The 72,089-nt window shown below is 40.1% G+C and overlaps 1 protein-coding gene across 1 annotated transcript; it reads right to left on the reverse strand.

Annotated features, from left to right (window-relative positions):
• Window positions 1-2,344: 2,344 nt before the first annotated feature.
• Window positions 2,345-58,272, reverse strand: LOC139474955 (sestrin-1-like). Its single transcript, XM_071258157.1, has 10 exons — window positions 57,615-58,272; window positions 34,912-34,983; window positions 11,105-11,134; window positions 9,666-9,836; window positions 8,952-9,134; window positions 8,373-8,585; window positions 7,844-7,979; window positions 7,125-7,362; window positions 6,625-6,850; window positions 2,345-6,178 (listed from the first exon to the last, which is right to left on the reverse strand). Exons 1-10 carry the CDS (start codon window positions 57,906-57,908, stop codon window positions 6,092-6,094), a joined length of 1,650 nt encoding a protein of 549 aa, XP_071114258.1. The 5' UTR covers window positions 57,909-58,272; the 3' UTR covers window positions 2,345-6,091.
• Between the last annotated feature and the right edge of the window lie 13,817 nt (window positions 58,273-72,089).

Genomic DNA, 72,089 nt, shown 5'->3' on the forward strand with positions numbered 1-72,089 from the left:
CTTATATTCGGCGAAAATGTAGATCTTGGTAAAAAGTTCAAATTTCAATTTCGATGTGACCCAGTATTATTAGTTCAACAAATGCATGCATTGGCCAGAAAATCGGACTGAAATATTTTGAAAAAAAATATGCTTTTTAACAAACCACAGCTTCAAAACTGTAGCCATGTACAACTCCGAAAGGCGGCTACGCTTGTCTTAAGAGGCGACTAACGGGATCAGGTGGTCAGGCTCGCTGACTTGGTCGATGCATGTCATCGTATCCCAATTGCGTGGATCGATGCTCATGATGTCAATCACTGGAGTGTGTGGTCCAGACTCGATTATTTACAGACCGCCGTCACACAGCTGGAATATTGCTGGGTGTGGCGTTAAACAACAAACAAACAAACAAACTTTCCGACATCGACAGCTCGCTTATACATACGTAGCTACATCAGGCCGTCATAAAGTTCTACTAAAGTCCGATGTTGATTTCGCACCTGACTTAACAAAATCCGTGAAAGTGCTGTTCCCAAACCATAGATCTCGCAGCTATTAGTATTTTGACATATATGGCTTTCGTTTTCGGGATAAAACGAGAGCTTACGTTATACAAGACAATCTAAAAGTAATATTCCATGAATAGAAATGATTACAGTCGTCCTGGTATGTAAAATCGGTGATGTATCACATATGGATGTTAAATATGGCCTGACTATTGTCTCGCGCCGCTTGCAGACATTACTGAATCCTCCCGTTTGATCGGCTCATGACCTAATCATGACCTCAGAGATCACATCTGTTGCCGGTACATCTGCGCCTGTATGCCAGTGACAAAGGCTCCAAAAATAACGCTGACTGAGCTGACGGCGACATGGCCGACAATACGCGTCTACATGTGCCCCTCTCGGCTACGTCACCCCAACTGTCAACACCACTGTGTTTGATTCGCCGCACTTTTGTACATAGACAGGTCCAGCGACAAACACCACGTGACATGGTGCAACTGCACACTGAGAAGCCAACCCCCTCCCCACTTGCGAAAACCCCCCTCCCCTCTCATGAGAACCCCCTTGCCCTTAACACCTGGATAGAACCTCATTGATTTTCACACCAAGTGCCATAGTCCTTCGGAGTCACAGCGTATGGTGCCACATTTTACACCCCGGTAAGACTACATGATGTTTGGGACTCAAGTCAGATGTTCTAAAAATGCCTTTTCAAAGATTCCAATCGGTGGTTGTGTGCCAGGTGGCGATGCACGTGACTCTGTTAGTGGGCGTGAAGAAGGACCATGTCCATCCATAAACTTCAGGGCCTCAAGGCCTCAGGGCATGGCCTGCCTTCAGGTCATCATGACTTGTTTCAAGCTGACATGCCCTGTATTCATAGATCATACCTATATGGTTCACAGGCTCACCCAATTTTCAAGGAGGGGTGCACACAACCCAAGTCATGAGGGGTGGGTACGCAGCCCGGTGGTGAAAGTGTTTTCTTGTCAGCCTAAGGCCTGGGTTCGATTCCCCATATGGGTACTATGTGTAAAGCCCATTTCAGATGTACCCATACTCAAAAGAAGTTATAGAATGCCGACTTTTTTCAAATGACTATTACAAATAAACTATATTCATATGAGGTGAGGTGAAATGGGGTTAAACTTCACATCCAAGATTACTGCACTTATATAGCGATGTGCATGTACCTGTGTGTGTTTGTGTGGCTGCTTGTACCAGTCCGGACTGATGCCGATTTAAAGTGCTAGCCCACTGAGATACCATGCCGCAGTTTAACATGAATACCCCACTCAGACACAGTATACTGACTCCGAGCCGACCATTCCTTGTTTTAGCCCCTTAATGCCGAGCGCCAGATAAGGTAACAACAAGTACCACCTTTTAATGTCTTTTGGTATGACGCGGCCGGGGATCGAACCCCGGACCTTCAGCTCTCCGGGCGGACGCCCTATATATATATATTCATATGAAAAAGAGTGGGCTTTCTTTAACTTTTCTTTTGAGAGGAATATTCCCACACCTGTCAATAAGATCCATGACAGAACAGGTCTTCAGCAACCCATCTTGCTGTAACAGGTGACTACGCTTGTTGTAAAAGGCGACTAAGAGGATCGGATGGTCAGACTCGCTGACTTTGTTGATGCATGTCATCATATTCCAATTGAGTCGATCGATGTTCATGACGTCAGTCACTGATTTGTCTAGTCGAGACTCAATTATTTACAGACCACTGTCATATAGCTGGAATATTCCTGAATGTGCTATTAAACAACAAACAAACAAACCTTTCAATGAATTGAACCAACAGTCATACTGGTAACTTATGTATACGAATAAAAAAACAAAGATTTGTCTTGATTTGATTGATGTTTATTTTGAAGCAACATGTTATCACAACGTAGGAAAGGGCTAAAAACAATGCCTGTACAGAGTACGCCTTAGCTTGTACTAACGAGTAGTACGAACACGTGTTACATAATACTGTATGTCAGTAAACAACCCAGTAATAAATAAAGTCAAAGTCAGTGGGAAAGAGTACTCAAATCACCTATCCAAGGTCTAGGGCCATTCCACAAAGTGATGTTAACGCCATGGTGACCGAAACTCCAATTCTCTCACACGTTTCTGCTAAAGAATAGGCGGTGCAACAGTTGTCGGGCCTAGACTGATTCGTGAATGGCCCTGGCCAACCAGGAGTCCTGTTCATTTACACAGCTCACAACCTTTTGAAACCAGCAACCTGTGTATAATGGACATATTGTTTCAACACTACAGGAGGTTCATTGAGAGATTCAGGTTTCACATGGTTATCAGACCTTGATTGAATCCTGGTGCACACTCACACCACAGCTTCGTGTGGCCGACATCTCTGGGTATCTCATCCTTATAGATGTAAGCCATCACACTAGTAACAATGGATCCAACCTAGTACAGGACTATTGAATCTACAGGACTTCAGTCTAGTATTGTTTGCATTTTCAAATAAATAACTAATGCGGTCTAATCCTTTTTATATCACAAAGTTTGATATTGTTCTACTTCAAAAATAATCTACGACATAAACACTGAGGATGCTGAGATAACCATTTCTGGGGAATGACCACCTTGAACTGGGCATCTGGTAAGCGAAACTGAAACCCTACCAGATATTTTCAAGTCTTGTGGCACCACTTAACTACGGAACCCTCCCAAACATCTTACAGATGAGATAACTATGCACAGTGGTTGGTCTCAGCACACAAAGTCAAGCCTTGCTACTGTTTCCTGATCAGATTTCCTCATCAACCCTTGATTGTCTTGACCAATCAGGAAACGGTATCAAGCAGATAAATATTGAACAAACATACCATAATAATTGCACCAATAGAAAACCTGACCTATTCTGACAATGAATACCTCCAATATATTACAACAGTAACGTAGGAATGGTTAATCTCGTTGTCAGATGGATTGTAGGGTACTTTGCATGCTTAAATGACATGGCTATAGCACTAATGATAGAGAAGTAATCTCAGTGTAGCTTGCTAATGTTCGATGGCAAAAAAAACATGGTGGGAACTATTTGAGTTCATCATCTCGTGATAAAGCCTGGAGGGGCATGGTGGTTGTTGTTGTTGTTGTTGTTGTTGTTGTTGTTGTTGTTGTTGACTCTACTGATCAGTGGCACGAGACCAACATCAACATGTCTACACACATGGAATGATTGCAATGTGAGTAACATGCCCATCTGGACACAAAATAAAACGGTGACTATCAACAAGCATCTGATTACAACGGGCAGATTACATTTGTTGTATTAGTGAAGGTTACTTGGAGAGCAGATTAGTAATAGAGGGTTTGTGTCACATAGAATTCACCTGCCAAAATCCAATTGGAAATTAAATTAAAATAAAATAAAAACAAAGTAACTTCTGCATGTAAATAAACCAGGAATCTGCTTTGTGATAAGGTGCACGGCACATGGATAGAACCCTTGCAAAGTGGTGTTTGTATCATATGTATCATGATACAATAGTGTACCTTGCATCCTAACACAAGTTACAGGCAAATGGTATATTGCATCCATGACATGACTATGGAACAGACTGGTAGATCCAGGTACATCAAATCAAACATACATATAATCAAGTTTAACAATCTGTACAACTTGTAGATGTTTTAACATTTTCATAGTAACAGTTTATAGAGAGTTCAAAAAATAGTTCTCTGCCCTCACAATACTATAGACAATTCACATTCTTGTACATTGGAGTTATCAGCATACAAGTCTTCACATCACCGTTGAAGTTAGAACAGGCATTGTAATAAAACTGTGTTGATATTACCGTTAAGAATGCCATTAAATAACACATGATTACCATAATTGTCAAAATCACTGGGATAATATGCAAATGCATTGGAAAAACATGTCAAGTGTACCAAACAATTTGGAGTTAGTGATGATTTGTTTAGAAATCGAATAAAGAATCTAAAGGTTTGGAGATAAGGAATATGTTTGTACTTGAACTGAGAAATCAGTGTTCATCATTGAAACCATTCTGAGGAATCTTGGAACAACCATTATCAGCAGGAATAAAAATTTCCAGTGATTTTGAACTTGATGGCAGTGTGGAACTATCTAGACTAATAACATCAGTGGTGTTAACTGTTGGTGCAGCAGTTGATGAAAAGAGTCCTAGATGGATAGAATCAACCTTTGTCCTGTAACCATGGTTACCAAAGTTTATGTTAAAGGTATCCTTTGTTTTTCAGGATGATTTCTGGGCAAGAAACCTTACGGGTTACATTCCATCCATGCTAGTAAAGTCACATAAGATCAGTTCACAAATCAGAAATTTGTACATGTATTGGTGTAGAAAAAGGAGGCAAATCTACATATCTAAATGAAACACTACCCCTAATACAACCACCTCACACACACAGTCTGTGTTGGTCAAAGCCCCCTCCAAAGTAACCATGGAAACCTCATGGGCAACAGGAAGATGAACAGCCCTTACTATGAATCTACGATCTATGATTCTACAAACATTGCAATCATATCTGATTGAAATGAATTCATTTCTGAAAGGCATTAAAGTAAATTTTCTCTTTGTTATAAGTCTGTCCAAAACATCTGTAAATTCTGTGATCCTAAGTGTTGTAATTTTGAACCTTATCAGGCAAAACCAATTCAATATAACGTTTTACAGATGACTTGATGTCATTAGACAGCAGTAAAAAATAAACTAAAAACCTGGTCAGGGATGATTTTAAAAAAAACTCTTGAAAAAGATTTAATTCAATTTTGATCAAACAGCATATTGTAATTTTTTTTAAGTTTATCTGCACAATATTTAAATAAATTGGTTTGGCTTTATTATTTTGCGCCATGAATGACACTGACCTCTACAGGCTGTGTATGCCGATGAAGGTGAAGTAATAATAGGAACCCAGTTTTGTAGTAGTCTCACTGACTAGAACCCAATAATGCCAACATTAGAATATAGTATGCACAGTCACTGTGGCAGCAGTCGGAATGCATGTGCATGCACTCAAGTGCATGTCTGCAACTGAGCTGCTGCAGATCTTTGGATTTGCAAACATGTTCGTCACAAGTGTCACTCATGAGTCGGAAGTACATAGTGTCACATACAACAGTCTAGGAGCACCACTCCATGAAAGACAAGATCGACCTTGACCACGGAATGGAGAAGGTGACAGGTATAAAATAACGTGTGGAGATCCCCGCTCTGGGGGCAAGCATTCAGTCACCCACTGACCCACACTCGCTCACTCACCAACTCACTCACCAACTCGCTCACTCTGCTCCACACGGACCTCCTGAAATGCAGGTTCATCATGGCAGCACATACTCAGATATACATACTACAGTAAAAAATATCACAGATAGCCAGGGCAGGCCTTCCTTCACAAGGCTGCTCGCTCTAGCCAGGTGAATCCCACAGTAGGGTCCACAGGTAGGCCAACAGGCGTGGGCGGCAAGGAGGCAGACAGCACCTATGGCCATTAATGAACCACCATTTTTTTCGCCAAGTTCAAATCACCCAGCTTGGCTATCACAACACTTGCATCCTGCAACACTGGTATCCATGGTGTCACGTCATGTGACGCATCACTGCACGAAGACTGTACAACAATTCTGCCTGCAACCGGGCCTCAAACAACATCAGATTTACATGCACCTGAAAGAAATGAAAAATGTTATAAGTACAGAAAACTAGATTTATAACGAACACACTTATAACAAACTGACTGATATCACAAACATATTTTTTAGTCCCGGCCACTGCTGTATATATGCCGTACAGATGCATATTACGTACTACAGTTATTACAAACTAGAACTTGTGGTCCCTTTGAGTTCGTAATAACCATATAACCGTATATTATATGTATTTATAACCTTAATAATAAAGCATAAGTATTTAGAAAAGTATTCTACAGGAGAGGAGAAATCGCTCATTTTGATACATTCATATTTCGATGATGTTATTTTTAAATGCAGAGAAAAGTGAAAAAATGGCATTATCAATAATAATTATTAATTGATTGTTTACATGATACCAGAGATCAACAGTAGGTGTACAAGTGATGGTCCCTCAACATCGGACTAATTTAAATATCTCACCTTTTCTGAATGTTTGAACTCTCTCATCACGCCATCATAGTCCTTCTTCTTGAGTCGTTCTGGGTAGCAAGTAACTGTTTTAATATAGGCCTTCAGGTTCCTCTCCAACAACTGGTTCACTTCCCCGTAGTTGTAGTCGTCATGACGGATGCCGTACATGCAGTGGATGTAGTTCCAGATTGTCCGCCGGAATGCCGTGGTGTCTACAGATGTGTTGTCACCCATTCTGTTACAAAACAGAATTATAAATACACGAGTTGTAAAAATGTATTACTTTCTAAGCATCGACCCCCAAAGCAAATAAAAATAACCTAAACATACAACTCAAACGTCCACATTCCCAAAATATCAAATATCTGAGGAGGTCTACTTAAATCCCTGAGAAGGGGAGCCCTTGTTAGCTTATTTCCCGGATTTTCTGACATCAACAAATTTAAATATTGTTGCTGAATTATAAACTCTATTATTTACAACTGAATGAGTAGAATAACATTACTCACGTGTAGTATGTGAGATTGTATGCCACATTGAACTTCTCATCAAGGAGGTTGCCCACATCGGTGTATAACCGGTTGGCCAATGAGAAGCCTTGATCTTCCCAGGAATAGTCCTGAGCTCGAAACGTTGGAATCTCGGATGCTGAGCCCCTCTTAGCGAAGTCCTCATACTGGAACGTTGTATCATCAACATAGCACAGGATGTCAGACTTCGGGGAAGGTGGCTGTGCGTTTGTTGTGACTGAAAGATACAACACAAATATGAGTGAAAACGGAATAAATATTAGACAAACAATTCAAAGTGTTTCAGAACTATACATCACCCATTTGTGTAGGATTCCCAACAAAGTGCCATGGGCTGGCAAATGAGGCAAAAATCATGACACTGCTTTTTTTCATGTTCCTATTATCATGGATTCTGAGAAATCAGAATTTTTAAAATTCAAATTAGGAAGTTTTAGTGTGATTTGCTGCAGGCTTGGGTCTGACAATCGGCCTCTGAGCAGAGTTAGATAAATCTGTGAATAATTTTTATTTTTCAAAAGCTGTTACTCCAAAATTTAATGGAAAGTATAATTAATTAGAATCTGTTTGTTTGTTGGTTAATGTTGCCTTCAGCAACATTACAGCTATGAATTGGCATCTAAAATTTAGAGAACTCAAAATCTCCACCCATATTTTATTCCCAATATCAGGTGTCTGTAGAGTCAGTCAATACTCACTCAATGCATTCTGAGACTCGACATGTTGGAAACGTTTCAATAGTTCGTCTTGCGTCATCTCCTCCTCTCTCGCCTCTGTCAGTGCCCGCATCTTCTCCATCAGCACCGACAGACCACCGCCCTCGAACTCAGAACACTGAAAGAAACACGTGAATTGTCACCTTCAACTCAACATGATAGTGTTCAATAACACTGGACACCAACAGGGTGCTATCAGTCTATTCGGTAATGGGAGTACTGACATATCATTGTCTGTTTGTTTGTTTGTTTGTGCTCAATCCCGCAAGTCAGCAATATTTCAGCCACATGATGGCAGCCTGTAAATAGTCAAATCTGGATGAGACAATCCAGTGATTGATATTATAACAACATTCCATGGGGGTGCAATGACAAGCAATCAACTAAGCCACTGAGCCAGATAACCCAATCAATTAGCTTGCTCGGGATCAATTCTAACCCAGAAACCCCACAAGGATGACCTATAGATGTGTCATCAGAACGTAAACAAAGTTAAGGATGTGTCACTTACATTTTCACCACTTGACGAGCCGTCACTGGAGTAGTCCACCTCGCTAGCATCACTGACAGATGGGGGTCTGAATGTGTATCCTCCATCTTGATCCACTTCCTGGTTAATCCCACAACCAAAGACGAAGCTTGACAGTGCATGAAACTGTGCCATGATTACCAGTGCATGTACGACCTCACTAACTGACCAGCTGTCCTTTCCACGGGTCAGTTTCTGAAAACAGGCATCAAAACTGAAGCATGTCCACCTTGGAAAACTGGTTTGTTTTTTGTTGTTTATCACTGCACTCATCAATATTCCAGCTGTAAATAATCGAGTCTGAACCACAAAATCTAGTGATTGACATCATAAGCATCGATCCATGCAATTCTGACAGATGACATGCATCAATCAAGTCAGCGAGCCTGACCACCTGATCCTGTTAGTCGCCTCTTAAGACAAGAATAGTTGCATTATATGACAAGCATGGGTTGCTGAAGACCTATTCTACCTCGGATGTTCACAGGTCGAAAACTGGTAAACAGATTAGGTTCAAGGTCAACCCTATTTTTTAAATGGGGAACATATCAGTAAACTAACCTCAATGTGATCTTTGGTAATCAGCCATGGCCTGTGAGCTAGTATCTTATTAATTTCGTTGAGATCTTTGAGCTTGCGAGGTATCCTCTCAAGGCCCTTGAGCCAGTCAGGGTCTCCTCCTTGGAGCAGGAACTCATGGGATTGAAGTTTGATCAGGTACGAGCATTGATGCCTTCCAGCCGCCTGTACAAAACATACCACACATCATTCACTAAATATTCTACCATGTCAAATCTTAGTCCTGGCATCATTTTCAGATTTTAGTGTTAAAATATGGACCATTATTAGCTGACTAGACCAAACAGAATTTTACGAGACTCAAGCTTCGTACTAGAGGCTAATTTTACAGACTGCCATGTGATCATACAACAATAGTTAACATACTTAGTAACATGTAATAATTGTTCAAACTGAAGAGGGTCCTTGATTTTTGCTCCTGTATTATTTGAATCTATAGGAACCCTTAAATCTCCAACTGTTAACATTAGGGTTATGATTAGGACCACTGACGTTCTAGAAGTTTCCAGCATGACATAAAAAAAGAAATGGTTTCATTCCTAGCGTATCCTTGTGCTGATTAACTTGTATAAATTTTCAAAAAGCCCATACAAAGATAATATACTTATCCAATATTTTGAAATTCAAAACACATAGTTTCTTGCCCGTAACACAACATTGCTAAGACTATGCACAATAAGCAAGACAGCTACTAACCATGATTGCTATATAATGTCTGTATTCAAAAGGAAGGGGCCCATCTTCCTTCAGCAGGTAATGCTGTGTGCGGAGAAAACATTCCAGGTAGTCGGGATGATAGCCCATCAGCTGGGTGATGTGCTCGAGGCGATTGTTCTGGAGGAATGCATCAACAAACAGTGTTCTAGTCTGAAACAAAATCGGAAATATATAACTACACTTCCTGTCCTGACAAACCTGCTTCTACTGGTTTCAGACTGGTCTGCCTTCTGGGACACTAACATATTATTACCTCAAAATCAGTACATGTAGACGAAAGTGTTATTAAATATTCATAAATTATGAAAATGTTCAAATATGTCCTGATGTCGTTTGTCTTCACCAAATTACTGTAATGAAATAACCTGCACTGCAGTTAATTGCTCAGCTCATTTTATACATGTCATGTTATGATTTATGATATATATTTCTGTGACAATTTTATCCCAATGTCAAATGAGAGCTTGCATAATGGGATAACATCATAACATGGGATCCATATCTAACAGTAGCTGACTCAGTCCAGGCAAGTATTCGGCAGGTATCACACGGCTGCCCAGCTCAGAAAATGAGGCCAAATACACAATCGAAAGCTATCACCGACAGCCATCATCTGGCCCCGGGGAAAGATAGGGAATCCACCAGGCTATTTATAGACACCAGTGGCATGAGTTGCCAAGCCAATCAGGAAGCGTCTATAAATAGATCCGACAACAGTGGTTTCCATGAGCAGGGTCATTTCGCTCAGCTGTCATTTTGTTTGCCTGTTTAAACTGAAATTGCTGACTGAGGCCCCTTGTTTTTCAGCCCAAACGGAAGCGGGGTATTTCAGGCAAATCACCGTTTCAAGGGAGCGAAAGCAGTTTGACAAGCCCTTTAGTAGTTTAATAAATAACCGGTCATAATAGAACGATTGTGAACGATCATAGGAGCCGTTGAAGATTTCGTCATGTTTGATATGACCGTCATTGTTATCGGACATGCGTATACAATGAAACCAACTTCATGTTTTATTTAACAACAGGTGGTACTGGATGGGTTTCTAATATAAGAAACGACAATATCAAGCATAGGCTACTATTCACAAGTTCCCATTTCCAATAGTTGCATCAGCCACATTAATATCCGTTTCGTTCATTCGCAGATCATGCTCCCTGTTTGTGATAGGGTGGGTTGCATCAGCACATAGCCAGAAAGGAAACAAACACGTTTGTATGTGTCCAACATTGCATCAGCAAGCATAACATATCCTTCCTTTGATGGATGTTCTATTGCCAAGTGTAACGCTTGAATTGCGCCGGACAATGAACACCGTACGTCACTGACCAAAGGAGTGTCATCAAACAATGATAGGATCGCTTGAATAGGGCCTAATTCTTCACCTGCTCATATAATTAAACAAAAAGGTAGATAATTACCTTGTCATCGGGTGTGTCGACAGGCACGATCTGCAAAAAAAAATATTTTAGTTAAAACGGGGTAAAAAAATACTCGGTTTCATTGTTGTACATTTCTTTACAAGACTATGAATGGAAACTTCAGGTTGAAAGGATGTTTGGAACCCACATATTCCTTGTGGTCGACCTATTATATTTAACGCGGTTGTTTTAAAAAACAAAAAAAATAACAAAACGTCATCAGGTGGTCGTAGATGCATATATTCAATGCACAGCAGATACATCCTATGATCTTTGTCAAAGGATCGAGTTCAAATCGTGTATGCGTTAGGACCCATTGAAAGAGCTAGTGCAAAAACAGCGGTTTATTTGCAAAGTACAATTCTCAATCTTTTCGTTGGTTAAATGTAAAACATACATAGTAAGTCCTACACAAACATAGGTGAAGTGTTAGAAAAAGTACCAGTAGCAAAATAGCGAGAGAGCGGGGTTTTGAAAATTTATTCTTGTCCACATTAGAATAATCTAGCATAAGTAGCATAACAGTGATGTCATCTTCTATTTTGATATTCATTCAGCCCAAATACCGTCAAATATTTCTCAAATGTAATGAAGGAATTAAGCATTAACGGTAGAGGTTCATGTTGAAAGCGAAAGGTGCAGTTCGATCCAAACCCTTTGTTACATTCCGCTAGCTGCAGCGGTTTGACAGCTGACCCAGAAAGAGCCATGACTGCCGAACAAAGCTCGCACCGGCTATCCGCAGAAAAAAAGTTTTAGGAATATATCTATGACATTATTCAAAAAGATAATATCATCAGTGGAAACCTACATAAACAGCAGATCAAAACGCATCTAAATAACCAAGTGTCATTAATTTCTAAACACCGCACTGACGGCTTCCGAGTGGAAAACTACCGGCCTGGCCGGCTCGCCAGCTGAGCTGAGAAATGGATAGCCAGGCCTCTACCGCACAAGAAAAATCAAGAAAACACAAAGCCAACTTACTTGAATGTCACCCTCAAGTGGTTCGTAAGTCTCCATAGGAATCATATTGTAATGTGTAAACCGTTCGTTTGATTCATATACTCATAATATCACAGTAAATCCTTGTTAGCACTTCCTAACCTGCCCAACTGACGGCAGACGATAGACTGAATAGAACAGCTGATTGCGGCGATATGACCCACTGCCGACCTCATCACCATGAATACATTAACCTGAACCAATCAAATCGTTCGTTCGTTTATGCCGAGCCGAGCCGAGTCGGCACAAAGCAGTTAAAACGTCAATACACAAGCTAAAAAGCTTAGGAAATTTCCAAGCCAGGAATCAAAAGTGATAACTTTCCGTCAATACGAAAGATAATGAAGCACAATTTTTTTTTAAATCGCACCTGCACAATATTTCTTTCTTGACGTATCCTATTTGATCTACATAAACATACAAAATTGATAAATCTATTTCTATATTGCAACGATAGAACCCCGAGCCATGTATTCAGGTTGTGTATTATGACTTGAATAGTTAGCCCATTTGTATAACTATTTTTATGAAAACATTTGAAAGTTCTTCAGAAGCTCAAAGAAGCGTTGCCTGCCAGTATATTGTCGAAACAGTGTCAACAGATAATTAATTCATAATGAAATTCAAACAACTGGTTCACTTACATCCTAAGTGAATATTCACTGATAGGGATAGGCTTTTATTCCATACCCAACAGCTGCGATTCCTTGTAGTGACTTATTTATGAGACAATGTAAGCTGCCGCAGCGAGGTGTAATTCCGTGTATAACGTGACCCCCTCATCCGCATCCATACGATGCACAGCAAACACATTTATCTGACAGTGGTATGTCTTAATTAGCAATGCATGAAATATTCATTATTTTGTAAATCTAAAACGGCAACAGGTAACAGCTTCCAGTCAAAAGCTTCTCGTGTTAGTGGAGCGGCGAACGCAAGAATGCATGTCCTTGGCTTGCGCGTGTGACACGGCCTTCGAGCATGCATGTACCAACATGTCGGAAACAGATCGGAAATAAAATGCATTGGCGCGACGTAAGATGCAAATGAGATTAGTGTGTGCTATTCACACATCAACCCTGTGCCGAGGTGAGGTGAAATGGGGTTTAACGTCGCGTCCAAGATTATTGCACTTATATAGCGACGTGCATGCAAATATAGTTTTACGCCGCTTTTAGCAGTATTCCAGAAATAACAGATCTTATAAAGCACATATATGTAATTAGAGTGAGTGAATACGGTTTTACGTCGCTTATAGGAATATCCCAGCAATATCACGTCGGGGGACATGAAGCATAACCATTACACGTTGAGGTTGTACGGATTTATTTGCTAGAGGCCGTCATTTATTGTCAACATACAAAGGAAACATATTGCAAAGTAAGAAAATACACATAAGCGACCATGACGCGTCACATCGTCGTTCCACATTCACACTTGTCGGTTGATTGATTATAGGAACACATACCATTTGCACTTGGTGAGTGAGTGGGGCTTAACGCCGCTTTGAACATTAATCCAGTTTATATCACGGTGGGGCAGCTTAGAGTGGGAGGAAAGCCCGAAGAGATGCAGGTCTGAGACGTTTGGGGCGAACCGGGATTCGCACAGGTTTCTGGCATGCTCAGGGGACGCAACTCTGCACAGCTAACTGCGGCGCCTAAGACCACTGTAGTGAGTGAGTGAGTTGGGTTTAACGCCGCTTTTAACAGTATTCCAGTCATATCACGGCGTGTCAGCTTAATGTGGGAGGAAAGCCCGAAGTGATGCAGGTCTCAGACGTTTACCACTTCGCCGAAAACCACGAGCACGGGTATGGTGCTGCCAAACCTAGAAACATAATCGGGGCGAACCGGGATTCGAACCCACAATCATAGGTTTCTGGGGTGCCTAAGGGACGCAACTTCCGCACAGCGAATCGCGGCGCCTTAGACGACTGGGCCACCCGTGCCCCCAAGACAACTGTATCACCCGTTCCCCTATTTTCACTAAGTGACTGAGTGAGTTTGGTTTTACGCCGCTTTAGCAATATTCCAGCAATATCACGGCGGGGAACACCAGTAATGGGCTTCACACACTGTACCCATGTCGGGAATCGAATCGACGATCGACGGCCTTAACCACAAAGCTACCCGACCGCCCCTATTTAACAGACTTTATCAATGATTTATACCATTAACCATCATGTATCTGAACACAAAATTCAAATTAATTATACATCCAAACATGACTATTTATATGGATCCTAAAGATCTCACTCTGTATATATATGTACAGCTGTATCATCAGCCCCGCTTTGTCAAGCGAATAGCTGTTTCGTAAATATAACTATATGAATGAAATTGATCAATTGTGACGGAGTGTGGATCCATCCATGAATTATATAGTCTTTTATACGTTTCTTTACATTGACATCATGCAACCGTATAGCTAGACAAGACAAGCATCACGTCCCCAGAATAAAGTTATGTGTATGGTTAATAAACAATGTTCCATCAAGGAATCTTCGAGTATAAATAAGGGAGCCCCGCGTATGTAATTCCTGGTCTCGTGCCCCCAAGTACTAATTCCTGGTCTCTCATTCATAACCGCAGCAAATCGCACAAAGTTGAGTGTAACAATAAAACAAGAATCAGTCATAGTTTGGACTGGAGTAAACAACGGAAACTGCCTAGTCACAGATCTCAGCGAACATATTGCACCTGTACCCAAATACGTCCAGAAGCGTTATTGACATATCTATGTGATCACTGATAAACAAGAACCTAAGCTGGAGCAAACACGGCCAATGTATTGTCAACACCAACATGGATTCCTCAACTTTGACCGAATTTCAAACACTAACGTCAGTTTGGTAGTACTCAGTTAAATATATAATATTGTGTCCGTATATATACAACGAAGTGTCAGCAGTTGTTTTGCGAACAGCCTCAGTGTGAAGGTCGTGTATACCAGCATTTTCATTGGTCAGAAAGTGGGTATGTTAGTTCATACGTTGCTGATTGGTTCAAATGTGGAGGTGTGTCATCAGTGACCTTGGTATCTGAAGATCACAAGTGTGGTTTCATCTCTGCCGACGAGCACTGAACAAACGTATTCAGAACTGGCTTCGTGTCAGTGTGACCGCGTTCAGCTTTCCAGAACGATCCATTCATGCTCAGTGAGGTCTAGGCAAATAATGCGCTCGATCTATAGCTAATGTCCGTAGAACACTGTCATCGTCAGCATGTGTGTGGCGTTTGCAGTTTATCAAAAGCATTATGAACGTATACGCCTGGAAAAATATATTGAAGATTTCGCTGATGAAAACGGTTGTAAAAAATGTCCATTCACAGTTTTGTTGATATTCGTTCAATGATATCCTGATGAAGCTAAGGCGTTTGTTGGACGGTGGACAGATATTATATTATTTGGGTTTTTTTAAAAATAGCGTAAATGAAAATAAATAAAAACAATTGCGAAAGTATGTTTTTTTTATATACTGACATATTTCAAGATTCAATAATATTTGCCCATATATATATATGCCTACCTATCTATGAAATACGCAATGATGTTTGTGAAACTAACAGACAATACGCGGAACAGCTCGTGTATATATATACTGTTCCTCTTCCGTTTGCATTTAACCAGGACACACGTCACAACAAATCACCGTCAGTCAGTGCATTGAGAGTGATCAAATGTTTAATTGTTCATTACCTATTTTGAAACGCGACCATAACAATGATACCGGTCTCGGAAGTAAAAGGGCTTTTCCGCGTTTGTTTTTTGCACCAAAGCTTTTCACACGGCGATCCGTGCGACGGTGAACTTCTGAAGGGTGTACATGATTACATAGCCTCAGTGTCGGGCACAAATAAACGTCAACAGCCCCTTATTACAACAAATACTTGAATGAAAACATTATATCATATTTAACTGCTAAAGTACACAAGGACGGATCCAGCATCCAGCATTTTTCAATTTGATTTTCAGGTGTGGGGGGTGTGGGGGTGGGGGTCGGGGGGTGGACCCACCCACCCTCTTCAGGATCCGCCTATGGTATATGTGACGCAGGGCACACGAAGCCGTGATAAAGCCAAGCACCTTAATACACCTCTCAGCAGTACGCATCATATCCTAACTCATAGGTCTGTAATGTGTTATAATGGTGTGATATATTTTAATCGAATAAAAAATACAAATAGTGGTACATTATCAAGTTCCACATAATTCTATTTGAGCGTTTAATCAAATTAAATACGCAAGCAAACTTGTGAATACTCGTTTTTTAGGACCTTACCAAACCTGTCTCATCCATATTGAGCCGTCCAACTGTCATGCAACAACGCCTTGGCTCTGTCTCGGGCGTGCCTCCAGTGCTGTAAATCTTGCGATCTCGACACGTGTGGTTAAAAATAACCATGATGTAACGCATGTCAAAGTACCGTTTTGATGTGTGCTTATTTGTATGGACAAGTATAATCGGGTTTCGTCAAACGAATGAAAATCATGCCACCTTGTAAACTCGACACATGCACGTGCTGTCGTTTAGATATACTGAATTAATTCTTAATGTCATAAAGTGCGTGAGTGAATGTTGTTCAACGTCACAGTCGGCAATATGTCGACGGGCTATAAATAATCGAATTAGAACCAGGGAAACCTGTGGCTGACAGCATGAGCACAGATCAAACCTGACTACCTGATCCACTTCTAGTCGACTCTTACAAGCATAGGTTAACAAGGACCACTTTTAGCCCCGGATCCGTAATTGATGTAAAGTATTAAATCGTTTATCAATTAAACACTTTACGTTAATTAACTGTATATTTAATTATTAATTACAAAGTTAGCGATCTTAGCACTACGACAATCGTAAGCCTACTTTAAAGTATGGGAGTTACGATCACCTTAGCGCTAAGATTGGTTTGTGGAAGTGGATCTTTTGAGGCAGAAAGCATTGTCATCGTGGAAATGGCCTAAGGGGAGCAAACTCTTGCACAGACTTTTCGCAGGCCGTCATGCGTAAGTTCTATTTTTAGCATCCTAGCTTGCCGACAACACTTCTTGATTATTGGAAATACGGACAGGTAAATCGCGCTTACAAATTACAATGTGCGGATCAACCAGATTGTTTTCAGACTTAATAAAGCAAGCTTAAATAGGCATATAATCTTGGTATATACCTACATTATAATACTTTCAAAATGTGTTTGTTTGGACATAAATTTGAGCGAACAATAACGACACGACGTACTTCATATTCTAGCATGCATGTGATCATCACTATTTATGTTTTAAGTCACGTCACCACAAAAATACACTATTCGTACGGAAGACAAATATCATTCAAATTAAGTCATCTTTCCCCAATTTCACTAAAGTAAAAATATTATTCATCTAATTTCAGTTTCATTTGAACCTCTAAACAAACACTAAGGAATAGCAAAATAATACGTAATAAATGCCATGAAAGTTGTCAGTTTTGTTTTTCTATCTTTCATGTCTTATCTTTTTATGGGACCTAAATTTCTTGAGCAAGATGACAGTATCGATTGAATGTATGATCCAAAGTGATCCAGGACAATCACCTCAATCTCCTTCAGCAAACATGGAATGACAACATCTGACATTGGGTTATACTGGTGATTTTACTCGTGCTTCGTTCAATGTGTAATGCCCAAGGCACATGAAGTATGAACAGAGTTATTCCCCTTCCTTGGTGAAACTCGCCCGTCGCTCATCATGTGCATAACTTCAACTAATTTGATGTGTTTTGTTTGTTGTTTAACGCCACACTCATCAATATTCTGGCAATATGACTGCGGTCTGTAAATAATCAAGTCTGGACCACACAATCCAGTGATTGACACGGGTCCAACCAATTTAAACATAAGTACATACCATAGTACTTGGTTCAATAGAGCATGGCTATAAAATACTGTGTGTGACTGAAAATAGTTTATTTTGAACATCTTTTTGTTTTTTTAGGAGTATTAACATGCCAATGATAAATTGATCAAGAACCCCTAAAAGAAAAATAACAAACGTGTCTCACTTCATATTCATGCATTCTTACATCATTTGCATATATTTCCATGTGATGGAGGAATCTCTCGGCAACAGATGGAGATGTGAAAAACAGTTACATGAGAATGAATAATAGCTTCAGGTGTGTCAGCACAATTTTCCACCTGTTCAATGCCTTTGAGTGAGTGAGTAAATGAGTATTGTTTTGCTGGTTTTAGCAATATCAATCTGGAACGAGTCCAAATTTACTACCCGGGTACCCTCCACCCTATTACCCGACCCTACCTGAGTAAATATTTAGAGATAGGTACAAACTGTCCGATTTGGAAAAGTGTGACCGTAGCCCTGACAAAATGTATTTAGATACATGTGCAAAACAATCTGGTCATGCATACACTGACGTTTACTGCATGGAATTTTATCTTTATTCGAACATATGAAAGGAATGGGTGCATAGTCAGAAAGAAATGGGAACATTTGTGACTTGTAGTGTAACAATAGAGCTTTAGATAGTTTTTGTCATAAAACAATATATCGCGTGACTAACCATGGGTCCGGGTAGTCATGTGGGTACCCGAGTCCTACTTAGAACCCACCCTCCCTGAGGATGCGAGTTACCTGTCCCAGCCCTAATATAAAGGCAGGTACATTATGCCCAATTCGGGAATCGAATTAGGGCCTTTATATAACCACTTGGCTACCCCCACTGCCCCTTAATGTATCAGAAATACCAGTAAATGAGATCACTCAAGCGTAATTGCCCAACCGCAATCTTATGATGCATTAACCGCACCACTCGGATCAGTTTTATTATTTCTACATTAAATTGACAAAGGGGACAACCATTTGATATTTAGTAGGAGGCCTGTGATTCATAATCATCATCATCATCATCATCATTACACCAACAATAAAAATGTATGTTGCTATTTGTTCTATTTTTGAACATTGTCTTAATGGTTTCATCCCATTTGCATCTTCCCAAGGTAAGAGAATTAACTGACTATAAAAGTCCAGTTTCCACCCTTGCCGAACTAGGCTGGTATTATGGAGTTACATTTTGGCTGGACTAACGAGTCTATACATAGTCCAATAAAACCGTGCAACGAAATCAAAATCTGGTTAAGCTGTCATGCAGATTTCGGTCAATTGCAGGATTTGCAAAGTATGTACACCGCAAACTCGTCAGCAGAAATTTTCCAAACCTTTTCATGTTTTTCATCAAGGTGCTCATGTGATTTGATGCATTTCGCGATTTAAGACCCGTTTTATCACAATATAGATCTTGATTATCAATCAGATCGTCCTGACTGGGCGCCACCATTTTGTGTAAAGCAAACGGAAGCGATAAGAGAGGTTGAATCCGATTGGTCCATAGGAGAGGCATAGAAGGGACGTAACTCGTAATATTTACTGGTTGCGCTACGATCGAGCCCAGGAATTCCAGCCTAGTTCGGCAAGGGTGGAAACTCGACTTTTAAAGTCAGTTGACACTTTTGCCTTGGGAAGATGCCCATTTGTGACATAACAGCTCCATTTAACATTGTTCACAGCCTAATTGCTGGATTTGATGTTGCCATGAAAACTCACTCATGCAGATTGTCTCAGTTGGCAAATTTGAGAGCTTTCTTAGCTAGATTAACCAACAAAGAAATTATGATATCTCCAGATGTATTTAAAATAAATCTGTCAAACGAAGACATGTATTTAAGTCTGGGTAGGTAAAAGCAATATCAGCCTTATGGTAGATTATATAGAGTAAAGTTTCTTATCTTTCAATATGTTGTCTTCTGTGAGCACCAAAATTGCAAACCTAAGATAAAATGTCAGATACCAATCTGACAATTGAGAATAACTATGATGATATAGACTTCATCTAACTGTATGCACAGCAAACCAATTGTGAAGGCAGCCAAAGTAGCTTAATGACATTTTCAATGGTATCACATTCTTCGTCCCTTTCAGACAGCCTCCCTGGTCTAGTGGATAGAGCATTTGCCTCAAGAGCGTGCCGTGTCATACCAAAAGACATTAAAAGATGGTACTTGTTGTAACCCAGCCTGGCGCTTGGTATTATGGGGCTACAACAAGGACTGGTTGGCTCGGAGTCAGTATACTGTGTCTGAGTAGGGTGTCCATGTTAAACTGCGGCATGGTATCTGAGCGGGCTAGCACTATAAATCGGCATTAGTCTGGACTTGTACAACTACAAGCATACAGACAGACAGACAGACAGACAGACAGACAGACACACACACACACACACACACACACACACACACAGCTACATAAGCACAGTTATCTTGAGTGTTATGTTTAAGCACATTTCACCTCACATTTCCTATTGAAAATGCTCTTAACATGAGAAATGTCAGAAATATGTTTACACTGTCAGGGTCACAAGACTAGACAAAGCATACAACCCTATATAATAACTTGGCTTCTGTACATTTCAAGACAGTGTTATTCCACTGAATGTTTCATGGTACAAACAGTGAATGTTTTATGTACAAACAGTGAATGTTTCATGGTACAAACACAACATTTCATGGTACAAGCAGTGAATGTTTCATGTACAGTGAATGTTTCCTGGTACAAACAATGAATGTTTCATGGTACAAACACTGAATGTTTCATCATGTTCATGTACAAACACTAAATGTTTCATGGTACAAATGCTGAATGTTTCATGGTACAAACACTGAATGTTTCATGGTACAAACACTGAATGTTTATTGGTACAAACACTGAATGTTTCATGATACAAACTGAATGCTTCATGTACAAACACTGAATGTTTCATGTACAAACACTGAATGTTTCATGATACAAACACTGAATGTTTCATGTACAAACACTGAATGTTTCATGTACAAACACTGAATGTTTCATGATACAAACACTGAATGTTTCATGTACAAACACTGAATGTTTCATGGTACAAACACTGAATGTTTCATGATACAAACACTGAATGTTTCCTGTACAGTGAATGTTTCAGGTTACAAACACTGAATGTTTCCTGGTACAAACACTGAATGTTTCATGTAAGTGAATAATTCCTGGTACAAACACTGAATGATTCATGATACAAACACTGAATGTTTCATGTACAGTGAATGTTTCAGGTTACAAACACTGACTGTTTCCTGGTACAAACACTGTATGTTTCATGATACAAACACTGAATGTTTCATGTACAGTGAATGTTTCATGCTACAAACACTGAATGTTTCATGTACATTGAATGTTTCCTGGTACAAACACTGAATGTTTCATGTACGGTGAATGTTTCCTGGTACAAACAGTGAATGTTTCCTGGTACAAACACTGAATGTTTCATGTACACACAGAATGTTTCATGGTACAAACACTGAATGTTTCATGTACATTGAATGTTTCCTGGTACAAACACAGAATGTTTCCTGGTACAAACACTGAATGTTTCATGGTACAAACAGTGAATGTTTCATGTACAGTGAATGTTTCATGTACAGTGAATGTTTCATGATACACACAGAATGTTTCATGGTACATACACTGAATGTTTCATGTACAAACACTGAATGTTTCATGTACAAACACTGAATGTTTCATGTACAAACACTGAATGTTTCATGTACAAACACTGAATGCTTCATGTACAAACACTGAATGCTTCATGTACAAACACTGAATTCTTCATGTACAAACACTGAACGTTTCATGTACAAACACTGAATGTTTCATGTACAAACACTGAATGCTTCATGTACAAACACTGAATGTTTCATGTACAAACACTGAACGTTTCATGTACAAACACTGAACGTTTCATGTACAAACACTGAATGTTTCATGTACAAACACTGAATGTTTCATGGAACAAACAGTGACTTTCTTTCCCCAACGTCAGTGAATCATCATGACCTTTGTCTTGTACAGAGAGAAGCAAACAACAAAGGTCTGAAAGATCAAAATCCAAAAGAAAAGATAATTAATTGCAACATAACAGTTCCCTCCCAGACTCCTGAAGTCATCCACAAGTACACGTTCCACCCCGTCGCGATCGCCTGTGATGGTATTTTCACATGTATTGATTCTGTGTTGCAGCGAGTGCTGTTAAAAGCAAGTAATGGCTGCGGTAGACGCACAGTGGTTATTTCAAGACCCTGAGTCAGCTGCTAAAAGTCCTGTTAAACTATATAGGCAGACACTAACGCAGGAACAGAACCAAGCCGTTAACTCCAGATAAACACTGTACTATGACCTCTAACCTCACATCCCAGGATACAACTGCCGTGGAACATGCTTTGCACACAGAAATTTCCATTTTTAAAAAAAAGACTTTTTTGGGTTGAAACCGAAGTGTGCAGATCTCATGGGCAGTCATGTGAAGGTCTTTGATTCTTATCACTCAATAAACCGATTCAGCTTCTTGTAAGCTGCCATCTGAACCTTAAAAACTCCTGATAGGATTTTAAACTAGGGGTGACTATTGGTCTGGAAATCACTATAGCGATAACTATTGATATTGCAAGCAACTATTGCGATAAATGTCGATAGTTCTCAGTGTATCATTTTAGAGTTGAATTAAACCTTGGAACTGAAATTTCCTTTGAATGTGATAACCATAACAACAAATAAAAATTTAAGTTTGGGATATGACTGATTTGTTTTTACCCTAATAACTTAAGAAAAAGAAACTTCTATATTACCATGTGTAAATGACTACCACTCATCATGCTCATGACCAAAAGAAAAACAATTTTGAACAGCATTGTATGTATTTTATTGAAACTGTAAAACTATGGTAAATAGTAAAAAATACAATCGAAACTATCAATATTCCTAACTGAAATCGATACTATTGATGGGAGACTTATTTAACAATCAATTTATTGACTTTAATAGCTTACCAATAGCAATATATCGATATTTCGATTTATCGTGACACCCCGATGTGAAACGTCCATTGAGCTTTAGCATCAGCAACTGGTTCACCTTCCAGAAGTTGATAAAAGGTCCAGAATTATTCAAGTCCACTGACCTGTGGCTATTCGTTCATAATTCCAGTCCCCAGATTCCTATGCTTGTCGCGAGAGGCAACAAAATGAATTTAGGTGGATAGGCTCTATGGCTCCAATTGTGTGGATCGACGTTCATGATGTCGGTGACAGGATTGTTTGGTTCAGACTTAATTATTTACAGACCACTGGAATATTAATGAGAGTGGCGTAATAAAACAAACAAACAAATTTATGTGCACCAGAGTACGTAGTTTTATTGAACACCTCCGGGGTTCGCATTTCGGTCAACCTACATTAACCCATGGCTTCATTCCCGTGTTTCTTGCAAATTAGATTTCATTAGCCAATTTGATTTGCTGCGCTACTCAGGCTAACAGACCAATCAGAATGCGAGTTACAAACCAGCCTCAATGTTGGGTTGAACACATCAACATGGTGGCCAGACCCGTTGATTAACAGTACAATAGTTTGCAAAATTTGCGAAATTCAACATGGAAAAGCTGATTGACACACAAATGAAAGCCCTCAGAATTCTTGTTGATGGAAAGTATATCTTCATGTTGACCTCCCTGGTCCATTTCCTTTAGTCTTTATCTCGACATTTGATGGGTTGGCAAGATGATAATGAAAATCAAGCGTGGGTAATTTAAGATCACGAGAACTATAGGGATAGATTCAAGGATAAGCATGATAAGTGCAGGTTGACTGAAATGAAAGCCGTGGACATATAGAGGATGTATGGAGACCAAACTGAATTATTCATTTTTCAAAAGACACAAAGGTCTTTTGTTCAATGTTTCATACGATGATGGCAATATTCTGGTGGAGTGTGGTCCGTAGGATCGTTAGGAAGGTGTCCGTTATCATGAATAAACTGTTCTTTTTTCAAGAGATGTTTCTTATCCATTTTCTAATGAATCATGTTGTTTTAGTATATATGTTTAAGAAATGGTTTTGTTTGTTTTGCTTGTTTGTTGTTTAACGCTGCACTTAGCAATATTCCAGCTATATGACGTCAGTCTGTAAAAAAATCGAGTCTGAACCAGACAATCCAGTGATTGACATCATGAGCATCGATCCACGCAATTGGGATCGATAACATGTATCAACTAAGTCAGCGAGCCTGGTCACCCGAACCCAGTTAGTCGCCTTTTACGACAAGCATAGTCGCCTTTTACAGCAAGTATGGGTTGCTGACGACCTATTCTACCCCGGAATCTTCACAGGTCTTAAGGAAATGGTAAAGTCGTGTAATATCAACAGATATAATAGAATCTTATTTAAAACCAATATGGCTACAATAAATTAATTACTTCATTTTCAAATTTGAGATGATGGGTTTGCTGTCTTTTAGTTGATCATGTCAATCAAAGAAAAGAATAAGTCATTAGCTTGCAATTAGACAGTCAGTGCAATGTAACTGATGTTTAACAAACTACATAAATTGGTGCTAATAACTAGACTCTTTAGGTTTTGTTTTCATCACACTGTCATCTCAACTTTAGGACAATGACGAGCTATGTCCACCATGTTTACTGGTCAGAAGGACATTTTCTGCTATGTATCTAACCATTGTTAAAGGCTTCAGCCACCTGTTTAACCTGCATCAACCCTGTAGAATTAAATTGTTTGTTTGTTGTTAAACAACGAGATCAGCGAAATTCCAGATATGTCAGTGGTTTGTTGATAATCGAATCTAGCCCAGACAATCCAGTGAGCGATATTATGAGCAATGATTCACGCAGTCGGAGTATGTGGACACCCTATCAGCAACATCACCCAATCTATTGAGTCTCTTTTCATGACCAGCACCTGTTGCTGGGGATTCAACACAGGATCGCCTAGCAGGGTGGAACTAAGGATCTACAGAGCAAAGTAATACATCTCATCCTGTTCTAAATTAAGATGCATTTGGTTATTTGACCACCCATCAAAACATTTTGATTCAGACTGAAATCTTGTCATGCTTGTATGAAAAAATCCCTCGGTGAAATATTTGCCACCGTGTGCATTGTCTAGCAGGAAACACCCTCCAACAACTGTCTAGACACATGGCTGTAAATGTGTTTTACTGCAACACCGTCTGATGATGTGGCGGAAAGGGGTGATGGTGCAGAACATGGTTGCTGCCTCAAAGATCACTGCAGCAAGCTATACTTAGGCTGTAGAAAGAAGGTTGTAGATAGGAGGTGGTGCCACAGTATGTCATACTATGATGGTACAAGGGAAGTTGCACTACAGAAGGTCGTATAAAGGCTAAATATAGAATAACTTCCTGACAACTGATCACTGTCCAAACACAAGGCAATGAGCGTCTACTGTGTCTCAACAGAAACAATGCAGCCTGCATCATAGAAGGATGTACAACGGAGGTTGCACCACAGGATGTACACGAGGAGGTTGCACCACAGAAGGATGTACACAAGGAGGTTGCACCACAGAAGGATGTACAAAAGGAGGTTGCACCACAGAAGGGTGTACAAAAGGAGGTTGCACCACAGAAGGATGTACACAAGGAGGTTGCAGCACAGAAGGATGTACAAAGGGACGTTGCACCACAGAAGGATGTACAAAAGGACGTTGCACCACAGAAGGATGTACAAAAGGAGGTTGTACAAAGATGTACAAAAGGAGGTTGCATCACAAAAGGATGTACAAAGGAGGTTGCATCACAGAAGGATGTACAAAAGGAGGTTGCACCACAGAAGGATGTACAAAAGGAGGTTGCACCACAGAAGGATGTACAAAAGGAGGTTGCATCACAGAAGGATGTACAAAAGCATGTTGCACCACAGAAGGATGTACAAAGAACGTTGCACTACAGAAGTTGAGAAAATTAATTAAACTCCTGAACATCCCCAAAATATGCCGATCTCAAACCAAAACCCTGGCTGCCAAAATCAAATGGTTGCTCCCTAAGTCCAATTACCTGGGGCTTGGGGGTCTCCCCGAATGTCCCGACATCATCCCTGTCGCCTTGCATAATGGCATATCCAACTATTCTTACAGTGTAAGAAATTAAGGAGGTCCGTCTGTCCTTTACATCTTTGTTATAGCCTTCTACTTTCATGGTAGTGATTTATGTTGACCTGCTCAGAGGCCGATATTTGTCCCAAAGTCAGCAGCAAACAGCAGTAAAAATTCCTAAATTAGCAATAAAATTTGCCCAATTGGTGTTGTTATAACAATGTTATGGCTCTGTAGAGGTGACTTTACTTTCAATGATAACAGGACCAATACAGAGGAAGAAGCAGTCACGCTTAGTTTTACATTTTTGCATGGAATACAATGTTTAATACAATACCCCGGAATTTGAGAAAATAATAATCTAAAAAATAATGACAAATTTGAACAACATAGCAATTTCTCCTCAAGGTTCCAGCTTAGGGCACTTAGTTTAGAAGTCTTGATAAATCCCTGCTAGTGACCCCTAGATCCCTCCAAATGAGCCCTAGAACCTTGCTAGCGACCCCTAGATCCCTGCTAGTGACCCCTAGAACCTTGCTAGAAACCCCTAGATCCCTGCTACTGTCCCTAGATCCCTGCTAGTGGCCCCTAGATCCCTGCTAGTGACCCACAGATCCCTGCTAGTGACCCCTAGAACCTTGCTAGAAACCCCTAGATCCCTGCTTCTGTCCCTAAATCCCTGCTAGTGACCCCTAGAACCTTGCTAGAAACCCCTAGATCCCTGCTACTGTCCCTAGATCCCTGCTAGTGACCCCTAGAACCTTGCTAGAAACCCCTAGATCCCTGCTTCTGTCCCTAGATCCCTGCTAGTGACCCCTAGATCCCTGCTAGTGGCCCTTAGATCCCTGCTAGTGACCCCTAGATCCCTGCTAGTGACCCCTAGATCCCTGCTAGTGGCCCTTAGATCCCTCCAAATGATCCCTAGATCCCTGCTGGTGGCCCCTAGATCCCTCCAAATGATCCCTTGTTCCTGCTGGTGGCCCCCTAGATCCCTCCAAATGACCCCTAGATCCCTCCAACATGTCAAAATGACCCCCAGATCCCTGCTAGTGACCCCTAGATCCCTGCTGGTGCCCCCCTAAATCCTTATTTCCAACAAAAGGAGTATGACAAGGACTCCTGGAATCTAGTTCCCTAGGTTCAAATACTGCTGGAAGGTACGTGTCTGCGTAAGATGTTATTCTAAACAACACTTTCTGACTTTGAATTTTGTTTGGGGCTTATTAAGCACTGCCTAATGCAATCTCATAGGCAGAGACAGTTGGATTACTGCAGAAAAGTGTTTTTTCTTACCAGCTTGTTTAACATGTTTAACGCATGAGTGGACCATGTATAGTTTCAAGTTCTTCCACGAGTTGTGTGATTTAACCCAACCTGCCTACAAAGTGAGGTGAGGTGAAACTTATGAGTTAAACTTATATGTAGCATATATTGCTGTTTGTACTAGTCAGGACTAATGCCGGCTTTATAGTCCAAGCCTACTGAGACACCTTGCCTCAGTTTAACATAGATACCCCACTCAGACACAGGATACTGACTCCAAGCAGACCAGTCCTTTTCAATCCCTATAATACTGAGTGCCAGGCAGGGTAACAACAAGTACTACCTTTTAGCGCCTTTTGGTTTGACATGGCCAAGGGACTGAAACACCAGCCTTTTACTTCCTGGGCATATGAGCTATCCACTAGACCACGAGTGAGTGAGTGAGTGAGTGAGTGAGTGAGTTAAAAACGCCGCTTTTAACAGTATTCCAGTTATATCACGGCGTGTCAGCTTAATGCAGGAGGAAAGTCTCAGACATTTACCACTTCGATGAAACCCACGAGCACGGGTACGGTGCGGACAAACCTAGAAACATAATCGGGGCAAACCGGGATTCAAACCCACAATCATAGGTTTCTGGCGTGCCTAAGGGACGCAACTCTGCACAGCAAATCGCGGCGCCTTAGACGACTGGGCCACCCGTGCCCCCTACTAGACCACGAGACCTCTGAGGCGGTCTGTAATGTCATTCTGGCTGTCTCAGACATGCGGTGTGTCGCTGTGCACCTCAATACACCCCAATAAGACCCGTGAAGTTCCGGGGTAGAATAGGTCTTCAGCAACCCATGCTTGCCGAAAAAGGCAACTATGCTTGTTGTAAGAGGCGACTAACGGGATCGGGTGGTCAGGCTCGCTGAATGGTTTATGCACGTCATCGTATCCCAATTGCATGGATTATTTACAGACCGCCATCATATAGCTGGAATATTGGTGAATGCGGCTTTAAACAACAAACACCTCAATAAACAATATGTACTTGTGTTTTCAAATAGACAGAACTCAACACATGCAACAAACATGACAAAAATGTGAAAAATAAAAACCCAAAGTTGGTCAATGTTGCTTACGCCTGTCATAATCCTACGGCTGATGATGAGACTGTGTTGAGTTTGATGAACAACTTTGATCTAATGGCTGATACCGTAACTTGAATGGACTGTTCTTCTTAATGAGGTCAAGTGGAATTTCCAGCTTTTTTTCTAAACCATTAACTATACAGAAAGAAACCTTTGGACAATAAAGTTGTCAGTTTCTGACAATTGAATAATTTTGATATTTCTTGTTTATTGTTAATGCCACACTCAGCATTATTCCAGCTATATGACAGCAGTCCATAAATCATCAAGTCTGGACCAGACAATCCAGTGATTGATATAGTGAATAAAGATCCACATCGTCAGGTTATGCAATTGGGATCGATGACATGCATCAACCAATCCTGTCAGTTGCCTGTTACAAGTTTTGCTATATAAATGCTAGAGTTGTGTTCAACATGTTCAAATTAATTGACTTAATCACTGGGCGATTGGTTTCAATTTTCACCTGAGGAATCTATGATCATTTATTTTTCAATCATACATATTAATTGGAATGAATTTCAGAGGAATAAACACTTTAGCAAAACATGTAGAAACAGGCAAGGTTTCAACATGTTCAAAGACTTGATGTTAAAATGTTGCCAAGTAGTTGTGTTTGTACTGCAAAGTACAGATACATTACAATTTATGAGATTTTCTATTTAATTTATAATTTGTCTATTCACATTCCATCTTCCTGAGGCAAGGGAGTTAACTGACTATAAAAGTCCAGTTTCCACCCTTGCCAAACTAGGCTGGTATTATGGAGTTACATGCATGCACTATGCATAGTCCAATCAAAATCCTGCAATGAAATCTAAATCGATTTGCAAAGCATGTGCACCGCTAACTCATTGTCAACAGATATTTTCCAAATCTTTTCATGTTTTTAATCAAGGTGCTCATGTGATTTAATGTACTTCACAATGTAAGACCCGTCACAATACAGATCTTGATTATCGATCAGATCGTCTTGACTGGGTGCCGCCATTTTGTTTGAAGCAAATACAAGTGATAAGAGAGGTGGAATCTGATTGGTCCATAGGAGAGGCATAGAAGGGACATAATTCGTAATAGCCACTGGTTAGCACTAAGATTGAGCCCAGGAATTCCAACCTTGTTTGGCAAGGGTAGAAACTGGACTTTTAAAGTCAGTTAACTCTCTTGCCTCAGGAAGATGTTCACATTCATGATCTATCCTCATTGGTAATCATTCAATTGATTCTTTAAACCACTGGACATTTTACCCAAATCCCAATACTTAAATGTTTCTTTTTTTCAGAAAAATCCCCACCCACCTCCTCCCACAATTTGTACAAAAAATAAAAAACACCAATGCCCGAGAACAACCAGTCCTGATCCTCCGCCAAGGCAGATTCCATCAGGCATAAAAGGCCATATATAGGGAAACTAAAATGAGAGGATCACTGAAAATGAAAGCATTCTTCGTATTGTATCACTATGATTGAGTTTAGCCTATGGGGACGGTCCGGTAGTCTAGTGGTTTAGCAGTTTCTCAACACAACAAAGGTCCAGGTTCGATTCTCTACATGGTTACAATGTGCGAAGCCATTTCTGGTGTCCCTGTTACCGCTAAACAAAGATCTGAGGACACCCGATAACCCATTCAGAACACCCCATGTTAACTTTTTTGAGGTTGCATGATTAAAACACACATTCCAACTGCCACTTTCCTGATCTTGTAAGCGAGACTCTGATTGGTCAGATGAACGGTCATTCTGACATGACATAATGGGATGTCATCAGTCTTTGTTTCACTGCAAGCACTAAGATCTATTTTAAACGAGATTGCTAAAAGCAGCATTAAACCTAACACACTCACCTAAGCCTGTTTTCTAGTATAGCACTGTCAGTCGTTCTAATAGCTCAGAGATCAACATTGAAACACAGCCCTAGACAATGAAATGGTCAAACCACCCTGGACAATGAACAGTCAGACGCTCACGGACAATGGACAGTTGGTCCCCTGGCATATTAACAATAACTCAATGTATTCAAAGAGATTGATTTCAAGTAATTCTTCATCCACCATGCCCCAAAGCCATTCAAGCATGAAGAAAAAGCATTGCTCCATAAGCAAGGAGAAATAGAAGCTCTGGACTTAAGGAACGGGAGATCAACTACAATTTGCTTTTCCACAAACAAGTCATCCCAATAAACTGCTTTTTATTAACTCAACCCGTCCTTACAAAATGTCACTGCTCTCTGGTTTAAGAGCTGGTATTATTGCAAAGCTCTATTAAATAATAGGTCCCCATTGGGATGAAAGATCTGGTGATCCTTCCTTTGAGGCAGCAACAGATGACTGATGCTGGACACAAGGGGAGTGTTGAGGCGTGACATGCAGAGCTTACCCAAACACTGTCGTACAATGCATACCCACTTATCATCCTGAAAGACAGTCTGTGCATGCAGTATATGATGTAGTTATATGTACAGCTTCATTGTATTATCTTGTAAGGTGAGTGAGTTGGCTCTTCCCATGTCGGGAATCGAAACCCGGCATTCATCACAACGACCAAACACCAGGAACTACTCATAGCCCTATATTCAGGATTGATGTGTTATTGTTTTGTGAAGATGTAAAAGTTAGTAACCTGTGCTGTGCTGAATCACAGCCTCATCAGCATGATCAGTATCAGGTGTTATGTGTCTATGTGTGTCTGTGTGTGTCTCCATCATTCTCTGTGTGTCTTCATGTGTCTTCATGTGTGTCTGTGTGTCTCCATCATTCTCTGTGTGTCTTCATGTGTCTTCATGTGTCTCTGTGTGTGTCTCCATCATTCTCTGTGTGTCTTCATGTGTCTTCATGTGTCTCTGTGTGTGTCTCCATCATTCTCTGTGTCTTCACATGTCTTTGTGTCTCCATCATTCTCTGTGTGTCTTCATGTGTCTATGTGTGTCTCCATCATTCTCTGTGTGTCTTCATGTGTCTATGTGTGTCTCCATCATTCTCTGTGTGTCTTCACATGTCTATGTGTGTCTATGTGTGTCTATGTGTGTCTCCATCATTCTGTGTGTGTCTTCACATGTCTATGTGTGTCTATGTGTGTCTCCATCATTCTCTGTGTGTCTTCAAGTGTCTATGTGTGTCTCCATCATTCTCTGTGTCTTCACGTGTCTATGTGTGTCTATGTGTGTCTCCATCATTCTCTGTGTGTCTTCACATGTCTATGTGTGTCTATGTGTGTCTTCACGTGTCTATGTGTGTCTCCATCATTCTGTGTCTTCACATGTCTATGTGTGTCTGTGTGTCTCCATCATTCTCTGTGTGTCTTCACATGTCTATGTGTGTCTATGTGTGTCTTCATGTGTCTATGTGTGTCTCCATCATTCTCTGTGTGTCTTCACATGTCAATGTGTGTCTATGTGTGTCTCCATCATTCTGTGTGTCTTCATGTGTCTATGTGTGTCTATGTGTGTCTCCATCATTCTCTGTGTGTCTTGACGTGTCTATGTGTGTCTATGTGTGTCTCCATCATTCTCTGTGTGTCTTCACGTGTCTTTGTGTGTCTATGTGTGTCTATGTGTGTCTCCATCATTCTCTGTGTGTCTTCATGTGTCTATGTGTGTCTCCATCATTCTCTGTGTCTTCACGTGTCTATGTGTGTCTATGCGTGTCTCCATCATTCTCTGTGTGTCTTCATGTGTCTATGTGTGTCTATGTGTGTCTCCATCATTCTCTGTGTGTCTTCATGTGTCTATGTTTGTCTATGTGTGTCTCCATCATTCTCTGTGTGTCTTCATGTGTCTATGTGTGTCTCCATCATTCTCTGTGTCTTCATGTGTCTATGTGTGTCTGTGTGTGTCTCCATCATTCTGTGTGTCTTCATGTGTCTATGTGTGTCTATGTGTGTCTCCATCATTCTCTGTGTCTTCACATGTCTATGTGTGTCTCCATCATTCTCTGTGTGTCTTCACATGTCTATGTGTGTCTCCATCATTCTCTGTGTGTCTTCATGTGTCTCTGTGTGTGTCTCCATCATTCTCTGTGTCTTCACATGTCTATGTGTGTCTCCATCATTCTCTGTGTGTCTTCACATGTCTATGTGTCTCCATCATTCTCTGTGTGTCTTCACATGTCTATGTGTGTCTCCATCATTCTCTGTGTGTCTTCACATGTCTATGTGTGTCTCCATCATTCTCTGTGTGTCTTCACATGTCTATGTGTGTCTCCATCATTCTCTGTGTGTCTTCAAGTGTCTATGTGTGTCTATGTGTGTCTCCATCATTCTCTGTGTGTCTTCACGTGTCTATGTGTGTCTTCATGTGTCTATGTGTGTCTCCATCATTCTCTGTGTGTCTTCACGTGTCTATGTGTGTCTATGTGTGTCTCCATCATTCTCTGTGTGTCTTCACGTGTCTATGTGTGTCTTCATGTGTCTATGTGTGTCTCCACGTGTCTATGTGTGTCTATGTGTGTCTCCATCATTCTCTGTGTGTCTTCACATGTCTATGTGTGTCTGGATACTTGGGGTGACTATTGGTCTGGAAATCACTATTGCAATAACTATTGATATTGAAAGAAACTATTGCGATAAATATTGATAGTTTTCAGTGTATCATTTTAGATGGATTTTAGAGTTGAATTAAACCCTGGAACTGAAGTTTCCTTTGAATGTGATAACCATCAGACTTCCAAACACTTGATTTTCCATCCACGTTTGTCACAAACTCCACTTGACTCACTTGAATCCTCACTTGGCTGCGTTCACGAGCGTGTTTCGGTGACTCAGTCACATGATATGGTAAATACAATCGATACTATTGATCGGAAACTGATTTAACAATCGATTTATTGACTTTAAGTGCCTACCAATAGCAATATATCGATATTCCGATTTATCGTGACACCCCTACTGGGTACCGGCATTATACCGGACTCCTATCCACCATGTTTGTTTGATGGTACTAATAAAGCAGCACAGGTATTTTGTATCGACTTTGCTAATTAAACATTTCATTTACTTACGAAAGCTCAGCAAAGGTAAGTAGTAAGTACAAGGTTATATAGATATGCATAATGTATTTTAACCATGATTGCAATACAAATTTTGTTGTTGAAAACAGCAAAAGAAATGGAAGAATAATATTTGGTGTTCCATACAAAGAGAAATTGAGTGCATTTGTTGTTAAAACACCACTCTCAGCAATATCCCTGCTATATCATGTATATGAAGACAGTCTGTAAATGATTAAGTCTGGACCAGACAATCCAGTGACTGATATAATGGGCAACGTGGTGTGTTGACACTCCATAAATCAAGTTACCAAGTGAGAGAGTTGGTTTTAACGCCGCTTTTAACCGTATTCCAGTTATATATCGTGGCGTGTCAGCTTAATGTGGGAGGAAAGCCCAAAGTGATGCAGGTCTCAGACGTTTACCACTTCGGTGAAACCCATGAGCACGGGTATGGTGCTGACAAACCTAGAAACATAATCGGGGCTAGCCAGGATTTGATGATGATGATGGTTATCTTATATAACTGATTTAACAAGGAGTTCCAAATAACTATCATCATGATCACATTAATTGAGAATCTCATACCAAATTCTGCCATCTACGTATGGAACATAAAACGTCAACACCAAAGGATCGGGTTGACCATCAAAGGTTTCTGGCGTGCCCAAGGGACGCAACTCTGCACAGTGAGTCGCGGCGCCTTAGATGACTGGGACACCCGTGCCCCCAAGTTACCAACTCCCACCACCAGATCCATATAGTCGCTTGTAATGACCAACATTCGCACACCACGCTGCAGACCCGGATTCAATTCCCAACATGGGTACAACGTACGAAGCCCATTTCTGGTGTTCCCCGCCGTGATATTGCTGGAATACTGCTAAAAGTGGCGTAAAACCAAACTCACTCACTCACTCATTGACTGAGATGTAGTTCTATTTTTAGATGACACGTGTTGAGCATACCATGTTACTGCGATATGCGACTGCGATTGAGTTACTTGATGTTGTGTAGCCTGTGAGCCTCTATCAATGTCAGAGTGAATTTTAGGAGTAAGAAGTATATTTGCTGCGGTAATATGCCATTTTGTATGTCTGTCCGAGATGAAATCTCGAATCCTTTTTGTTATCTGATCAACCAGATTGTCTTCAATGGCAGTCGCAATCTTTGTGAAGTAATTCGAAATGAGAACAGCAATCTGATTGGATGTCCTGTTTTCAACCAAAGGGGGACAACTTGGGATTGACACGGGGTGGTCTGAGATCTAGTCAAGAAAGGTAGGCTTGAAAGGGCAGGCTAAAACTTAAGCTTGATATCGGCCAGTGGCCACTCTTGCCTCAGACTGATGAGATGGTTACTTTGTATGGATTTGAATTAAATCGCTGTTGGATGATAAATTTCTGTGTGAAGCATGTTACATAGATGTACCTCTTTTTCCGAGATGAAGTGGCTCGCACCTTGCTCCAGTCGACGGGGCACCTGCAGACCTCGACCTCGCTTCTGAAATGCACAATTTTTAATACATTCAAAACATTTTTTCGTATATACATTAGTATTGTGTCTTGGGCTAAGCAGAAGCACATATTTCACAAAGGGCAAAAGGCACGCCTCGTACAAGATTTTAGGGACATATTGTCTGCATGGTACATTTTTGCATAAAAAGGACCATCTTCACGATTCAAGAGCGTCCTGTAGCCTTTTTTATCAAAGTCTTGTTTCAACCCTTTCCACATCAAGCCCACTTTCCTGTGCTAAATATGATTGGACTATTGCACAGATCGATAGTCCAATCAGAATGTTTTACAAAATCAACATCTACGACTGGTACACCTTTGTTTGAAAGTGATTTACCTCTGGAATATGTCTTTTTCATCTTTAAACCCCCCAATGATTGCCTATGTTTTTGTATCAGGGATGAAATCGCGCATGTTTTCGTTGTCTGATAAACTTGGTCATCGCCTTTGGTAGTCGCCATCTTTGTGAAGCTATGCGAGATAAGAACAGCGATCTCATTAAATATCGTGTTTTCATTACAAGGGGCACAACTCCTGATCTACACGAGGTGGCACCAGGGTCGAGCCAAGAAAAGTGGCCTTGATGTGGCAAGGGTAGGAACTAGGCTTTGATATAGGCTAGTGGACAGAAAGATGGAATAAGACTGATGGGACCCATATCTGAACAGCTGGAATATTGCTGAGTGGGGCGTCAAACAACAAACCAAACCAATAAAATTCACAATCTGCAGAAAAAAGTAAGTGCTTGCATGTTGCCTGATGCCGCAAAAATATCTATCTTTTCATCATTTGTCAAATACAACAGCGATAAAATACGAACACAAGTGTGTCCAAACCTCAATATGAACAAAACAAGGCTTTTCTTCACAGGGAACACTTCATTAACTGTGAACTTGATCCTTATCAACATGACAGAGGATCCAAAGTTATCTACTGCAGCTTGTAGCCTCGAGATAATCACACGTCCAGTGGAAATGAAACAACCCAGTATCTGGCTCAATAACTACTGGTCATGTTCCAAACAGGTCCGTCAGTAATGAAATGGATCGTCACTCAGTCCTGATCCCCCCGTCTGCAATCTGTAGCTGAGAAGTGATGGGCAATCATTGATTGGCAAATAGTCCCTCGTTTGGTTTATAGTTAGAGAGGACATCATGAGAAAACATGATGCTCTAGGTAAATATTAATTACTGATTACCAATATATGTTATTATTTAGTGATAGCAAGGAGCCTCGGGAGACTGGAACCTGATCACTCATCTCGGGTTATTAAGTACCCACAATGCACCAGCTGAACATCACTTGAAAATAACAAGCCTATACGCCTTAATTCCACCGCATATACAAGTATGCTAGCGGCCTCTCTGTTAGTACATATATGTATATAGAGTGTGCTGGGACAACACAAAATCAATTTGTGAAATGACAAAGATGGCTAATTAGAAATAGAAATGACGAAAGCCTTTTATCTGTATACACAAGCTCGCACACAAGGATTTAACAATAATTTACATTTAGAAGAAAGCTATACATATATACTACTCAAAAGAAGTTAAAGAACACCCGATTCTTTATGCTACTATAGTTAATCTGTTACGCCAGATAGTTAAACTGTTATGACAGAATACAATATGTAGTATAAAAGAATAAAGTGTTCTTTAACTTTTTTTTGAGTAGTGTATACGTGTGGCACTTGGTAAAATGTATGGGACAGTGATAATGAATAGTGGAACATGGTAATTGCTCAGATTACCGCCATTGACGCCTTGAAATGAACTTTACAGTTGATAGAGGATGGATATTTATATATAATAAATGCCATATATTGACTCGCTGAAAGTCATATTTGTTGTAGTTTGACTAATATATCAACATAAAGTTTCTATCATGCGCACGGGAGCATCGACAGTGATTGGCAAAAATGGTTCCATGCGAAAATATATTCGTCAATAGCGATCAGCTGTCGTTGCTTCGCTTATGGTTATTAATTTCTTTAAAAAATATATACAGTAAAGCTGCAACTAAAATAACATGATAATGGAATAAATTATTCCTGATAAAATAATAGTTTCAGAAACACATTCTTCAGATCATTTTACCAAAATTCTTTAAAGTTATATCAATGGGTAATTTTTAACTGAAACACAGATAGATTCCGAGGAACGTGTGTACAGCTTATTGTTATTTCCGGCTTAGTTTACGTGACAATACACATGGTAATCTTAATCTCTGCATATAAAACAATGCCCAGCAGAACAGGAGAATACAATTTAATCATCATGTCCAGTGATGTTTTATCTCAAATTTCAAATTTATATTGACCAAGTTTAATTGTTATGATCTGTTTGTTTCCCTGAATTCGCTGAAGGGATACGATGTACTTTTTTTCTGTGACAGACAAACATCTTTTTATTACAAATGTAGGGATTGTTTAAGCGCTGGTGACATGCTTCATTCCGATTCGCTTTAAAGACGGCATCAATTAGCATTGACTTTGAAGGCTTGTACAGGGGGGTCACCTAATTAGACGGCGATATACGGTACTTATTCAATGGTAGATTTCTTCCACTGTCACTGTCAAGTGAGTGAGTGAGTATGGTTTTATGCCACTTTTTGCAATATTCCAGCAATATCATGGCGGGAGACACCAGAAATGGGCTTCACACATTGTACCCATGTCGTGAATCAAAACAGGGTCTTCGGTGTGACGAGCGAACGCTTTAACCACTTGGCTACCTGACCGCCCGATATGTCATAAGAATGGGCCATAACCTGAACATACAGAACACTTCCTCTATGTAAATCAAGTGCTATTTGAAGACAATCATTGGTCGTTAGCATAAAAGGACGGCCCACCAAAAGATTTATTGTCTTCATATTGCTCCCATAGGTAACAAACGTTCAGATTCTCAAGGTTACTCTGTCACATTCCAAGGTTACTAACTTAATATATACTACTCAAAAGAAGTTAAAGAACACCCAATGTTTCTGGCATGCAAAAATACAACTTCATTTGAGGAGTATATGTCCACTTGCCCAAGACAAAATTCAGAAACAACTAGTGACTCATTGTGGACAACCACTTTTAATATTAGGTTTTGTTTGTTTGTTTGTTGTTTAATGCTGCACTCAGCGATATTCCAGCTGTATGATGGCGGTCTGTAAACAATCGAGTCTGAACCAGACAATCCAGTGATTGACATCATGAGCATCGATCCACCTAAATGGGATACGATGACATGCATCAACCAAGTCAGCGAGCCTGACCACCGATCCTGTTAGTCACCTCTTATGACAAGCATAGTCACCTTTTATGGCAAGCACGGGTTGCTGAAGACCTATTCTAACCCGGATTAACATTAGGGGGAAGGCAACCACTCTGCTGATTGTTTTTGCGGACTGCTGAATATAACAATTATACCATACTGATTCCCGATATCAACACATCTTCCATTCCACAAATGGGAATTATTGAAACACACTCTCCTACTCAGAGTTCCTTACGGTCAACCTCATACCTCTGTGTCATTGGCAAGCGAGATGGGAGTATTTATCGCATCTTACACAGTCTATCTAACAATTGACAAATTGTAATCATTCATTCTGGGTCAGAGGGTACCCGGGTTGGGTTGGGTGTTTGTTGGTTGGTTTGTTTTTTTCTGCCCCACTCCGCAGTATTCCAGCTATATGACGGCGATCTGTAAACAATCGAGTCTGGACGAGATAATCCAGGGTTGGGGTTGGATGAGGGAGGGGGGGTAGTCATCCAAGACACTGCACTTCGTTGTGCAGAGTTGCATCCAAGAAACATATGATTGTGGGTTTGAATCCCAGTACACCCTGATTATGTTTCTGGGTTTGTCAACACCATACCAATGCTCGTGTATTACTCTTAAGTGGGAAACATCTATGACCTACATCACTTCGGCTCCCACATTAAGTAGGACACACCCTGATATAACTGGCATACTGTTCAAAGTATCATTGTGATACCTCCATGTCAGAATGATGAGATCTGATTGGTCCACATGATCTTAATAAAATACTGTGAAACCCGCCTTCGAGGGGTATAAATTTCTCAGCAAGGGAATAAATCTCTTATACCCCGCCCTGAACAATACAGGGTGCACGTGAATTTCTGAGAAGCAGAATAAATCGTTTATACCCCCTTAAAGCATGCTTTTTCCGAGTCAGGCGAAGTCACATGACAAAGCACAAGTTAACCTCAGCTCAATCGAACAGCTGTTTTCTATCAATTTCAATCTCATTAAAATCAGATATTAGTTTTCTCTACCTCTAAACAAAGATCTGAGGACATCCCATTAAGGGTCACGTCAGAACGACCTTTCGCAAATTTTGACTGACCAATGAAATGACTGACATTAGCCAATCAGAAGGCAGCTTTCTCGAGCTTTACGACACTAATTTCAAATTGGCGACTAAGATTCGAAACATATCTTGACGTATTCTCGATTATAAAAATTAAAACTGATAAGAATTACATTCTGGAATGGCTTATAGATGGCCTAGATTGTAATGGATGTAATCATAAAACCTGTAACTGTCGTTCAGAATACCCCGTCTTAAATATTTTGTGGTTGCATGATTAGAAAACACATTCCGACTGTCACTTTCATAATCTGGTAAGCGGCGCTCTGATTGGTCGTTCTGACGTGCCCATAATGGGATGTCCTCAGATCTTTGTTCAGCGATAGCGAGAACTAAGATCTGATTTTAATGAGACTGCTATCAATTTTGAATTTGTGTTAATTCTTTTACAATGTCACATGTTGGTACAATAAATGTCGGTAAAACATGTCAGTAAGATAAATTCATTGTGGCAGGATCATGAGGGGTACGTGGGGTTTTATTAGTCTGAGGTTAGGTTTTATTCCACTCGCTCCGGAACGTGGTATAAAACCCAACGTGGGACGCATAAAACACCATGTACCCCTCGTGACCCCGCTACAACTTATATTATACCACACTCAGCCAGCCATCATGAATTCCATTTTGTTTCTGATCAAGGCCAACTGCGTCACTTATACACAGAAAGCTGATACTGTGGTGATAATGGAAGATTAAATTAACTTTTTTGTCTTTCAAATAGAAAAAAAATAACATTATTATAATCATGATAATTACATGTTCGCCTAAAATAGGACTTAGGGATGATAAAGAGCCTGAATTATTCATGCAACACATACAAAATCCATATAACTGAATATATATTTCATCATAATTTCATTTATCATGTTTACATTGTCATAAAATAGATAAAAAAATATATTTCCAAAGAAAGAAATATAGATAATAATTAATCTGAAATTGTAGTGTATTCATAGTATGTATAGAGGGGAGCCATAGATTGCAGTATTTTATGAATAAGTACAGTACTCACTGAAGCATGATAAAGCCCTTGTGCAGCTATGGGTACATGTACATCAAAACAAGCTGAGTCAGCAGGAATGAGGGAGAGCATGGTTTCATCAGAGTTATATTTAGCTGCAGCCTACTTCCATTGAACATTCAGAAGGAACCTTGACTCAAATTACATGGACACTATGGTATCGACTGGAGGTGGGTTACAAGCATTGCCACAATGATAATCTCAGGTCTGGAATATAAGTTCATTAAACAAGACTCTTTTTGACTTTATTGATTCCAGAAATGCCAAAATGAAATGTGGAAAAAGTAAAATCTAAAAAGTGTTATTTATTTTTATTCCTCTTAATGAAAACTATTTAGTTCACCACAAATATGTACCATATAAGCCAAAGACAAATATGTTCCATATAAGCCAAAGACAAATATGTACCATAAAAGCCAAAGACAAATATGTACCATATAAGCCAAAGACAAATATGTACCATATAAGCCAAAGACAAATATGTACCATATAAGCCAAAGACAATTATGTACCATATAAGCCAAAGACAGTTATGTACCATATAAGCCACAGACAAATATGTACCATATAAGCCAAAGATAAGTATGTACCATACAAGCCAAAGACAAATATGTACCATACAAGCCAAAGACAAATATGTACCATATAAGCCAAAGACAATTATGTACCATATACATGATATAAGTCAAAGACAAATATGTACCATATAAGCCAAAGACAATTATGTACCATATAAGCCAAAGACAAATATGTACCATATAAGCCAAAGACAAATATGTACCATATAAGCCAAAGACAAACATGTACCATATAAGCCAAAGACCAATATGTACCATATAAGCCAAAGACAAATATGTACCTTAAAAGCCAAAGATAAATATGTACCATATAAGCCAAATAAAAGGGATGCTTAATAGTGTCACAGGATAAATATCAGATGGTCTTTAACTTCTTTCGAGAAGGATACATTAATTCATGACAAAACTCTTGACAGCTCGTGTTGACATCCCGGGGGGGAAAAGTTTAAATCAAGAGTGCTAGTCAACAGTTTAATATGTTTATAATAGTTTAGTTTAATCTAAAATGTGCGTATTTGTTGCTGAAATCATGTTTCCACCCACTCCAAATTTTAAAAAATATTTTTGCTTGTTCACATATTTCATTAAAAAGGAAATAGTGTAGCAGGATTATGTCTATTTTCAAGGCCCTAAAGTATGTGGTATAACAGGGAGTAGAATGTGTTTGTAGGGAAAGTTACTGTGGGTACTGCTTCCAGAATCTTTGCTGTTATATACTGCTCAACATTTGACAGGGATATTTGGAGCGTGGGACCTGAATGTGTGTGATTGTCTGCTGGGAGATGGTGTCATACAAATAGTATCCCATGTTGCCAGGCAACTGGACCATGGTCAGCTTCATTCAAAGTTACTAAAAGTAATTCAGTGCTCTTGCTGGCTTTTGAAACTGCCAGTACTGGTGGACTGGCAACTCTAAAAATTACCAGTTCCCCCTTATTTGTGTCAGTCCCAACCTTTAACAAACAAAAAAATGTATGAAAATTACCTCGTTTTAAATCTTTTTAAATCATGTTCAATGCAATGTCGCATCTCTGAACACATGCTGTTGTAACTTAGTCAGATCTACACTCCATTCACAAAAAATGATTCGCAATTTTCTCCTTTTGGGGAAATATTTCCAAGACAAATATATATTTAACCTTGAAGCAAACCGAAATGATATTCTTTTGCACTAAAAATAGACAAGGGGAAACCCTGATGGTAACACACAAGCTGACTTCATTTGAAAAATATACTTATATGAATATTGCCGATGTATTGTTCAACAATAAAGATAAAGGGTACTTTATTTACCATGTTTACCGATCCACAGGGACTGGGAGTCACATGAATTACCGGTCCAAGCCTAATTTTACCAGTAAAATTCTGGTAATTACCAATAAACAGCAACTCTGTAAGTACACAATTCAAGTACTACCGTGTCTGTCCTCTAGTTAGGTAGCAGTATGAAATAGCCCATGATCCTTCTCAAATGTCGAGTAGGACAGTTGGAAAACTTGTCATGTACGTTTTTCTATCATATCGAGAATCCAATTTATTGATCTATGGCGGGACTCTCATCTGTGGCATGTTCTCAGATCTGTGGCACATTCTCATAGTTATATGACGTCACGTTTGAAATGATGTCCTTTCCGTGAATGGGTAATCAGTTCAACCGTTATGACGTCATGCAAGAGATAAAGTCACGACTCCTTGTCTGTGATGACGTCATGCAGGAGAGAAAGTCATGACTCCTTGTCTGTGATGACGTCATGCAAGAGATAAAGTCACGACACCTTGTCTGTGATGACGTCATGCATGAGATAAAGTCACAACTCCTTGTCTGTGATGACGTCATGCAGGAGAGAAAGTCACGACTCCTTGTCTGTGATGACGTCATGCAGGAGAGAAAGTCACGACTCCTTGTCTGTGACGACGTAATGTAAGTTTTAACGTCTATGACTAAAGACACACCAATCAGTTGAAAACAATGGAGCCGGCCATCATAATAATATGAAGGTTTTCTTATGGCAGATTCATGAGGGCAGAGGAAGCAGCCGGAATTCAAAGACCCTAACGCCGAAACTTTTAGATGATTTTTCAAAAATCAAAGATATTACTCGTGTAAGGGCTCTGAATCCAAAGTAGGGAAGCTTGAAAATATGCAAGATTTTATCAACTCCAAAAACGAGAGGATGGCGCGAAATTATTTCTACGGTGAAACTTTGGGGAACATTTTAAAGAAAAGTACCGATATGCAATCCCTGCACCTGATGATGCTGTTCCAAAGAAAAATGATAAAAATAATCCAGAGAAATCACAACATTGATCATCGAAAGTCTTCCACTATATATGAATCTATACGAGGTTTAGCGCTATACAAGATAATCTGCCACAGATCTGAGTATATGCCAATATTTGCCCGATTTGTGGAATCTGCCACACATCTGAATGTAGTCAATGTACGCTAATATCTGCCCTATATGTGGAATCTAACATAGATCTGAGAATCAGCAACGGATCAGATTCCAATCACAGATCTGAGTCCTATATACATACATAGATATATGTCGTCTGAAATCTTATTTATTATACGCTTATGTGTTTAACAATTTCTATATGTTTGTATAGTTACTTGAATTAGGGTACATGAAAAGCAAATATGTTATTTTTTACCATCCAAAATATACTTTGTCACTGTTCATACACATGATGTATATCTACCATGTTCACATGTTTTTCTCCCATTCTGATTGTTTTCGACTGAGTGAGTGAGTGAGTGAGTGAGTGAGTGAGTGAGTGAGTGCGTGCGTGCGTGAGCGAGCGAGTGAGTGAGTGAGTGAGTGGTGTTTAACGCCACTGTTAACAGTACCTCAGTTATATCATGGCATGTCAGCTTAATGTGGGAGGAAAGCCAAAAGTGATGCAGGTCGACGAGTAAGGGTATAATGGTGCTGACAAACCTAGAAACATAATCGGGGCAAACCAGGATTCGAACCAAAGATCACAGGTTTCTGGCGTGCCCAAGGCATGCACAGCAAATAGCGGCGCCTCAGAGGACTATGAAATTGTATAGAGTCCTCAGAAATTGTAAGAAGCTGTTATTTTTGCAATAAGGAATATGTTTTCAAAAAACCTCTTAAAGCAATAATAGCTACACTGCACCAGAGGTAAATAACAATAGCTACTTTGCCAAGTTATGTACGCCATAGCTACAAATTAAGAAACACCTAATTTATTCATGGCCCAGCATTAATTCATGGCCTAATGTTTTTTTCAAAACCTAACATTTATTCAAAGCCCAGCATTTAATCTAGGAAATACGGTATATTCAAGTCCATGTCAGAATTATCAGTAAACATGAACCTTTGCTTGCAGACTGAATCTGATGAAATATTGTCAGCCGAGTAGAACAAGCCGCTGCCTACAGTGTCTCCAAAAGGGGAGAAGTTGTCAGTCACTGAATAGAAACCTACCGTAGTTTGGGGCAGCTTGACACTGGCGTGGCACAGGCATTCCACTGACCCAAACACCAGATGGTTTGAATACAATCATGTGCAAACTGCTTTGTCAACTAACACTTAGTAATAGCTGGGCGAGAAACTTACAGGGGCGCACCTACACTACTCAAATCTTGATAGGGGTATTCTGAGTGTCCAGGTGAAGTCTGACTGTGACTGATTGCTTGGATAGGTTGTCATGCGAGCAGCATTTAATGTTGTCAAGGAACTGAAGCACATTAAGTTTCATTTTAAGTTAAATAAACATAAGTACCCAATTCAATAAACTGGTAGCATTTAAGTGTAAACAGCATAAAAATAGCACACAATACCTACCAAATGTGGAAAAAGCATAATTTTAGTGTTGGGAATGAGTTGAAAGCATTATTTGTTTGAAAATTAGTAGAACATTTATAATAGTAAAGTGTCCTTCGGAAATGCGGCTACAATGGCCACGGCCACTTCATTTTCTCCAGGAAAGTCCCTGGTAGGTTCTACTGTCCCATAATGAGTGATTCAAGTTTTACGATAAACCATTTGGTTTGAGCATAGTTTGTTTGTTGTTTAACATGTTTAATGTCACACTTAGCAATATTCCAGCTATATGACGTCAGTCTGTAAATAATTGAGTCTGGACCAAACAATCCAGTAATTGACATCATGAGCATCGATACACACAATTTGGATACCATGACATGCATCAACCAAGTCAGGGAGCCTGACCATCCGATACCGTTAGTCGCCTCTTACGACAAGCATAGTCGCCTTTTACAGCAAGCATGAGTTGCTGGTGATCTATTCTACCCAGGATCTTCACGGGTTTGACACTGTTTGAGGACAGGAAAGCAAACGTGTGTTAATTCGAAACCAGGTTTGTTTGGTTTTGTTTGGTTATTGTTTAACGCCATACTCCTGCAAAATGACGAGAGCCTGTAAATAATCAAGTATGGATTGGACAATCCAGTGATTGATATTATGAACATTGATCCTTGCACGAATGGGGCATGATGACATGTAATGAAACCAAGTCACCTAGTCAGTCACCCAATCCAAGTCGCCTCTCGTGACCAGTCAGGAACACCTGATTGTTTCATATGAATATAGTTAATCTATCATGTCATGAAGCAATCGGGTGTTCTTTACGATGACAGTTTAACTATAGTCATATGAAACAATCGGGTGTCCTTTAATTACGATGACAGTTTAACTAGAGTCATATGAAACAATCGGGTGTCCTTTACGATGACAGTTTAACTAGAGTCATATGAAACAATTGGGTGTCCTTTACGATGACAGTTTAACTAGAGTCATATGAAACAATCGGGTGTCCTTTACGATGACAGTTTAACTAGAGTCATATGAAACAATCGGGTGTCCTTTACGATGACAGTTAAACTAGAGTCATATGAAACAATCGGGTGTCCTTTACGATGACAGTTAAACTAGAGAGATATGAAACAATCGGGTGTCCTTTACGATGACAGTTAAACTAGAGTGATATGAAACAATCGTGTGACTTTACGATGACAGTTAAACAAGAGTGATATGAAACAATCGGGTGTCCTTTACGATGACAGTTAAACTAGAGTCATATGAAACAATCGGGTGTCCTTTACGATGACAGTTAAACTATAGTCATATGAAACAATCGGGTGTCCTTTACGATGACAGTTAAACTAGAGTGATATGAAACAATCAGGTGTCCTTTACGATGACAGTTAAACTAGAGTGATATGAAACAATCGGGTGTCCTTTACGATGACAGTTAAACTAGAGTCATATGAAACAATCGGGTGTCCTTTACGATGACAGTTAAACTAGAGTCATATGAAACAATCGGGTGTCCTTTACGATGACAGTTTAACTAGAGTCATATGAAACAATCGGGTGTCCTTTACGATGACAGTTTAACTAGAGTCATATGAAACAATTGGGTGTCCTTTACGATGACAGTTAAACTAGAGTGATATGAAACAATTGGGTGTCCTTTACGATGACAGTTGAACTAGAGTGATATGAAACAATTGGGTGTCCTTTACGATGACAGTTTAACTAGAGTCATATGAAACAATCGGGTGTCCTTTACGATGACAGTTTAACTAGAGTCATATGAAACAATCGGGTGTCCTTTACGATGACAGTTAAACTAGAGTCATATGAAACAATCGGGTGTCCTTTACGATGACAGTTAAACTAGAGTGATATGAAACAATCGTGTGACTTTACGATGACAGTTAAACAAGAGTGATATGAAACAATCGGGTGTCCTTTACGATGACAGTTAAACTAGAGTCATATGAAACAATCGGGTGTCCTTTACGATGACAGTTAAACTATAGTCATATGAAACAATCGGGTGTCCTTTACGATGACAGTTAAACTAGAGTGATATGAAACAATCAGGTGTCCTTTACGATGACAGTTAAACTAGAGTGATATGAAACAATCGGGTGTCCTTTACGATGACAGTTAAACTAGAGTCATATGAAACAATCGGGTGTCCTTTACGATGACAGTTAAACTAGAGTCATATGAAACAATCGGGTGTCCTTTACGATGACAGTTAAACTAGAGTCATATGAAACAATCGGGTGTCCTTTACGATGACAGTTAAACTAGAGTCATATGAAACAATCGGGTGTCCTTTACGATGACAGTTTAACTAGAGTCATATGAAACAATCGGGTGTCCTTTACGATGACAGTTAAACTAGAGTGATATGAAACAATCGGGTGTCCTTTACGATGACAGTTTAACTAGAGTCATATGAAACAATCGGGTGTCCTTTACGATGACAGTTAAACTAGAGTCATATGAAACAATCGGGTGTCCTTTACGATGACAGTTTAACTAGAGTCATATGAAACAATCGGGTGTCCTTTACGATGACAGTTAAACTAGAGTCATATGAAACAATCGGGTGTCCTTTACGATGACAGTTAAACTATAGTCATATGAAACAATCGGGTATCCTTTACGATGACAGTTAAACTAGAGTCATATGAAACAATCGGGTGTCCTTTACGATGACAGTTAAACTATAGTCATATGAAACAATCGGGTATCCTTTACGATGACAGTTAAACTAGAGTCATATGAAACAATTGGGTGTCCTTTACGATGACAGTTAAACTATAGTCATATGAAACAATCGGGTGACTTTACGATGACAGTTAAACTAGAGTCATATGAAACAATTGGGTGTCCTTTACGATGACAGTTCAACTAGAGAGATATGAAACAATCGGGTGTCCTTTACGATGACAGTTAAACTAGAGTCATATGAAACAATTGGGTGTCCTTTACGATGACAGTTCAACTAGAGAGATATGAAACAATCGGGTGTCCTTTACAATGACAGTTAAACTAGAGTCATATGAAACAATCGGGTGTCCTTTACGATGACAGTTAAACTATAGTCATATGAAACAATCGGGTATCCTTTACGATGACAGTTAAACTAGAGTCATATGAAACAATTGGGTGTCCTTTACGATGACAGTTCAACTAGAGAGATATGAAACAATCGGGTGTCCTTTACAATGACAGTTAAACTAGAGTGATATGAAACAATCGGGTGACTTTACGATGACAGTTAAACTAGAGTGATATGAAACAATCGGGTGACTTTACAATGACAGTTTAACTAGAGTCATATGAAACAATCGAGTGTTCTTTATCATGTTGATTCTGCACCATAAACATGATAAATGCATCTACTCTGATGAACTGCAACCGCAAACTCATCTGTTATCAGACTTGTTATCATGGTAATACTTTATCAATAACATGATTATGCTCAGCTTCATAAACACCTACAAAATAAAAACAAACATAGATGGCTGTGTTTTAGTTTATGTATAAGTCTGACAATGACAAGCATGGAAATTACCAAGACAAGATAATTCAGGTCAAAGCTTCATAGGTCACATTCAATACTGTTGGTTTGTTTCTTTGTTTGTTGTTTAACGCCGCAGTAATATTCCAGCTATATGACGGTGGTCTGTAAATAATCGAGTCTGGACCAGACAATCCAGCGATTAATATCATGAACATCAATTGGGATCGATGATATGCATCAACCAAGTCAGCAAGCCTGACCACCCGATCCCGTTAGTCGCCTCTTATGACAAGTATAGTCGCCTTTTACGGCAAGCATGGGTTGCTGAAGACCTATTCTACCCCGGAATCTTCAATGGTCTCATTCAATACTGAGCATCTGTTCTCAGTACTTCTATTCTCTATCTCAACACGAGTGAAGGAGTATCTGGGACTAATTAGCATACGACATTGACCCACACTCGGCAACCCTCAAACTTACTGCAATCGGCTCTGATCTCACAGATTCCTAAGAATTAAGAACAAAGGGTAATGGGACCAATAATTGGTAAAGTTCTTGGAAGACAAAATATTACATTGTGTAAGAAAAGGTGAGGTGAAATTGGGTTTAACGTCGCGTCCACGATTATTGCTTTTATATAGTGACGTGCATGCACGTGTCTGTGTGGCTGCTTGTACTAGTCTGGACTGATGCTGATTTATAGTGCTAGCTCATTTAGATACCATGCTGCAGTTTAACATGAATACCCCACTAAGACACAATATACTGACTCCGAGCTGACCAGTCCTTGTTTTAGCCCCTTTATCCTAAGCGCCAGACAGGGTAACAACAAGTACCATCTTTAAACATATTTTGGTATGACGCGGCCGGGGATCGAACCCCAGACCTTCCGCTCTCTGGGCGGATGCTCTACAACTAGACCACGGAAGCAGTCATAAGAAAAGGCACAACTGGAGTTATCCTTATGAGTAAGAGAGTAAGTGTGGTTTAACACTATATGCAGCATTTCAGTGATATCGCAGAGTATCAGCTTGATATGGGAGGAAAGCCCAAAGTGGCCAATGGTGACGCAGGTCTTAGATCCTCCTGCCTATACCTAACTTTGCGAGTTGGATGTGTCAGTTTGGAGTAAATATTTACATATTTGGTCTCCAGAAAACTCTTTAAAACCCCGTGTGGATGCATAAGCGGATCAAGAGGGCAAGGTCCATCTTTAAAAACCGAATGTAGTATGTTGTGGTCAGTAAAATTATCCAAGAACAGATTTCAAAATTTTGGACTTCTCCCTTTACAAAATGCTGGCAACGCCCTTAAGATTCTGGGTTGGAATATAGGTTTCCAGCAACCTATGCATTTTAGACCAAATGAATCGGGTGTTCAGACTCAGTGACTTGGTACATGTATCCAAATTGCGTGGACAGATGCTCATGATGTCAATCACTGGAATGACATATCCTGACTCAGTTATTTACAGTCCGCCATCATATGGCTGGAATATTGCAGAGTATGACATTAATCAACAAATAATTTTGGAAAAAAAGTTTAAAAAATAAGAAATCCCAACTGCTTATTTTCCCGGAAGAATTGGACGATAATTTAATAATTAATTTGCACTCGCCTCACTGTACTGGTTTTGTATAGCAGTTTGTCCCTGAATTATTAATCAAATGTTATCAAGGTAGAGAGGAATAGAGCTTGGCTGTATGGTGTGTTTATGTTGGTGCTCCATTCCTGATCTGTAGTAGCCCTTGAGGGAGTGAGGGAGTTTTTAACAATATTACAGTCATATACTGTGTCAGTTGATATTGGAGGAAAGCCCAAAGTGATGCATCATAGCAATTCCTAGACACTTACCGCTTTGTTGAAACCATAGCATGGTGCAGACAAACCAAGAAACATAATCTGAACAAATCTGGGATTCAAACTCAGAACCATAGGTTTCTGGCACACCTAAGGGACACAACTCTGCACGAGGAATAGCATTGCCTTAAACAACAAGGCCACCCGTGACCCTTTGTTCATCTGTTTTCAAAGCATAGACAAACATATCTGAAGTCAATGTCAAGATCAACTGATCTGAACGAGAGACTACTTCATCAGTTTGTTTGCCTTATAAGAAGAGATGCAGATATTGTAATTATATCATAGTACCTCCACTGAAACTTTAACATGTTTCTGCGTAAACAGGGTAATAACTGACTGATACAAAACATATAAAATCATAGTTTCAGATGCAATATCTTCCAATCATTACCTCATTGCTATTTCTTGTTTAGTTTGCAAGACAAATACACAAGTTAATCTTAAACTTGGCATAAATTCTAGCAAAACAGGAAAAAACAATGCCTAGCAAGACAGCAAATACAATTTAAAAGGTTTATATCAACAAATTTCACATTTTTGTTGACCAAGTTTGTTATCTCCTGTTTGTTCACCTAAAGCGATACAATGTATATCTTTTACTGTACACAAATTGTCATAAGAGTTCGGGGGGGGAAATTGGCCGAAATACTGCATCCCCTAGAGGGGGTGCGGGGGTGCTCATTATTAAGATAGTAAGTTGAAATTTCAAGATACATACTAAGTTGAAATTTCAACATGTTCAAGATAACGATCTTGAAATTTCAAGTTAATATCTTGGAATGTTAACTTATGTATCCTGAAATTTCAACATAGCATCTTGAAATTTCAACATAGCATCTTGAAATTTCAACATAGCATCTTGAAATTTCAACATAGCATCTTGAAATTTCAACATAGCATCTTGAAAATTCAAGTTAGTATCTTGAAATTTCAAGAAAAAAAAGAAATGGTCCTGAAAGACTTCCATAGACTTGTCTGGCCCAGGCCGGATTATTTACAGACCACAGTCATATGGTTGGAACATTGTGCAGGGTTAAATAACAAATAAACAAACACACACACATATTAAAGCTAGCTGTGACATGATTGTTCATGGTAAGGATATGTGGGTTATTTCCCAACAACCAGTTCAAGAATTAGATGTCATAAGATCACTTCAACATGTCCATGTTGCTGGCGTTAGAATGAATTCATTAAGTTGAAATCCTATGTCTATATATTTTTGAGGGTGCCTCGTCTATTAACCATCTTAACCAAGGAGGAAACTTGGTATTGACTCAACTTTAAACATTTCATCTTGTTTACAGGAAACATCAATTTACTACAATATTTTGTATTAACAGGTGTTCAGTGTGTTTATACTTTAGTATCAATATAATGAATTTCATGACAACTATTTCATATATAATTCAACATTGTGTATTTAAAGCTAGTTTTTAATTACTGTATTCGACGTAATAAGCGCTCAAGGCGCTCTCAAAGTTGGAAATAGGGGGCTCTTATTATTATATTATTTTGGTGAAAAAAACAGAGTTGAAAGATAAATTTTGTGGTTTATGCTGACAGCCTGAAGTGTTTATGAACGACAGATATATTTTTTCCAGAATTTAATTGCCCATAATTAAGGGTGCATATAACACATGAGTGCGTATTATACGCGAAAAAATAAGTCTTGTGTACATTGATCAATCAGAAGGGGTGCTAATTGGGATTGCTCACTAGCCAATATATCAGCAAATGTCACACTGTGGGCGCTTATTAGAGAGGGATGCTTATTACGTCAAATACGGTAAATCAGATATGAACATGATTAATCATCAGAACGCACCAACCCGCTGTTACTTCCGACGCCAATCACATTACCACTTGGTGGTATTGCGACCTTGAAATGAACCTTCGCTGTCACAGAATAAACATATCAAAATTGTCATACATTGATTTATAAAAAATCATCGTTTCCAATTATTTGTCTATTTTCAGTGTATGTATTTCTTTTCATTTTCAAGGTGGCATGCCGCATGGTGTAGTTCTTTTCATGATCACTGATAGTGATACATAAAGCTATTTGTTTTATATGAAATAAATATTAAAAAAGTCAGAGAGTTTTATTAAGCTAACAAGAGTTTGCCACTAACGTGGCTATATCCCCAACCCCTGTTGCAGAATTTATGACATAATTAAATCTAAACAAACCCAAAAATATTTAACCAAGGTGGAACTTGTCATGGAAATTGTAACAAAAAGATGAGTTTGGAACCTAAGTCCATCTTGTTGCCATGGAAATGTAAAAAATAAAAATTTCTAAAATTTCTTAATAGCAAAAGGCACCAGTTCAGCATGTACCTGACAGACCTGCAAAGTTTCATGAAAAAATATTGAACGGTTTATGAGTTATGCTCGGGAAACGAAACGTGGCGGACGGACTGACGGACGTCCGTATGGACGGAAGGAGCCCGTTTCTATATCCCCCGCCAACTTCGTTGGGCGGGGGATAATAAGCTATATAAGATAACTAAGTGATGAATCGCTAAGAACAATGAAGAACGAGTTTATTACAAAAATAAAATTGTTCTATCATGGAGTCAGTTCTGGAGATTCAAACATATGCTTGCAATTTAATCATCTTAATGATCATGATGATGTCATTAATTGGATGACGTTATTTTTGAGAGGGGGTTTCGAGTAAGGTGTTCCCCATAGACGTCACTGGGCAATGCAGTGGCAATGCTATGGCTGAACAAATCACATCCAACAGTAGGGTAGATACGACAATCGGTATTGGGAGAAAAGGTACAGATAATCGATGTGATAATTGTGAGAATATCGTGGAAATATCAAACTTAACCCCCCTGTACATAAAATGGACTTGTCCGACATTGCTGAGGTCGGATGGCATTCAAGGAGTCATCAATATTTAAATAGAGGAAAATATTTTTAAAGCTTGAACATAATATTTAGATCCTTAAAGAGGCTAAAAATAATGTTTATGTTTCAGATAAGAAATAAACCCTCAAGGTTTATTCTCCCTGCAGTGTTTTATTATACAAAAAACAACTACCTTGAGTTGTTTGTTTCATAAATAATCATGACAAGACTTATTACAGATTTTTATTACAGATTTATTTTCTCTCAATCTGTTTAAAATTTCCAAAGTAATAATACAGGATACAGTTAAGTGAATTACATGCTTAGCATGGTAGAATACATATATAATTATGATTTATAAGGTTTTACTTAGGGACCATTCCACAATTAAATCATTCATAATACTCATGTGTCCATAATCATGATGATCATGATAATGAAGCAAGTTTGTCCCTTCGTACTTAAACACCACAATACACTTTATGTGTCAGACTAAAATAAGGACACGGTGAATCATAATATCAGATTAGATATACATAAATTGTGAGACATGAGGCATTTTATCTTCTAAAGGCGATTAATATAACAGAACATAATACTCGCATTGCGTGTCTGTGAACATCACGAATCGTTGCTATATATAAACATTTCACGTAAAAAAAATTCACAACATTCATGGAAGGTGACCTAAAAATCAGAGGCATATTTTTACCACATCACTGGTGTGTTCCAAATGCAGGAACATCCTCTGGACACGCTGGAAACTATAACCTTTCAGAAGCTTTTCAAATTATATTTAGTTGCTCGTTTGATAGATGAGTAAATGTGAGATTGAGACTAACAGCATTTCCTAAAAAACAAATTGGTGTCTACATTGTTGCAAGTTGTCGGATTTCACTCTTGCATCACTGGTGAGCTAACAGTTTCATGTGAAATGCAGCATTCAGCAGTACTCCCTCACTAACCCCATGTTAGTGCAACAATGCGGACATTACTTGTCTCTATGAATAAACAATCGCTTCGAAAGATGAAGACTGTCATCATGGCCGAAACAATCCTGGATCTGACAACTTGTGTTTAGAGACATCATTAGGTTCCGCATGAGTGGTTCGAGGATTGCATCAGATTCTAAGACAACACAATCTGGGTCATACCTCAATGTAGCACAAAGCACGCCCAGTGGTCTGTTGCTAGTAGCATTACGAATAAAACGTATTCAGCATATTTAATCTCAACAGAAGGTTATGAACAGAACACCTTACTTTCATTTTTATTTCAACAGTGTTCCCGCTGTCTCTGTGTGTGGTGTGTGTGTGGTGTGTGTGTGTGTGTGTGTTCCCGCTGTCTCTCTGTGTGTGGTGTGTGTGTTCCCCCTGGTCTCTGTGTGTGTGGTGTGTGTGTGTGGTGTGTGTGTGTGTGTGTGTGTTCCCGCTGTCTCTCTGTGTGTGGCGTGTGTGTGTCTGTCTCGTCTCAGCGGTGTGTGTGTCTGTGTGGCTCGTCTCAGTGGTGTGTGTGTGTGTGTGTGTGTGTGTGTGTGTGTGTGTGTGTGTGTGTGTGTGTGTGTGTGTGTGTGTGTGTGTGTGTGTGCCTGTGTGTGTGTGTTCCCGCTGTCTCTGTGTGTGGTGTGTGTGTGTGTGTGTGTGTGTTCCCGCTGTCTCTCTGTGTGTGGCATGTGTGTGTCTGTGTGTGGCTCGTCTCAACGGTGTGTGTGTCTGTGTGTGGCTCGTCTCAGCGGTGTGTGTGTGTAGTGTGTGTCTGTCTGTCTGTGTGTGTGTGTGTGTGTTCGTGTTCATGTATGTGTGTGGGTGTGTGTGTGTCTGTGTCGTGTGTGTGTGTGGCTCATCACTGTGTGGTGTGTGTCTGGCTGTGTGTGTGTGTGGTGTCTGTGTGTGTGGTGTGTGTCCATTTAAGATTTCTATTTGTCATGCTTGTTAGAATTATTAATTTACTTATTAATTATTTGTTGTTTAATGCTATTAGCAACATTCCAGCAACATCCCAGTGTCCTCTAAATAATCAAATCTGGAAAAAAGAAACCAGTGGTTGATATCATGAGCACTGCCCTTATGGAATATTGATACACACGAAACAAAGTCACCAAGCCTCCCAGACTACGCATTCCAATTCACGTCTCACGACAAACAATACAGTCCCCGAGAAGCTGTTTGAAATCACCCACCCACTTTAGAGCGCCTTATGCTAAAATTAATCCCGCAGGCAGGGCTAAGAAATGTGAAAACAATTCAGCAGGCTAAAGGTTAATCTGGGTCCCCATGAGGTAATATTCTGATAAAAAATCAAATTGTTTTGTTTGTTTGGATGTTTGTTTAACACCGCACTCAGCAATATCCCAGCTGTATGATGGTGGCCTATAAATAATCAAGTCTGAACCAGACAATCCAGTGATCAATACTGTGAGCTATGATCCACGTCTTCGGGGTAATTAAGAGGGCACGCTACCAACAAAGTCACTTAGACAGACGATGCCATCCATTTGGTTGCGTCTTATGACCAGTGTAGTTTGCTGGGGTCCTATCCTAACCTAGAATTCTCACAAGGGAAAAATTCAATTGATAACAGGAGCTAATTTTGTTCTGAAAGTCCACTAGCTTGATATATGACAATGTAAGCATGTTGAATGTTATCATTAATCTTTAGATTACATGTATGTTGATTAACATTACAGGAAATTGGCCATGAGTTTTTCGGTTTCAAGTAGTCGATGCATTCATGGATCACAATTTTTTACTTCTCGATACAAATATTGATCACAGTCACACACTAAGTAAAAATATTGATTCTTAGTTTAAATGTTTGCTTTAATAATAGTTACCAACACTAATTTGTAGTGAAAATTATCAGTGAAAATATTTTCATACTTTGTGCCATACTTGACACTGCCAACTGTGAGTGAGTATGGTTTTACGCCGCTTTTAGCAATATTCCAGCAATATCATGGCAGGGGACACCAGAAATGGGCTTCACACACTGTACCCATGTCGGGAATCGAACCCGGGTCTTCGGCGTGGCGAGCGAACGCTTTAACCACTAGGCTACCCGATCGCCCCTTTACCAACTGTAAATCATCAGTGTACAAGGTATTTGGTCATCCTGTTTGTGAAAAAGATGGCAAATGCACCACAGATAAGGGCACATGCAAGTATCGTGATACGTATCGGATCGTGAGCAAGGTATCGTGATAATCACACAGTTGGTGTATGTATCGACCCAGCCCTTGTGTCAAGTGAGTTATTGCTTCAATTCTGGGTTAAACTGGAAAATATTTTCATCCTCCTTGGCCTGCTTGGCCTCATGAGACATTTCCTAGAAGCCCCATCCCTTCTTGCCAGGAAAGTACCTTAACTTCCTTCTTGAATAGAAATATGAAGCTAAAAAAATTGCATCATGTGATTATTTTGTGTATTTCTTTATATGTACACTGCTGTACACTAAAGAATCTCACCTCATTATATATAACTAAAAAAGGTTAAGGACCACATAATTCTTTCTGGAATGGAAAGACATATTCCCTTTAGCAATATGTAAGAATTGGGTGTTTCTTAAATCTCTTTGAGTAGTATAAAGCTGGAATATTGCTGAGTGTGGTGTGAAGTTTGTTTGTTGTTAAACGCCGCATTGCAGCTATATGACAGCAGTTGAAGACAAGACAATCCAGTGATGGACATCATGAGCATTAATTCACACAAGTGGGATACAATGACATGCATCAACCAAGTCAGTGAGCATGACCATGCGATCCCATTATAGTTGCCTCTTACGACAAGCACAGTTAGGCATGAAACAAACCTTTATATCTAGGCTATGAAATCTTTAATTACACAATACTATTCTCTCCCTTTTTAACATTTTTTTCCTGTTGCTGATTTTATTATGGAATGGAGCTGGCTGGGCTTGTTCTTTGAAAAAAGGTTTCATAACTTACAGAAATTCCAGTCATTGTGAATTAATTGTCATATCAGTTATTAAATGAATTCCCCCCACCCTCTTAATTTGGAGCGTTGTGTACATGTAATCATATTTTATCACAAAAGACCTGAATCCAATTCCATCAAACATTGACTTTAATCTTTATGTGAAAATCTTATTGCTACATTTTTCTAATAATAAAAATTATTTTATAACAGGCGAACTGAATTAGACCACGCCCCCTCCTGTCCGTCAAAACCGTAACCCTGAGGTCACTCTCACCTAGAGGTCACAAGTTGACCTGATTCCACACAACCACGGTTATTATATCTGACACTTAACCTATCTCGATCAGCTTGTAAATAGAGAAATATCCCGAAGTATGGGGTGCATGTTGTTTGACATTTACATATCACTCATGTCAGATAACGCGAGGTAGAACTTCGGAATCAGGTCAAGGGACCCGCTCCCTTGGTCGAACGATCTAGAATAGCGCCACCTCATTCACTGGAATAGCTTCCGATATGGCTTTCACTTACAAAGCAAACTTCTGCGCATATGTTTGTCAATTAAACAATGAATAATAAGTGTATAATTTCATATCAATAGAAGAAAATGATTTGGGAATATAATCAGTCCGAGATTGGCCGTTACCTTGACATCGTCGAGAATGTCTGCTAGCGCTTCACGCACATCGTCGAAGGGGCACTGTATGGACAGACACAGAAGTTCGGGGAGATATTCCGTGACTATGGGCTGAAACCCGTTGATGCCCGTTTCGCCATATATCTGTCGAGGACTGCCGTATCCATCCAGCCAAGCATCGAACGTTTTTCGCACAGAGTCTATACCCAGCCGGCGAGCGGCCGAGTCGCGATGACACACGACATGAAAGAATCGGAGGGATTCTACGTCTCGCAAGCTGGTCAGCACAACCTCATCTGCCATCCACCCTCCAATGATCCTGATCTTCTCAGACGAAGTCACTTAGTTTTTCTGTCAGTCTAGACCCGGCCTTGCAACTGTGAGAGCTGTCCTAGCTGGTCTCACAACTTGGTCCTGCTTCGATCAGCTGATCCACAACAGCCGGCATCCAGTGGAAAACGTGACCCAGTCGCACTATCACTTCGTTGTCAGCCGACTGAGAAGTGCTGCAACACTGTTTTTATCAAATCAGTGAGATAAAGAACAGGTTCTCAGCACTACTTCAACATATATTATTTTCTTTTCCGTAACGTTCATGATATTTTAACAAGTTAACTTACACTTCCTTTCGCCAGCGAACACACAAAGTCGGTCACTGCGCACGAACTATGAGTTGACCTCTGACGTAGGGAACACACCTCCAAAACCAGCCAATCAAACGCGAGGGAAATATACCAGCCGCTGCCCTCTCGCACAATGAGGGTTTATGTATATTTTCATTAAAAAAAAGTAATGTCGCGATGATCTTAAACTATGATGACCGTGTAAACAGACTGAGAACACATTAAACCAGCAGATTTACGTTGCTTTACATTAAAACCTCTGGTTTTCTTCAACAGATTTACAAACATCGCCTTTCGCATGCTCATTGCTATAATACACTTAATCCTTTCAATTTGTAACTGTTAATATAATCTTTAAATGTGTTCCTGCACATGAAATGACACTTTATGCGGGGGACTACTGTGGTTTGAGTGATAAAGAAAGTAACGATCGGTAAGTAAAATATAGTAAATAGAACACTGATCTTTTCTTGTGAAGCATATTTCATATCGTAACGTGAAAAAGCTGGCACTTTCACTCTTGGCTTTGCAACTCATATCAGTTTTGTCGTCAGGTCACTCAAAGCAATTACATGTTATTTGACAAGAAAAGTCAAATGTTGTAATTAAATGTATTTTCTTACAGAACGTCATGTTCCTAATTCTAAAAAAAATTGTGCTTTCTCTTTGGGCAGACTGAAAATATAACATTCCGCCATTAAGTGTTATTTCACTCGCGTGGTATGTATTATTTTCAATTTTCGGATAAATATAGGATTTCTTCACAAAATACATTATGCAACTCTACATACATCAAACACATATAATAATGATATCACGCAATATGAGATAGCTACGCGATAAATCGCAAAGAACAATGAAGAAAGAAGCGTGGATTATTTCACAATATAACATTGTTTTATCGTGACGTAATTTCTGGAGATTCGAACATGCGCTCGCAATTTTATGACGTCGTAAATTGGACGACGTAATTTATCAGAGGGAAGTGTCTAGTGAGTTGTTCTCCACAGATGAAGCTAAGTAACGTAGATAAACGCAGTGGCCGAACGATCGTTTCCAAAAGTGGGAGCGATATGACAATCGGTATTAGGAGAAAAGGTACAGATAATCGACGTGAAAATTATGAGAATATGCCCTAAAGATCAAATTTAACCCCTGTTCATGAAATGGACTTGTCCGACACTGCCACGGTCGGATTCTATTCAGGGATTCATCATTATTTAAATATTTTTAACTGGTTACGTTTTACTGAAAAACTTTGATGAGTATAAACAGCCCAACTTGGACCAAGAAAACTTGGTCAATGTTTTCTTTGACCATGTTTTTTATCAAAGTTTTTGACAGTGTAACGGGGGGCTTTATGAAAATGTTACAAGCAGTAACAGACGAAACATGACGTTACATAATTAATTACGTCAGAACTTATCAGTGTTGAAGGCGTGATGACCCCGTTAGTTTATAAACACGGTTTTCAATATGTAGAAAATATTTAGTTTCTGGTAGCTGACCACAATATGTGGATAATAAATGGATTATTTCAGGAGTGTGTGTCTCGTTCTTGTCAGAGTTCATGCATTTCGTTCTCGCTCCGGGTGACAAAACTTCGCATGACACAAAACATGTGCATCTGTCCTAAACACGGGAGTTAACTGTGGAAACTGGACTTTTATAGTCAGGTAACTCCCTCGGAAACTTGCCTCGGAAAGATGACACATGTTGTTTTAAATCTCTATTTATCGTCCATGTGTTATAAAATGGCAAAAATTATAACAAAATAAATAAGCTCATACTTCAAGCGCCTACAGCATTGTTTGCATAATGACGACACAAGTGACGTCATACATTCTTTGTTGACTTGTGTAATAGGGGCGGTCGGGTAGCCTAGTGGGTAAAGCGTTCGCTCGTCACGCCGAAGACCCGGGTTCGATTCCCGACATGGGTACAATGTGTGGAGCCGATTTCTGGTATCCCCCGCCGTGATATTTCTGGAATATTGCTAAAAGCGGCGTAAAACCACACTCACTCACTCACTCAGTGAGATAACGACACAGATGATGACGTTATAGCCAGCTTATCATTGTTGTATCGTTAGTGTGTTGATAAAGGATTTTTAACAGTAACACATGTGGGTTAGTGCATGTTGTTTTACACCACACTTAGCAATACGACGACGCAGAAACAACCAGCACATTGCTTTCACCTAGTTTGTATGGCTTTACACCATACACTGGCTTTTCGGGACCTTTTCGCTCCGGGATCCCCAAGGGGTCATAATAAATACAAAATCTAACAAAACAGTACCCGTGAAGATCCGGGATAGAAGAGCTCTTCAGCAACACAGTCATGCTTGCAGTAAAAGGCGACTATGCTTGTCACAAGGGGCGATTAACGGGATCGGATGGTCAGGCTCGCTGACTTGGTTGATGCATGTCATCGATCCCCATTGCGTGGATGGATGCTCATGATGTCAATCACTGGATTGTTTGGTCCAGACCTCGGCTATTTACAGACCGCTGAGTGCCGCGTTAAACAACCAACCAACCAACCAACTTCAGTGAACTCGCTGCATCTCAACTTCTTTTTTTTTTGGAGGGGGGGGGGGGGGGAGCGGTCGGGTAGCCTAGTGATTAAAGCGTTCGCTCGTCACGCCGAAGATGTGCTAAAAGCGGCGTAAAAACCAAATTCACTAACTCATTTTGGAGGGTCGCAATATGGCTTGAGTGAGTTGAGTTTTACGCCGCTTTTAGCAATAATCCAGCAATATCACAGCTGCATGGGGACACCAGAAATGGGCTTCACGCAATTGATCGTGGCAATTGATGGTGTGTTCGTGAATATGTGTATAGAAGAAAGATCATACAGATTCGTTTGTCCATTCATTCGTTGGTAATTATTGTCTAGTTACTGGTATTTAGTTACTGATTTATTTAATTATTTTCCTTCATCGTTCATTTATTTGATAATTGAACAGCTATATATTATTAGATTAATATGATGTTATGGTATTCGTTATATATGAAGGTGGCAGCTGCACTGCCATGCTGTGTTCCCGAGCGTGTTATTTCAGACCAGGCCTGAAGTTGGCACACGACATACATAAATACAGTATGTCAAATTCAACACTGAATATAATAGATTCTACATTCAACCGGGTTATAAACCATATCACGTGACCTGCCTTGTTACAATGTCGGGCAGAAATTAATGTCCCGTGCTTCGTCATACAGAGTTGTGTACGCGACATGGTTCAGATATACACTCTTCAAAAAAAGAAAAAAAAAACGCACAGGTAGTACATAGTTCATTGACCCTGAAAAATTCGGTATGTAAACTGGATATATGTCACGGGAAAATGTTGGTGACCTGATATTCGACAAACGGTGCGTCAAAACGTAGCTATTGAAGATTTGCCATGTCTTAAACGGCATTGTTTTCACACTTGTTCATAAATGTCATGGAGGAAAGCAAAATGCATGTGCAAGTTATGGCATTCGTATAACTTGTGGTAGAGTCTATAAAAAGGCAAGCATAAGCCAATAATTTGTCTTTCAGTTGTCCCCATTTTTCAAGTTCGAAAATGCCGAGACTCAGCGCTGCCGATCGGAAAATCGCTACAGGACGTATCCAAAGAGGGGGATGACAGTCTTCTGTTGCTCGCCACTTCAACGTCCACCACAGCACCATTTGCCGCGCACACAGTTCAATTCCACTGCAGACCGTCCGAGAACCGACCGAGTTACCACCCCTGCACAGGATCGCTACATTCGACTGTTCCACCTACGTCATCGCAATGCCACAGCTACGGAGACTGCAGGACGCATCCCTGGTTTGAGGAGAATATCGGACCAGACAGTCAGGAACCATCTTCGCGAGGCTTGAATCCGACCCAGAAGACCAGTTATCGTCCCTGTTTTGCAACAGATCCATCGACGGCACTCGTCTCCAGTTTCTCAAATTCCAAGGCGGTAATGTATGGCTCCAACGCAAGCGTCGCCGTCGATGGATCTGTTGCAAAACAGGGACAATAACTGGATACGTCCTATGGCGATGTTCCGATCGGCAGCGCATTTTGCTTTACTGCTTTCCTCCATGACATTTATGAACAAGTGTGAAAACAATGCCAGTTAAGACATTGCAAATCTTCAATGGCTGCGTTTTGACGCACCGTTTGTCCGATATCAGGTCACCAACATTTTCCATTGACATATATCCAATTTACATACCTGATTTTCTTGTTTAGTTCAATGACCTACATACTACCTGTGCGTTTTGTTTCAGCGTGTGCGTGTGCGTGCGTGCGCGCGCGTGTGTGTGTGTGTGAGAGAGAGAGAGAGATTAATATATATTTGCCGCTATATATGAATCTATACGACATTTAGCGCTACAAAAATTGTCAATTAATGATTACAAAAGATAATCTGCCACAGATCTGAGAATCCTCCACGAATCAGAGCCCTACCATATATATATATATATATATATATATATATATATATATATATATATATATATATATATATATATACACACACACACACACATATACACATGTTCATCATATCGACCATGTAGTATTAAATCTATCGGTATCAATATCACGACCTATATATATTCAACAATAATGTATGAATATAAACTACATACTTGTACATGTATAATGGTTTATGCTATGGGTCCGATGCTTGCCTTCACTTGCATGACAAAGGTGAAGGTCGGGGAACCGCAAGTGAAACCACCGTCACAGTGTTTCATATTTTATATACCGTGACGATCATGTTCTGGTTGTCGACCGAGCATCACAATACTGCCTAAAGGGTTTTTGAAACGAAACCAGCGTCAAGAGTACGGCGAAGTGTGGATTCAACCTTCATTAACGATATCATGTTTCTAGATTAGAGATACCCGCTAATGGTATCACGCGTGAAGATATATATTTCAAAATGTGTCCCGCTTTGGTTCAAACTGTATAAAACTGCTACAGTCCACTAGAGTAAATGTAGGCTCTCTGTGGAGGCGCGATAAACGTTACACACTAAAGGGAAGCGTTTAGCCATTCTATGCATATACTTTATATTATTTTAAGGTAAATAGATCAAGATAATGTCAACATGTAGATAGGTCTGACACTCTATGTACACATTGTAATTTAGCTTCTGTTGAAGATGAGTATCATATAATGTTTATATGCCTTAAGTAAACACGTATTAGATTTGGTTGGTTAATATTAAACACTGTTTACATACCTGAACGTACACACGTACTAGTATATCGGGACTAACATTAAGTCACTAAAATAAAACTATGTTTGGGGTTAAATAGTCCTGTAATGTGTCATTTAAAGCTAAAGGGGTCCACAGAATCTGTTATTTTCAGAAACCGAAACTGAAGATGTTGTAGACTTGCTTGAGAGATTGCGGGTATTTTTGTTCATGGTCTGTACATTTCTGGTGTCCCCCAGCCGTGATATTGCTGGAATATTGCTAAGAGCGACGTAAAACCATATTCAGTCAGTCAGTCATGGTCTGTATGAGAAACTATGTACCGTAGTTCCTCTATTAGACGCCCGGGCTTCTATTTATTTCGGACAAGCCTTTGACCCGGCGTCAATTAGAGGCTCGGCGTCTATTGGAGGCCCGGCTTCCATTAATATTTTCTGACACACGTGGAGTTACCGGAAGAGATAGAGTCCTCATTGTGTAATTTAGGTCCCAAAAAGGGATCATGAATTGTATCAATTGATCGACCCGGCGTCTATTAGAGTCCCGGCGTCTATTAGAGACCCGGCGTCTAATAGAGGAAATACGGTAATAGTTATTCAGTTCATGTTGAGAGGTCTAAGATCGGCTCTTGTCCCTAACAATGGATAAATGGACCTGCATTCGATGGTCTACTGGATGGAGGTCTCACTGCGGCTAGAGTCTTCATGGCATCCAGATTAATGAATCTCTTCATTTTGTTACCACACACACCCACGCGCACGCACACGAACACATATACACACACTCGTATACACACGCATTGACATAGAAACACACACACATAAACATACACAGTATCACAGACACGCACACACAGATATAGACACAGAGAGACACACTCAGATACAGAAAAATTAAGCACCACTAACTTTATTTTTCCCAAGGAAATAGCAATATCTAAATATGCAGATACATTGTATATGGGAGTTAAGAAGATACGAAAATAAAATAAAGGAGTAGTGCTTAACCTTTTTCCAGGCGTCACGTGATCAGACTGTAACATCAGCAACTAACGTCGATGGTTTTTACTTGTTAATTACATTTTTGTCCATTACAATTCTGTTCTTTTCATCCTGTTTCATTGTTGATAACCCAGTGTTGTTTTGAGAGAGTTGAACTCGATGTAAATATTGCTTTATGATGATTGCCTTGAAAATATCCCGATTCATTATAGTACTATTATATTATTCACTATTATACGCTTGACGTCACCGCACGTTGCTATCTCTTGCCCATAATATGGATATTGACATTACCTGCAGATACTATTTTTCCATACTGAACATCACCAGTGCCAAAGAGTTATTAACAAGTCACGGGCTTGACGGGTATGTCGTAGTTCATGGAGCATCACCAGCATCAGCTGAAGGATGAATGGACCGCCTCTGTGGTCTAGTGTGAGCGTCCGCCCGGGGAGCGGAAGGTCCGGGGTTCGATGCCCGGCCGCGTCATACCAAAAAACGTTTAAAGATGGTACTTGTTACCCTGTTTGGAGCTCGGCATTAAGGGGCTAAAACAAGGACTGGTCGGCTACGAATCAGTGTTCTGTGTCTGAGTGGAGTATTCATGTTAAACTGCGGCATTTTATCTCAGTGGGCTAGCACTATAAATCGGCATCAGACCGGACGAGTACAAACAGCCACACACATACGTACATGCACGTTGCTATGTATAAGTGCAATAATCGTGGACGCGACGTTAAACCCAATTTCACCTCCCCTGAAAGGATGAATGTTACAGTGAGATGCACAAGGGAAATCTCCACAATTTGATTGTAAAGAACGAAACCTCTCTAATCCAGACGATATCGTTCCCTGCTACCATGTCCTTGAATCCTGCATGTGAGAATATAAATATCACTATATCAAGACAATATAATTATACATACAAGTCTAAGTACACGTTCCTGTTTATTTACAACAAAGTATGTTCAGAGTGAAAATAGTTGTTTTTTTATTAATCCCAATTCTAAAATAACCAGCAAAGATATAAAGGATTCTCAAAGAAAGTATATACCAGATACAAAATGATTTTTTTATTGCATTAAGAAATAGTAATCAAAGAAAGTCTTAACAATCATGAATGCTCTGTCACAATTTATTTACTGAACAGCAATAAAGTATAAGGAGATCCAAGAATCAATACACAATATTGGTATTTCTTTTTCAGCACGGTATGAATGAGATCGATAGGGAATTTGATTTGATACTTGTGGTGGGATCTGAGTATAAATGTGTGAGAAAAAGGGTCTGTTTAATTACTTATACTCCGTCATGTGTACATCGGCCTGCTCCTGCAGTTTCTCATATATTATGTTATTCATTATTCTGTGTAATCAGAGTGGAACACATTTATATCATTGCCTGACCCGTGAAGATCCGCGTCAGAATAGGCCTTCAACAACCCATGCTTGCCGTAAAAGGCGACCATGCTTGTCGTGAGAGGCGACTAACGGGTTCGGGTGATCAGGCTAGCTGATTTTGTTGATAGATGTCATTGTATCCCAATTGCGTGGATCGATGCTCATGATATCAATCACTGAATTGTGTGGTTCAGATTCGATTATTTACAGACCCCCGTCATATAGCTGGAATATTGTTAGTGAGGCGTTAAACAACAAACAAAGCATTTCCCTGTGTCGTGCATCATCAGATTTAGGACACATTGACATATATACATGTACCCTCAGTAACATCCAACTCTATTAAAACAACACTTATACAATTATATATTATAACCATTGTTATAACGTATGTATTATATGTGCAAAATTGATTGAAACAAATCGGATCTTTTACTGTCTAATGTTTCGACGATTACTGCATGAACAACAGCATGATTCCGATACTCGCCATTGCCCCCAGTGTAAACTGCCCGGCAAATGAATGGATACACCTATATTTGATGGCGGCTAAAAATGAAACAAACGAAAAATAGTTATTTGAGAGTGGTGTACTTGATACGGATATCATAGTTGTCTTTTGGACCTTAGGTTTGCATGGTTTCAGCGACTGTCTTCAGCCGAGAAACGTTTTTTGTAATATTTTCGTGAAATCCAATTTCAAGTGTGTATTTTTTGACCGGTCGATTAGTTGCTGTCAGCGATGGTGATGGGGAAACGGACGATCCTATATGTACTTGAGTGTATGTATTCTCCCAATAAAAAAAACCCATGAGTTTGCAGCAATATGACTCATAATAGGAAGACAGACGCTTTGTCTGGTGACGTGGAGACGCTCACTTCTCAAACGCACGCCACAGTTGCGAAACCGCATCTCTCTATGTCGACAGAGCAGCTTAGCATAGCGACGAAAGATACATGTCACAATTTCAAGCTCCCTTGGTGCATCATTTTTTTCGTTGTTTTTATGGTGTTTTCTATCCCAAATGAATTCCAGCACATGTTACGAAAAGATGAGGTGAGGTGAAGTGGGGTTTAACGTCGCGTCCAAGATTATTGCACTTATATAGCGACGTGCATGTACGTGTGTGTGTTTGTGTGGCTGCTTGTACTAGTCCGGACTGATGCCAATTTATAGTGCTAGCCCACTGAGATACCATGCCGCAGTTTAACATGAATATCACACTCAGACACAGTATACTGACTCCGAGCCGACCAGTTCTTGTTTTAGCCCCTTAATACCGAGCGCCAGACAGGGTAACAAGTACCATCTGTTAACGTCTTTTGGTATGACGCGGCCGGGTATCGAACCCGGACCTTCCGCTCTCGGGGCGGACGCTCTCCCAAAAGACCATGGATGCGGTCTGCTACGAAAAGACTGTGAACCTTCGTCACCGACAGAAAATAACATATATCAGTCTTTGAAATCGCGGATACTGATCGGGCGGTCAGCAATATTCCACAATATCATTGTAGATCGTAAACAAATGACACTGCTGTGACTGAAATCCCGAGCAAAACCACCCTCACCACGGTACTACACGCGACCCAACATGCCGCCAAGCCTGAACACCCGATCCCCATTAATAGATAGATATAGTTGGCGCTATCGACAAACATGGGATAATAAAAAACGTAATAAAAACAAAATTCAAATGGTGCCTATAGAACAATGCTTAATGTCTAAGCTGCGGCAATAGAGACTTGCCAAATAGTTCTAGACTTGAGTTGGGTTGCTTTCTTAACTTATTATCTAGGGTCTGGGAGACAGTTCACGTATACAGATGGAGACTGAAAGAGTACATCTCTCAGTGAGTGAGTGAGTGATTTGGGTTTACCGCCGCTTTTAACAGTATTTCCAGTTATATCGCAACGTGTCAGCTTAATTTTTGGAGGAAAGCTCGAAGTGATGCAGGTCTTAGACGTTTAGCAGTTCGGTAAAACCCACGAGCACGGGTATGGTGCTTACAAACCTAGAAACATAATCGCGGCGAACCGGGATTCGAACTATCATAAGTTTCTGGCGTGCCTAAGGGACGCAACTCTGCACAGCGAATCGCGGCGCCTTAGACGACTTGGCCACCCGTGCCCCCTGTACATCTCTCATGACCTTCATGAGTGTAATCAGCATCTTTCGAAACATCAGAGTTAAACATGGTTTGAACTTTTAGAGGCACCCAAGTCCTCAAGTCGACCTCAATTCGAGGTGCGTTGAACATAGTGAGTGAGTTAAAGTTTAACGTGGCATCGGCATTATTTCAGCATATAGCGACGAGGCGTTAAGCAGTGGCTCTGCAAACGCGCCTAAGCTTGTCGTAAGAGGCGACTAACGGGATCGGGTGGTCAGGCTCGCTGATTTGGTTGATGCATGTCATCATATCCTAATTGCGCAGATCGATGCTCATGATGTCAATCACTAGATTGTCTTGTCAAGACTCGATTATTTACAGACCGCCGTCAATAGCTGGGATATTGCTGAGTGTGGCGTTTAACAACAAACAAACAAAACATCTACGTGAAGCTTTCAGACACTACAGTAATCTGGTTAAAGAAATTAGATTTGACCCTGAGTACCATTTCCATTACTTTCGAATGAGGTGAGGTGAGGTGAACTGAGGTAAGGTGAGCTGAGGTGAGGTGAGATAAGGGGAAATTGGGTTTAACGTCGAGTCCAAGGATATTGCACTTATATAGCGGCGTGCGTGCACGTGTGTGTGCATGTGGCTGCTTGTTCTAGTCTGATGGCGAATTATAGTGCTAGCTCACCGAGATACCATGACTCCGAAACTAATCCTTGTTTTAACCCCTTAATGCCGAGGGGCCAGACAGGATAACAACATTTAACGTCTTTTGGTATGACGTGGCCCGGCTCGTACCCCGGAACTTCCGCTCTCCAGGCGGAGGCTCTACCACTAGGCCACGGAGACGGTCCTTTCGACTGATGACCACAATGAAGTGCTGTGACAAGTTAGACCATTGACAGCCAGGCAGTTAACCTATGAATAAATGCTTCTGATAACACCAAGAAGAGAATACACCAATGAATACGTTTCTCGTTTCTCTCTAATTTCTTATCACATGCATGTGACTGAATGGTTAGGCGTTTACTTTATTTATTTTTTAATGTCTGTCCAAATAACACTTTCGCACATTTGTCTATTGTTCTCCTCAAGACCACCACGGCGTGAGAAATATTGCTACAGCATTGGAGCACCATGGGGATTGACACTATAAATGACATACAGAGTTTGTTTGTTTCTTTGTTGTTTAACGCCACACTCAGCAATATTCCAGGTATATGACGGCGGTCTGCAAATAATCGAGTCTGGACCAGACAATCCAGTTATTGACATCATGAGCATCGATCTACACAAATGAGATACGCTGACATGCATCAACCAAGTCAGGGAGCCTGACCACAAGATCCCGTTAGTCGCCTCTTACCACAAGCATAGTCGCCTTTTACGGCAAGCATGTGTTGCTTAAGACCTATTCTACCCCGGATCTTCACGGGTCATATAAAAAAGGGTAAGACAAACTGACATAAACTGCCGGGTAAAAGAATGTACATACTTGAAAATTGGATGTGACCAAAAAATACATCAGAACGTACTTGGCAGAAAACAGATGCCGAAACACTGCAATCACATGGTACAAAACACAACTATGATACCCGTATCAAATACATTACCATCTAATAACCAGTGTTTGTTTGTTTTATTGATAGCCACCCCATGGGTGTTTAGTACTGTTTACTTAGTTTTGCCCGGTAGTGTATATAGAATATGACAAACTGACGTATGTGCCACGTGAGTATAACTGGCTCTGTGACAGACGACATTTTCTGTGCCATTGTCATTAAGTGTTGACATTGATGTCGGCACTAACGCTGTGTTTGTTTACCAACGTTATCGGTCAATTAGTCTGATGAAGTGTAACAATTTAGCAAAGTGAGTTCAATAAGTAGCCGTGGTCAAGCTTGTGGTTGTTGATGGCAAAAACGGCCGGACCGGTGCGCGTCACCAATCGATGTAAGGAGCTTGAGTCGGCAACCACTGCCAGCGTCAGTGTTGTTAGGAGACGAAATAGGATTCGGAATCCACTTCTCCTTACACCGACATCAATCATGCAAGAACACAGCATTAATCAACCGAAATTACCTTCACACTTTAAATCGCTGTAAGGAGATTGGCGTAAGGCATATAGGGTAACACATTCGCCCACATGTGTTAACGCGTCTCGTGAAATACCCTAGCGTCATGGTGGAGCTTCTCGACAGTGCCGTTAAAATAACCCCCAAAACAACGTGCGTGATAAAGAAGAATAGTTGCTTGCAAATCACATTCAAAGTTTTAAAAAAAAATTAAAAGTTATAAAGAACCTTTTCAGAAGCGTATGCTGAAGGGAACACCTGTTTTATACACAACGCATGGATTGACATGGATCTTGGGTGGGGGGAGACTATTCAACCCCCAAAACGTCAACAACGACAGCCTTATACCCCTCATCTCAACACGATGTAGAGCACAACCCCTTACTTAGACGACTGCTTTAACTATAGAATTCCGTTGATTTAATTCGTTGAGCGATTGTGTTCCAAGATCAAAGCCGGTTGTTATACAAATGAGCAGGTTGGAAACCACTTATTACAAAGTCTATATGGGGTGGGTGAGCGCGCGCGGAGAGGGGGGGGGGGGAGGGGATGGGATCAGCTCGTGGAAATGAGGCGAAAGAGAATTGCTCCTCCAAGACTACAGTAGTTACATGGCATTAGGGTCGTATAAACACACTACCCTGAAGCCATCATTAACGCTAGAGTGGTATTGGCTCTCACGTCCGATGTTTCGGTCGTGAAGCAGCCATCGGGGTAAGGAAGTACATGTGAGCTGTCGATTTCATAGACACACGCAAACGCCATCAGGGACGTCACAGATGATGTTGCGGGGGGAGCCAGGTTACTTCGGAACGCTTGTTAATGGAACATATAGAGGCGATACGGGAACAGTTCAATCGTGTGTTGGCATATCTGGTCCGCATATAGCAACGTTGACGACGTATTATGCAAATGCTGGGATCGATGCTTGTGTAAGGAATTTTTTTCGCGACATGATTCCCTCCTTAAAACACCATTACAATTTAAATACTGAGTGTATTATGCAAATGGTGTCAGTTTGCTATGTTAGTGTGTATATTGTACTCCAAAAAGTTAAGGATCACCCAATTCATACTACCATAGTTAATATGTTTCTTTGTTGTTTAACGCCGCACTCATCAATATTCCAACAATATGAGTGAGTGAGTGAGTTTGGTTTTACGCCGCTTTGAGCAATATGCCAGCAATATCAAGTTGGGGGACACTAGAAATGGGCCTCACACATTGTACTCATGCCGGGATTCGAACCCGGGTCTTCGGCGTGACGAGCGAACGCTTTAACCACTCGACTACCCGACCGCCCCTCCAGCAATATGACGGCGGTCTATTAATAATCGAGACTGGACAAGACAATCCAGTGATTGACATTGGGAGCGTCGATCTAAGCAATCTTCATACTATGACATGCATCAATCAAGTCAGCGAGTCTGACCACTCGGTCCCGTTAGTCGCCTCTTACGACAAGCAAGGGTTGTTGATAACCAATTCTAAGCCGGATCTAGTTAATCATGACATGATAGATAAACTGTATTAATATGAAAGATCGTGTGATCCTTAACTTTTGAGAATTACATAACACGTGCCACTGTTAGATCGGTCTGGACTGGTTAAATGACAGTCCTTAAGATTTTAAAACCGGACAGATTAAACCGCCTCCACGGAGAGCGGGAGGTCGGTGATTCGATCCCCGGGTGCTTAATCCAAAAGGCGTTAAAAGATGGTGCTTGTTATTACCCGGTCTGACACTCGGCATTAAGGGGATAAAACAAGGACTGGTCGGCTAGAGTCCTAATGTATCTGATTGGGGTATCCATGTTAATCTCAGCTAAAACAGGTATTAGTCCGGGCTAGTACAAACAGCCACGCATACAAGTGCGTGCACGTCGCTATATGAGTGCAATAGTGAGTGAGTTGGGTTTAACGCCGCTTTTAACAGTATTCCAGTTATATCGCGGCGCGTCAGCTTAATGTGGGAGGAAAGCCCGAAGTGATGCAGGTCTCAGACGTTTACCACTTCGGTGAAACCCACGGGCATGGGTATGGTGCTGA

This window comes from Haliotis cracherodii, unplaced genomic scaffold (genome assembly GCF_022045235.1).
Source record: "Haliotis cracherodii isolate W230 unplaced genomic scaffold, xgHalCrac1.p SCAF_3, whole genome shotgun sequence".
In the NCBI taxonomy this organism is placed as follows: domain Eukaryota; kingdom Metazoa; phylum Mollusca; class Gastropoda; order Lepetellida; family Haliotidae; genus Haliotis; species Haliotis cracherodii.

Bases quoted from the DNA above. Each gene is read 5' to 3' on its own strand.
- LOC139474955 (XM_071258157.1), bottom strand. From the start codon at position 57,908: ATGGCAGATGAGGTTGTGCTGACCAGCTTGCGAGACGTAGAATCCCTC. The intron at 8,586-8,951 runs GTTAGTTTACTG...GCCTGTTTTCAG, and splicing joins TTACCAAAGATCACATTGAG to AAACTGACCCGTGGAAAGGA. The intron at 7,980-8,372 runs GTAAGTGACACA...TGTTTCTTTCAG, and splicing joins GCTCGTCAAGTGGTGAAAAT to TGTTCTGAGTTCGAGGGCGG.